We start from the raw sequence: 72,089 nt of genomic DNA on the forward strand, positions 1-72,089 counted from the left end.
TTTCCTGAGTCCATCAACTCAAATCATATGTTGGTTGGGATGTTGCTGCTCCTAATGAGAAACTCATCTCGAACCATCACCTCTAGTTCAGTTTTAGGCAAACTGAAATGAGAAGCCATTCAATGTAGAGAGCTGTGTGGATATGGGGACCTGATTATTTTTAAAAAGGAAGGTGGGGGTGGGGGGAGGAGAAGACAGAGAGGCAGACACACTAATCATTTTATTTTATTTGTCAGATTCCTCTAATAAGCATCTAGAGACAGGCCCTGGAGTGGCTTCACAGTAACTATAAAGGCCACAAAAGAGTTAAAAAAACAAAAACAAAACAAAAATAAATGTTCACACTATTACTTAGTGCCATTTTCCTAATCATAAAGTAATCTAAAAAAAGTATTGCCTGACCAGCAGGCAGCACAAACATAAAACCCATAACAACAACAACAACAACAACAACAACAACAAAATCAAAATCATTTATTAACCAGTACAATCTAGCCAGCAGAATCAATTTTAAGCAACTACAACACATTGAAAAGGCACAAAGTATTCAATTCAGAAAAGACTGGGTATAAAAAGGACACTGTCGAAGAGCTAAGCTTTAAATCTGACTTTTCATCAGCGATATGTTAGAATGATCTGGTAGGAAGAGAACTCAAACTTATAAACATACCAGTTTAACTGTGTTTTTGTTTGCGATTAAAGACTGAAAAGCAATGAATGATATTTTATTACTTATTAGCCCTTAACAGTTACAGTCACTCTGCAAAGATGTTTGACACTTTTAAAGTTGACAGAAATTAGTGTACCTATATCATGACCTACAATCACTTAAAAGGAAGTCACTTAATAAAGCACCAGTTTAAAACCCTATTTTTGCTACTCTTTTTCTCCCAGCAAAAACAACTAAATTACTTAAAAGTATGCAAAGATCATTACCTTTACAGTTTGTTGGTTAAATCTTGCTGGCATGAAGAACAAACCCTAACCTTAAATGGTATTTTAGGCTGCAAAATATAGGTGGGGTTTCTTATAAAAATAACTTCAACTTGTCTTAAAAAAAAATTCTAAGGCAAAATTATTTTAATAGTGTAGTGTAAAAAATAAGCTTATTATTTAGCATTTAATAGTGTCCACTTAAAACATAACATTCAATTAACTGAACTGAGGAAAACTGAGTATTCTTACTTGTAATTGGTTTGTCAGTATGACTATTCCCAGAGTATTTTCTTCTGTTTTTATTTTTATACATATAAACACAAACACTTAATCTTAGTATTCAAACTAATGATTTTTCTTTTTAAATCCATAATCCTAGGACTTCAACTGTGCTTCTTTGGACAAATATTTATTCGAACAACAAAGAATTTTAATTCTTTTAAACTATTTTAATACCTACTAAAAATCTTTGGTGCATTTAAGGAAAAACTGATTAGGTTAACACATTTCTACACTTGATAAATTATTCAATTTACATATTAAGTGCTAACTGCTATCAGCTAAAAAATTAATTTAAAACAATAAATTATGCTCATAAAATAAAAAATTCTGAATGAGGCTAAACTTAGTTGCAAGATTCAAAAATTTAAGTACAGTTACAAAATTAATGGATTTTAGAGTTAATGGAACACTTGTCCAAATACTCCAAATTAAATATTACAAAAGCTTAACTGAAAAGAGTAGGCCTCATTTCATATTTTTTGTGCCAACTTCAACAACTTATATACATTCAGTTTGCCCAAATCCATGAGGTTTTCACAATTTAAAATGTTCTATATTCTAATTTTGGAAATTAGAGGCAGCAGATTTGTTTGTCCACCCACTGAGATAATTTCTTCACAAGAATTATACTATCTACTTCTCAGACTGTTTAAAATTACATGAGAAAATGTAGTGCCTGGCACACAGTAAGCATTTATTAATGCTAGCTTTCTTTCCCTATTAGTAGCTCTGCCATTTTTAATGCTGAGAGCTTAAGTGAGTCCTTTATCTTAACCTCGGATTCTTTATCTCTAAAATGGGAACACAGCATGTCTTTTCTCTTTCAGATTTGGTTATGAGGTTAAACGAGAGAACTGTGAAAGCATTTTATAAAAGAGTAAACCAGTATTCAAGTTTATCTACAATAATAACTAAATATAGTTCTATTTCATTTTATGTAAGAGATGTATTCCAGAAAAGTTTTGTTCTGTAAACCAACTCCTATGATCAAATTATGTATTTATAGAATTAGGAAATTATTATTAAAAGAATCCTAAATACCTTCAAAAAAGCAAAGTATTCTTTTCAATGTGAAAATGCAACACCCTATTTCTTTCTTGCTACCAAGCATATAATATACCATACACAGACACATATATACCATTGCCTTTTTAGAAGTCCAAACTTTTCTACAACGGTTTATATGTAAGGCAGGGTATACTTCTAGGTATTACTTCATTTCATTATAGTAAGTTTTTGAGTTGAAGGTCTTGTTTTCATGAGAGGAATCAAAAAACATAAAGACATATTTTTAAAAGTCAATTTGAAAGACTAACAGACTAATAGTACCTCATACAGTCAAGTTTTATCACATAAGTACCCCAGATATAACATTTTCACACAAAAGTAAAAGTGTTTTGAAAAGAATACATTAATTATATCTACTGGTCCTAGACTAATTACAACCAAACCTTGATAACTGAGGCAAAACTCGGGTTGGTTTTGTTACTTATATGAGCTACTTTGGTTAACTGCCTCAATCTCAACATTTTTTTCTTTTATTTCCACTAATATGATGTGAATGTTCCTGTAAAGTACCTTCATTTCTTAAGTGCTTCAGCAAACAAGTTTCCCCATTAGTAAGTGGTTAAATTTTATTCATTAAAACTTCATTATTTTATTTGTGATTTTTTTCACAAGGGCTGGGCCAGACTTTACAGTTTACACAAAAAAAAGTGCTTAAAGCAATTAGGAGTGTAAACAAAACTGAAATAGAAAAATCTTAAAATTGCTATTTTCCAGTAGTTTACATACAAATGACATGCTAATAATAAATCAACCCTGCCTATTCTAATCATTCAAGCAGCTCCTAGGAAATATCATCCTAGTTTAAGTTTAAATGGACTTGAAAATATGGAAAGTGCACATCTTGAAAGGTATTTTGTAATTTTGACTGACTTTTTCCTCAATTTTTATCAGTGAGGTTTTTGCTCTAACTGCTATTTCCTCTCACCAAGTCCTCAACTTTTGTCTCCTACAAAAATAAAAATCAAGGATAATTACAGGCCTTAGGCTTATTGAAAAGCAAAATAAAGATCTAGATTACATGTAAATCTGTATACAAGTAGTGGTTCCCTTTAATTAAAGTAAACATGGAGTTTAGTTGGGACATAAATTTTATAATTTGGCACCTTTCCTAACAGTTACGTACGTAATACGTAGGTTCTGTTTCCCAGAATTTCACTTAGCCAAAGTAAATGAGACCAAAAGTAGCTTATAAATTAAATTTCACTGATTAGTTATAATTGCCCCTCCTTTAGTGAAATGAAGATATATGCTATTATGTGCTGTTATTGTTTCTAAATAAATGACAAAATATAAAAGGTGAACTTACCTTGAAAGTTATCTAGTTAAAACGGTCATAATTTGCTTTCAATACCTTTTCAACTTTGTATAATTTAACACCTGCACATATGTTTGCATTTTGTATTCATGGTAACTGAAGCACTGGCAAAAACCAATCCTTTGAATAATTATTTCAATTCTGCGTTTCATTTAACAAGCTAATCTTACATTAAGTTAGCTTTCTGGCTTTGAGTTTATCAAAAGACCAAAGGATTAATAATAACCTGAAATTACGGCCAGATAAAAAAACAACACAAAAATATCCAAGATTTCCCTACAAATTTAGATCTAACTTCAAATTTTAAAAATGCAGAAGAAATGATAATGAATCTTAAGTTAGGATAAGAAGAGTTGCAATTATCAGTGTACTCTTATAGTCTTTCTGAAAGGCTACATGGTCCTTAAGCTTCTCTGGAAGATGTGGAAGGGAGAAAAGAGGATTGAAACTAAAGAAGAATAAAAACGTCCACTGATGATTAAAAACAAAAACAAAAACAAAAACAAAACCATAAAGTCAACAGCTAGTAATATTGAAAAGTTTGAGGAACCATTAAAAATTAAGCACTAAGTTATCTTTAAAAATCACAAAAATGTTCATTTCAAATATTATACCTCAAAATGTGTCCAAATATTCGTATGTTCAGTAAACAGAAATACATATTTTTCTTGATTTGAAATGGTTCTGAGGACTTGAGAAACTAGAGAAAAATGAAAAAATAGCAGCCTTACTAATTTAAAAGCCATCAGTCTAGGCTACCATTAGCACATAACAATCAAGAAAGTCTGTGGAATGTTTAGATTTACTCATGAATGATGCTCATTATTAGAAATACTTTGTACAGCAGTAGCATTATCAAGGCCTAGTAGTGTTCCAAGATAAGACTGTTCTCTAGGGTCTAGCATTTGTTCAGGTCGTACTGGATGAACGATATTTGCAGGTTGAGGAGTAAGAGTATATTTTTCCAGAAAAGCTAAATCAGCTGCTCGGGGATAATCAGTTGATTGTGGCTGTGGTGACAAGATCTCATGAGAAGATGGTGGGAGCGTGGTTGTATGACGCACCAGATCACTCTGAGTGTCAGGCATCTGAACTGGAACCAATGTTACTGGAACACACACTTCAGCAGACACATTCTGTAACATAGTCTTGGCTTCTGACTGATAAACTTTGGGCTGGTCCATATATTGTTTTGTTTCTGTTTGAAAGATTTTATCATCAGATGAGTACTCTACTGGCAAGGATACAAGTTTTTCCTCAGAAGTACTTAGAGGATCGTCTGGAGATTTTATGCCATGAACATGGTCAATGTGGTATTTCAGCTTGTCTTTCCGCTTAAATGTTGCATTACAGTGCTGACAGTTGAAAGGTCGGGCATCAGAATGGATAACCAGGTGTTTTGTTAAAGTTTTCTTAATTCTAAAAGATTGATTGCAAATTTGACACTTGTATGGTTTTTCACCTGTTATGAACAAAAATGAAATTAAGGTAAAATGCATTCAGTTGGGAAGACAATGATTTAAAGTAGCAAATTTTCCACACGAATACTTACAAGAACTTAACAAAAGCAGTGATATTATATGCTATCACAAAATGGAGACGTACAGGAAGCCAGTAAAGACAATGGGCTCAAACATTAAAAAGATCCAGGTTTGAATTCTAGCTGTACCACTTACCAGCCAAACCTTGAGCAAGACACCCAACTTCTAAGCATAGTTTCTTCACCAGTAATATGCAACAATAGTGCCTACCTCAGAGATGGTGAATGGATTGAACAAGAAAACAAATAGTGCTGAGAACTGTAGCTGGCATAAGATAAGTACATGATGGACTCACAGACTATTATTATTGCTTGTTTTTATTCCCACTATAGCCCCTAAAAAAGGTATAAAACAGAAACATCCGATTTCCTCCCACCCAAGAAGGATTAAAATTAAAACAGCAACTCTGATTAACTGAGTTCTTAGAATCAAACTAAGAAGTAGTGATACTTAATGTCTGGCCTGAGGTCAACGTAAGGAGAGTTGATCAGGATAAAGAACAAGGAAACCGAACTAGTTTTCAGTCCCTCCTGATCAGGTTTCTACGCTGTAGTTTTGTTGTTTTCCTTTTTGTTTTTAATATGAAACATCATAAATTCCTAGGTTAGCCAGTGTGGTAGGCAGAATAATGACCTCCCAAAGAGGAAGTCTAGGAAGCTGTAAATATGTTACTTTCCATAGCAACAGGGACTTTGCAGATTAAAGATCTAGAAATGGGGAGATTAGCTGGATTATCCAGCATGGCCCAATTTAAACACAGGAGTCTTCAAAAGCAGAAGATAACGGAAGAAGAATGCATCAGAGAGATGCAACAAGAGGAGAACTCAACCCCTTCACTGTTGGCTTTGAAAATGGGAAAAGGCGCCAGGACCCAAGAAATGTGGTGGCCTCTAGAAGCTGGGAAAGGCTCTCAGCTTACCACAAGTAATAAAACTAGAACCTGGGTCCTGGTCCTACAGCTCAAAGACGGTTTTATCATAACCCAACTGAGCAGGAAAGAGATTCTTCTATAGAACCTCCAGAAAGAAACGCAGCCCTACCAACATCTAGATTTTAGCCCATGTCAGATTTCTCATGAACAGAGATCTAAGATCATACACAATTGTATTACTTAAGCCACTAAGGTTATGGTAATTTACTACAGCAGCAAGAGAAAACAAACCCAGACATACAATTGCACAACAAACACAAGGCATATATTTTAAAACTAAATGGAAAGATTTTATATTAATTGTTACATGGGTTTGTTGATATCACTGTTTTATCTTTCCATTTAAAAGAAAGCCAGTTCTCCTAGAAAATTAAGAGAATTGCACCTTCAAGTTGAGCCACTAATACCAAACAATTAACTATTCATTAAACATTATTAATTGTTATTTTGTGGCCCACAGGAACTTTCAAATCCCAGTACAGAAAATGTATACAGGCTGGGATGCTGGTTCCTGGACTATTACATTTCTACTTGTTTTTGAACTAGTATCATGACTGATGTCACTAAAGAGGAAGTAAAACATGAAGTAAAACATTTATAAAGGGTTAAAATTCTTGAAAAGATAGTATTTGCAACTGTGTGTAGAACACACTGTATCCAACATTTGATTTCACCTGAAATGCCTACAATGAGGGACAATATGAAAAAGGTTATAAAAGAATGTTCTGAAAAAAAATTACACTTCTAAAATGCAAGAACTTTCTATAATTCCTGGCATTAAAACCAGTCATGCCAGGAGTGTTCTATAATTAAAAAAAAAAAAAAAAAAAAATGAAACTCTAGCATAGCATTACGAACACCATCAACAAGCACAGAATTTAGTTTTAAAGATAAAAGTATTGGTTTTAAGTATTCTCCTTTGGCACAGTATTAGCCATGATAGTTTCTTAAGCACATTCATTAAAAGCTTTTATAGATGATGTAAAGTCATAGTCAATCAGTTCCAGTGTCCCACAAATACTGTTAGGAAGCTGGGACTCAGGCATATTTCTCTGAGAAGTTTCTGTGATCATTTTAAACAAATTTCATTTTTCCACAGAAAAAATCAATTTATGTTTATAAGACAAAGATCCACAAAGGAAATGTTGATATTATTATATTTAAAAAGTAAATATGGGGTGCTTATAGATACACAGTGAGAAGAGTCAATACTGTGGACTTAATGAAAAGAGGAATACTTATTGAAGAAACATTCTACAGCAAGGCAAGGCTTTCTGTAGCAAAATTATCTATTTGATAACAATGAACTCAAGTTGGGTGAATCTCAGGATCACAAATCAGAGACCTAAGGAAACAAAGGAAAGGTCTCCTGCAAGATGCACAGAAAGGAGTCTATTTTTTAAGAGTGGAAATAGATAAAACAATGCTCAAAGAAATGTAATCTCTTTCTCAGCTAAAATCATAGTAACCTATGAGTCTTTAGAATTAAAAAATGTCTTCCAATAGATGAGTTATGTTTAGATATTAAAAATTAGTATATGAAAATATAACGAGAACTTGCATTCAAATTTGATGGAGTAGTTTATATCATAACTATGTCTCTTGCTAGTGAAGAGGAAAAGATAAAAGATTTTTTAAAATTCAAAGAATCTACTCTTTGGAGGCACTGAAGCACAAACAAGGCAGCCAGGACATAAGGGGCCAAGATTCTGGAGGCACAGGAAGGTATGGACATGTGCTCTTTCCTCAGTGTACTTTCAGATTTAGTGACAATTAATAAATAAAGAAATTCTCTGGGTATGGGGAAAAATAAATAAAATAAATTCCCTGGGTAGGGGAAATAAGAGGTCAAGTGGCAGCCGAGGGCCTGATGGCATTCCACTGGAATGGGAAGATAAAAGCTAGAGTTTGGGACTACCCAGGATTTAAGGGGTCAAGAGCCTGGAAAGGAAAGAACAACAGAGAAATGAACAAAAATACTGACATTTGCCAGCTCTCAAGATGAACATCTGCTGGATAAGACAGCTAGAAACCAGAGGCTGGATACTGAAGGGATGAAAAGATATTTTAGCAAACCCAAGGATACTGGGGAGATGAAGATTAGAGTTTAAGTCTCACCACAATAATGATGAACTAGGAGAAAGGTAGATCAGAAATAGATAAGAGGTGACCCATGCCATCTCATTCTATCTGCTTGTGAGAAGAAAATTAAATACATCTGAGAAAGAATACAACTTCAAGAACCTCTACAATTTTTCATTCACAAAATCGAAGGTTCATTTCAAAACGATCAGGCATGTCAAGAAACAGAACCAAATGACCAAATGTTGAGAGATGGGGGGAAAAAAGATAATAGATAGCCCTAAAGGTGAAGAGAAATTACATAAGACTGAAATATTAACATGAATATGATTAATATATTCAAGAAAACACAGGAAAAGAGAATTTCACCATGGAATTGGAACTATGGGAAAAAGAAAATTCTGGAACAGATAACTGAATAATTCAGTAGATTGATTTAATAGCATATTAGACACCACAGAAGAAATAATTAGTACAATGGAAAATAGATTAATAGGAATTATCTATGTAGAAGCACAAAGAGAAATAGATTGAAAATATACAAAAGCATGATATTCATATGTATATATATATATATATATATATATATATATATACACATATATATATACACACACAGACACATATATATATGACAAAGTAACATATCTAACATAAATAAACTGGAATCCTAGAAAGAGGAGAGTTTTAAGATTTACCCTATACAAAAGAAAAGACATCTCAAGTCACAGACCCAGTAAGTTCTACAAACCTCACAAAATACAAAAAAAAACAAAGCAAAAAAACCACACATCTGTGCACACTATAATAAAACTACTAAAAATTAAAGAGAAAAAAGCAGCCAATTAAAAAGAGACATTTCATTTAAATGAGCAACAATAAGACTAACAGTATACTTTTCAACAACAAAAGAGGTTCAAGGAGGAAAAAAATCACATATTTACAATGTTGAAAGAAAATTAGCTGCTAATATAAATTACATAGTCAGGAAAAATATTCTCCATAAAGTAAAATAAAAACATTTTCAGACAGTCGAAACCTAAGAGAACCTGGTGCTTGCAGATACGCTCGAAAGGAGTCCGCAAGTGGAAGGAAAATGATTCCAGGAGGAACAATGTGAATGCAGGAAGCAGTAAACAGTAAAGGGCACATATATGGTTAAAAATAAATAATATGGGTTTTTTTTTAATTTTTTTTTTTTAACGTTTATTTATTTTTGAGACAGAGGGAGACAGAGCATGAATGGGGGAGGGTCAGAGAGAGGGAGACACAGAATCCGAAACAGGCTCCAGGCTCTGAGCTGTCAGCACAGAGCCCGATGCAGGGCTCGAACTCACGAACTGTGAGATCATGACCTGAGCCGAAGTTGGCCACTTAACCGACTGAGCCACCCAGGTGCCCTAATAATATGGGTTATTTAAAACAAACCAAAAAATAATGTCTTATGTGGTTTAAAGTATATGTAAAATTAAAATACATACAATGCATAAAAGGTGAGAGGTAAGGGTGTTGTAAGGTTTTTTTGCGTTGTCTAGAAATTGATAAAGAATTAACTTAAGGTAGACTAATAATTTATGGATACACATAGCAATCTTTAGGGTGATTACTAACGAACAATGAAAGAACATACAACTGACAAGCACCGAGGTGAAAATGTGTAATAAAAATCCTTTGTGATTTCAAAGAATTGAAGACAAGAGAAAGAAAGCATCAAGGAAGAGATGGGACGAATAGCATGATGATAGATTTAAATCCAAATAAATGAGATATCACGTAAAATTTAAATGACTAAGTATCTCAGTTAAAAGAGATTATCATAATAGATGATAAAATGATGCTCCAAAGACATACATCTTAAATACAAGTCCACGGAAGGACTGAAAGTAAAAAGATAAAAAAAACATATATAAACATTATCCAAAAGAGACCTGGTAAATCTTTATCCCAACATAAAGAGGAATATTTTGACCACGGGACAGAAAGATACGACAATCCGTACATATCTAATAACACAGCCTCAAAATATATACAGCAAAAAATTAAAGAACTCAAGATGAAAAAGTATAATTTTCAATCAATAGGTTAATAGATTTTAACATAGATCTCTCAGTAACTTATAGAATAAGCACACAAAAAAAAATCAGTAAGAATGTAGAATATTCGAATAATAAAACATGTTCTCTGGCAAAAGTAGAATTAAGCTAGACATGAGTAACATACAAATAGTTAGAAAACCCTCGAATATTTAGGAATTCAGCAATACAATTTGAAATAAGCCATAAATGAGAATTAATCTGAACAGACATTAGGAAATATTTTTAACTTATTTATAATGGAAACATGAAACATAAAGTGTGGGACTGAAAGCAATGTTTGGAAGGCAACTTAGGACATTAAAGTACATAAATAAAAAAAAGAAATGCTACAATTTAATAAGTTAGGCATCGATATAAAAAAACTAGGGAAAGAGCAATTTAACCCAAATAAAATAGAAATACAAAAAAAGCAGAAATGAAATAAAAAACATGTCTAAACAAAGGAAATATCAAAAAATCCTATAGTCATTGAAAAGATACATAATATGATACCTTGAATTCGGTGGATAGATTTCATATTTTAGATTAAATAGAGTTCTTTAAAAATAAAAAAAACAAAATGACAGCTCTGTAACTATTAAAGAATCTTTTTTTTTTTTTTTTTTTTTTTTTTTTTTAGTTTTATTTATTTTAAGAGACAGAGTGAGAGCAGGGGAGGGGCAGAAAAAGAGGGAGAGAGAAAATCCCAAGCAGGCTTCATACCATCAGTGTGGAGCCCAATGCGGACTTGACCTCATGAATCATGAGATCATGATCTGAGCTGAAATCAAGAGTCAAACGCTTAACCAACTGAGCCACCCAGGCACCCCAAGAATCTCTGACTTAAATCTCTTCATAGAAAATAAGTTCAGAGGGATTTATCAGTGAATTCCTCCAAATACTAATGAGGAAATAATGCCAACTTTACATAAACTCATCCACTTCATTTAAAAAGATGTATTATTTCTCAAATTATTTTTTTAATGCCAGCAGAGTCATAATAACGAAACCTGTCAGCGATATTATGAGGGGAAAAAAAGGAGTATGTCTAAACAACATAGCCAAAAAGAAAAAAAGAAACAAAATATAAGCAAATTAAATTCAACTATATAGTAACAGGATAATACACGACCAATCTGTGTTTATTTCAGGAATGTAAGATTTAATATTAAAAAAATCAATCAATGTAATTTGTCACATTAACAAAGGAAAAAGATCTGATCACCTCAATAAATATAGGAAAAAATCTAACACCTATCCATGACACTGTAAATAAATCAGGAATAGATGGTAATTTCTTTTTTTAACATTTATCTATTTGGGGGAAAGCCTACACAGGGGAGAGGCACAGAGAAGGGGACAGTGGATCCAAAGTGGGCTCTGCACTGACAGGCTGACAGCAGTGAGCCCGATGTGGGGCTCAAATTCATGAACCCCAAGATCATGACCTGAGCCAGTCGGACCCTTAACCGACTGAGCCACCCTGGTGCCCGTGGATAGATGGTAATTTGTTTACCTGTTAAACAGTATCTACAAAATATACAGAAAACATCATATTTAATTATGAAATACTGAAAGCTTTTCCCTGGAGATTGAGAATAAGACAAGGACGTCCACTATCAGTATTTCTATTCATACACCACTGATGATGTCAACCAAAGCAATAAGGCAGAGAGGGAGAGAAAAGGATTCAGAAAGGGAGAAATTAAATTGTCACTATTCACAGATGGCCAGCTTGTATCCTTGGAAAATCCAAAGAACTTAAACTATAGCAAAGTCATTGCATAAAAAGTCAATATACCAACTCAACTGCATTTCTATACATCAAAAACAAATACAAATAAATACAATTTATAATTTTGTACAAAAACATCAAACATCTATATATAAATCTCATGAAGATGTTTAAGATATCTGCACTAAAAACTGTAACATCTTTTTTTTTTTTTTTTTTTTTTTTTTTTTTAAGTAGGCTCCACGCTCAATGTGGGGCTTGAAGTCATGACCCCGAGATCAAGAGTTGATGCTCCACCGGCTGAGCCAGCCAGGTACCCCCCAAAACTACAATATCAAGAAAAGTAAAAGGACTTAAGTTAGGGTAGGGATTGTTCATAGATTGATGATTCAATATAATAGAGATAATCAATTAGGAAAAAACTGACTATGTATTCACTGACATTCCAATAAAATTCCCAGCAGATTTTTATGTTTAGAAATTAATTAAGTTGTTTCAAAATCTATCTAAAAACATAAAGGAACAAGACTAACAAAGACACCAAAACAGAACAAAGTTGGGTAAGTTACATCACCAGATATCAAAAGCCATAACAATTTAAGTGGTACAGCAACAATGGAGCAAGGATATACAGACAATGCAGTATAAAGAACAGAGCCCAGAGACAAACCACACACACAGCATCATTTAATTTAAAACAAATATGCCAATGAAATGCTATAAAGAATGGATAATCTTTCCAATAAATGGTTCTTGGTTATAGAAAGCCACATGTAAAAAGAAAAAAATAAATAAAAGGAAAACAAGTGAAAAAAGAACTTTGATCTTTACCTAACAACCTAAGAAGAAACAAGTAAATTAGAGAAGGTTCATAATCTAAATATGTAAGTTAAAATAGAAGGCAACAGAAATATTAACGACCTGGGAATAGGCAAAAGTTTCTTAAAAAGGATATAGCAAGAACCTAACCAGAAGGAAAAAAAAACCCAAAAACGAAAAAACAAAAACAACCTGATATGTGACTTACATAAAACTCAGAAACTTCAGTCACTGAAAGACACCATTACTAGAGCTCAGAGGCAAGTCACAGAGCGTAATATATCTGAAATTTAGATATCCAACAACGGACTCATCTCCAGAATATAGCTAGAACTCTTATAATAAATCAATTAGAAAAAGACAGAAGTGCCTGGATGGCTCAGTCAGTTAAATGTCCGACTTTGTCTCAGGTCATGATCTCACAGTTTGTGAGTTCAAGCCCTGTGTCGGGCTCTGTGCTGACAGCTCAGAGACTGGACCCTGCTTCAGATTCTGTAACTCCCTCTCTCTCTGCTCCTTCCCTGCTCACGCTCTGTGTCTCTCTCTCAAAAATAAACAAACATTAAAAAAAAAAAGACAGACAATCCAGTTTAAGAAAATCAGCAAAATAATTAATCAGGTGCTCCATGAAAGAGGATATTCAAATGACCAATAAGTATATGGGAAGGTGCTCAATATCATTACTTACCACAAAGATGCAAATTAAATTAAAGCCACATTGAGATAGTGCTACATATTCATCAGAATAACTTTTAAAAAAAGGCAGTATCAAGTGTTGGTGAAAACCTGGAGCAACTGGAATTCTCATAAGTCATATACTTACTGGTAGGACTGCAAGTTGGCACAATTACCTTGGAAAACTGTTCGGTAGTGTCTACTAAGTAGAACATACGCATCCTATCGGCTAACAATCCCATGGCCGGGCATATACACAAGAGAAATAAATGCATTTGTGTATGAAAAATCATGAACAGGAATTTCCAAAGCAGCTTTATTCATAATAGATCCAAGTAAATACAAACCAAATGTCCATTAAAGTTCAAGGGATAAATAAATTGTGTGGTATATTCATATGAAAATGAAAAGAAACAAACCACTTCCATGGATGAATCTCATGGACATCATACTGAGTGAAATAAACCAGACAAAAAAGAGTACATACTATATGATTCCATTCATATGAAGTTCAAACAGGCAAAACTAATTAGTGGTGATATAAGTCACAATAATGATTATTTTGCAAGGAGGTTACTCCTTGCAGCCAGAGAGGATACTTCTGCAATTCTGGTACTGTCCTATATACCAATCTGAGTGGTGGTTACGTGGATGTATTCATTTACAAAAATTCATTGAGCAGTTCATTAAATTTTGGATACTTTACATACAGCATAAACAATTCTGCCAAGTCTAGGGGCACCTGGGTGGCTCAGTCGGTTAAGTGTCCCAACTTTGGCTCAGGTCCTGATCTCACGGTTCATGGGCTCAAGCCCCGTGTTGGGCTTTGTGCTGACAGCTGGAGTCTGGAGCCTGCTTCAGATTCTGTATCCCCCCCACCTCTGTCCCTCCCATGCTCACACTCTCTCTCTCAAAAATGAACATTAAAAAAAAAAATTCCGCCAACTCTAAAGTCAAGTCCTAAATTTATCAGCCTTAATGCCTGTTTAAAATAAATGCACTACATTTCAACAAGCCTACTGCTGAAGAACAGATGTTATCACTACTCTGAGAATTACAACAAACAAAACACATAATGGATGAGAATAAGCCCTTTACAGAAGAAAATCTTACATCTGTATTCCAACCAATTTCTCTAATTCATTCAACAAATATTTATTAAGCATCTACTATTTGCAAGTTTGGGAATAGGCACTAATCATATCTACTCATTTGAACCAATTAAGTGTACTGACCTGTCGAAAACTGGAACCAATCCATTAGTTACACCTTGTCTAGAGAAAGAATATACTAATACAAAAATGTCTACATGGAGTCTAGTTAAGGGGATTCGAAAAATAAGAATTTAGCAATTTAGATAATGTACTAAAGGCATCCCGGCTAGGGAAAAATAATCTGGGGAGCAAAATTATTCTGGTCCCAAAAGAGACACCCATCTTTACATGGGTAAAGATGACTCAGTATCCCTCACCATTTCCTTGAGAAACTATTCCATAAAGTTACTACCTTAGTCTAGAACTACATTTAGTAGTTTTTCTAATCAACAAATTTAGCAACTCTACTTCCTTGATTAGAGAAAAAGGATACCTTGGCCAGTACACTCTTCATTTTCTACAGGGTGAATAATAAGCTGACATTCTGGTGAATCTATTTCCAATGGTAATTATGAAGAACTCCTAAGAATACTTATAATCTTTGTGTACAGATGTAAAAATGATTTTCTGGACCTATAAATCTCAGGAATGGACTTGGGAACATGGCAACCAGTTCATGGAACAGCCACACTGTGAAGTCCTGTCTGGGTAGCCTTCTGATCACTTTAGATTAAGAGCTGGCAAACTACAGCCCAAAAGCCACACATAGCCTCTTGCCTGTTTCTGCAAATAAAATTTTATTGGAATGCGGTCATGTTAATTTGAACCTACATGGCTATAGTTGCTTCCATGCAACAAAAGCACAGTTGAGTGGTTATGAGAGAGGCTGTCTGGCCCACAAAGCCTTAAATATTTATTATCTAGCCCTCTACCAAAAAAGTTTGCTGACCTCTGCTTTAGGTGATTTCTCATTCTCATTTCATAACTGCCATAATCTTTGTCTTATTCTATAATAGAGCTCATACTCTATTTAAAAAGTGAAAATTCCAAGCAGTCTTCATACTATTTTTTTTTTTTAAATTTTTTTTTTTCAACGTTTTTTATTTATTTTTGGGACAGAGAGAGACAGAGCATGAACGGGGGAGGGGCACAGAGAGAGGGAGACACAGAATCTGAAACAGGCTCCAGGCTCCGAGCCATCAGCCCAGAGCCTGACGCGGGGCTCGAACTCACGGACCGCGAGATCGTGACCTGGTTGAAGTCGGACGCTTAACCGACTGCGCCACCCAGGCGCCCCTTTCATACTATTTTTGAAAGAGAGACAGCGCGAGCAGAGTAGGGGCAGAGAGACAGAGGCAGACACAGACTCTGAAACAGGCTCCAGGCTCTGAGCTGTCAGCACAGAGCCCGACGCGGGGCTCAAACTCACAAAACTGTGAGATCATGACCTGAGGCGAAGTTGACGCTTAACCGACTGAACCACCCAGGCGCCCCTCACATCCTCAGTTTTCAACGTGAGAACGACTTGTCCCAAATTCCAACCAAGATATTCAGAAATGGAAATTCTACATTATCATTGGTCATCGACAAATTACTATAAGTGAATGTTTTCAAAAAACTTCATGCAATTATAAAGCCAGTCCTTATTATATAAGTTTCTCCTCTAAAATAATTCCTGCAGTTTTATAATTCTTAAATCATCAATGGTTGAATTAACTTTCTGTAAGTTCATCATTTCTTTTAAATCATGAGTTTATTAAGTTTGTTATTAATAACTAATATGGAAGATATCATTAGTATAGTTTCCTCATTTTGTCCTACTTATGTATCCCCAAATTGTGACTTTTTCTTTTGTAGGGAGCCGTAAATTTTTTTAACAGCAGCACTTTATAAGTAATAAATTCTTTACTACAATTCTTTGCTATTGAAATTGCCCAAATTGTTATTTCTCATTCTGATATTTATGAAATCAGTTATTTTTCTCTTCTACAACAGTAGCTTGACAAAATCCAAATAAATATAAAACAAAGCAGCCATAAATGCATAAGTAAGTTCCTTTTTTAAAAAGGAAAGCTTTAAAAATTGTCAATTTATGTGGGAAGTCAAACAAGGAGTAAGACAACGTATAAGAAAGAATCCAACATAGTCTGTATTGCAAAATATGGTAGCATTACCAAGGGGGAAAAAAGATTTAGGAAATGATATCTTCTGGGAAGCAGCTGAAGCAAATCATTCTACTATAACTACCTATAAATCACAACTCACTAAGTGAAAAGGAAAGTATACAACAGTAACTTGGTAAGCAAGACAATCAAATCATACCGATTTTTTGTTTTAAAAGACAAAAAAAAAGAAATGTCTTCTGAGAGTTACACAGATATAGAAGAACCAAAAACCTCCAGAAAAGGGGAAAATTAGAGCTAGAAGTTGAGTAAATTCCCTATGGGAAAAAATTTTCCCAAATTCTACAAAATAATATTCAAAAGTACTGAAGCTTACAGAGAATCAAAGTGCAGAATATTGTTCATTCATGACATCACCTTTAACATAATAAATAAAAATCGTACGGGGAAAAGGCAAAAAATTTAACCAAGAACAACAAAATTTAAATGTCCATATTTTATCCTGAATAATTACACAAAGATATATGTAAAGTACCTATTAACTTTTACCTGAATGCGTCCGAAAATGCATTTCCAGACTTGATTTGCCTTTAAAAATTTTCTTACAAACATCACATTGATGAAACGTTGCTTTGTATCTAAGAAAAATAAAAAGGGTTGAGTTTTCAATATAACTTTAATAACACAATAAAAATATGTTACATCATGTACAAAAATTATACATAGAATTCTCACATTAATAAAGCATAGAACTCCAAAGGAATGTGGAATTACTTTTAAAGTACCAAACTGGTGGCTCAGTCGGTTAAGCGTCTGACTTCGGCTCAGGTCATGATCTCAGGGTCCGTGAGTTTGAGCCCCACATTGGGCTCCGTGCGGTCAGTGCAGAGCCTGCTCAGATCCTGTCTCCCTCTTTCTCTGCCCCTCCCCACTCGTTCATTTTCTCTTTCTCAAAAATAAGTAAACATTAAAATTAAATTTAAAAAAAAAATGTACCAACCTTACCTCTGGTTCTTCCTCCTCCAGTTATATTCAGTGAACGAATCTATACAAAGAGGTCCTTCGACTTTTAACTTTAAACCCCTTTCTTTTAAGATTTAAATCACTGAACTTCCGTATTATTATTATTTGCTATTAAAAATATCAAAGGAAAAATTACTAGGACAGAAACAGATCAATGATGAGCTAAAGGAAGAAAAAAGGAGTTGAACAAAGCGGTATAGTGGTAATTTAGGGGTGATAGAACTATTCCATATCTTGACTGTGGTAATGATTACATGACTGCATGCATTTATCAAAATGTGCAAAACTACAGACTAAAAAAAAACATTTTTCTGTCTGTAAAGCATACCTTAATTTAAAAAATAGACGCTAAGTCTGACTGAAAAAAAACTGCAGTACTCTCAAAAATGTTCATTCATCAAAAAGGTGACACTGCTCCAAACTGGTTCACTTTATAACAAATATAATAAGTATCATAAACTTGAACTTAAAAATAAATTTTATACCTAAATCAAAAAAGAATGAGATACCAGTCCTTTTATTTTTATTACGAATTAATAGACATAAAAAGCTGCAAATTACTCAAAACCTAACTTATCAGGCAGTAAAGTGTAGTGCCTAAGAATACACTTTGTGAGTTAAACAATCCTAGACTCCAATTTAATTGTGAGGATTAAGATATGTGTAAAATGATTATCATTTAAGTTATAGTTATTAAAAGTCTATCATCTCACCCTGGAAGTAATTTATATCTAATTGAACACATGGCAAAATAATTAACTCAAACAGAGGCTACTATAATGTTCTGTAAGACAGTTTGCTCTTAACATCTTGGTTTTACTGGAATATTTAGCATATTGTTACAATATTCAATAGCAATAGTATGCCTAACATTTCAAATGCTATTCACACTTTTCAATTCATTCAACTCAACATTTAAAGAGTGGCTACAAAAACTCTATGCAAGGTCCTGTCTTCTAGAAACTTACTTCTACCTGATGAAACAAACATTTAGAAAGATAATGGGAGGGGTGCCTGGGTAGCTCAGTCAGTTAACATCCAACTTGGGCTCAGGTCACGATCTCGCGTTCATGGGTTCGAGCCCTGCACTGGGCTCTGTGCTGACAGCTCAGAGCCTGGAGCCTGCTTTGGATTCTGTGTCTCCCTCTCTCTCTGCCCCCACCCCTGCTCGCACTTTGTCTCTCTGTGTGTCCCAAAAAACAAAAACAAAACAACACAAAAAGTTTAAAAAAAACTTTTTTTTTTAAAGATAACAGAGTGTCACTGATAAACTTAGCAAAAGACCTGTAATCAACATACTTGGTTTGTCCTATTCCATTCATATCCCTGGTAAATACAAATAGAGATATAAACAGGATCACCATAGGCACATACAGAAAGAAGCAGTGGTACCCAACCTGGGGCAATTTTGTCCCCGTGGGGCATTTAGTAATGTCGGAAGACATTTTCGTTTTTTCACAACTGGAGGTAAGTCGGTGCTACTGCCATCTAGTGGATAGAAGCCAGGAATACTGATGAATAAACCTACACTACACAGGGCAGCTCCCCAACAAAGATAATTATCTGGCCCCAAATGCCTATAGTGTTGTGGCTAAGAAATTTAGATCTATAAAAGGGAAGAAGAAACATTATAAAATAATGGGTGGGAGGAGGGGTGCTAACCTTCATCACTCCCCACATTCTTTCCTTGGATAGAATTTTACATATTCACATATAAATCTTGATAAACGCTCAGACTTCACTTCTGAGATTTAGACTTCTATTTACCTGTCACATTTTATGTTTGAGTTTCTATTAGGCATCTCAAACTCAATACACACCAAACAATTCATTGTCTCCTTCTGTAAATTTAATCCAACTTCTGTATTCTCTATCTCAATGGCTGGTTTATCAACCACCCACTTGAAAACAGGAATTCCTTGAAAACAGGAATTATCCATGACTGCTACCATTCTTTCAATTAAAAAAACTAAGTATTTTTCAAATAAGTATCTGCTACTGTTTATTACTAATTCTATTCCCTAGTTTAGGCCCTCACCATCTTTTTCCTAAATTCTAACAGCCTTCTAACTGGCTGATTTACTTGTCTTAATTTATCCACCACAAATCCAGCCTCCACCCATCAATAAGAGTAATCTACCCCAAAAGAAATCCAACTGTGTCACCTTCTTGTTTAAAATTTTCCTTTATTTAAAAAAGTTTTTTTTTAATGTGTATTTATTTTTGAGAGAGAGAGGGAAAAACAGAGCACGAGCAGTGGAGGGTCAGAGAGAGGAGACACAGACTCCAAAGCAGGCTCCAGGCTCTGAGCTGTCAGCACAGAGCCCGAGGTAGGGCTCGAACCCATGAACCAATGAGATCATGACCTGAGTTGAAGTCCAACACTCAATCGACTGAGCCACCCAGGTGCCCCTCATTTAAAATTTTCAATGGCTTTTTATCACATAGGAATAAGTATTGGTTCCATAAAATGATATGTAAGGCTCCGTATTCTAGATCCACCATTAGCCAGCCCTCGTAGAAAGTGGAGCCTACAGGTTCTGGTTCCATAATTATCTAGGCCAGCAGACAGGTCCGCAGGCTCTTGTGGCAGGGAGGGAATCCCAAAACTCTTTCATAGGGTTTATAAGATCAAAGTTATTTTCAAAATAATACCTTAACATTTATGTTCCTTTCTCATTATGTAGACATTTACACTAATGACACATACAAAAGAAATGGTGGATAAAAGTGCTGGTACCTCAGTTCCAAACAAGGGAGTGGTACCAAAATGTACTAACAGTCATTGTGCTCTTTACCACCATGCGATCACAGGAAAAAAAAAAAAAAAAAGTGGGAAAGGGGCTAAATTATAATTTTACTAACTTTCAACCTTTCTGAGTGTGGCCTTTTTAATGTTTTTTGTGATGAAATGGGAAGGACACAAGAAGCACTTCTACGGCATACCAAAGCATAATGGTTGTCTCAAAGCAAAGCACTTGTGAATCCGAGTTGTGAGCTGAAGTAGCCACTTTCTTCATGAAATACCATTTTACTTGAAAGAATGAAAGACAAACCACAGTTACAGACTTGAGTTTTTGCCAGATATTTTCATGAAAATTAAAGGAAGGAAACCTGTCACATCAAGGGAAAAAATGACAATATTTGTCAGCAATGATAAAGTCTGAGCTTTCAAGCTAGTATAAAAATTTTGGAAAACTTGCACCTGCCCTTGTGATCTTGACAGCTTCCCAATACTCCTTTCTGAGAGATTGGAGGCAATATTAACACATGTGATTTGTTGATCCTGTACTGTGAAATGTGCTTACATTTAGAAAATTGCCATAATTTAGTGAACCCATGTTTTCCAAAGGACAAATGTATTACAATTTGTGCGTAGGTACAAAAAAATCATTCAAGTACAAGACCAATAGGCTGAGTGTAACAGAGTACAAAAACTTCATTAATTTTGTTTCAGATTTCACCTTGCAACTACCTTTAAGAAACTACCACTTCCTTAGTTTGGGTATAGCAGCAAAGACTAATATCCACAATTATCTAAGATTACTGCTATCACAGTACCCCACCTTTTACCAACGATGTATAGAGTGAGGCTAGATTTTCTTCATTTACTTCAAACAAAATAACACATGGCAGCAGATACAATACTCCAGCTATATTCTATTAAAGCATTAGAGAGATACACAAAAATGCCAAACATGCCCCTCCTTTAATATTTTTAATTTGTTTTATAAAGTTGCTATTTTTCACAAAATTGCTTTTTATGTGAGCATGTGATGGGTATATTACGATTTTCAAGTGAATTAATGAACAAGGTCTTCATTTTTATCAACTGAATTTCTAATATGATTTGTAGAGTTTACTTAAACAATAATAATTTTTTATATTATTATTTCTATAACAAGAGCTCCTGAGATACTGAATAATTTTTAAGGGTATAAAGGGGTTGAGAAAAAGTTAACAGAATTTCTGGAGCAAGTGAGTATGCAGTTCAGTCTACTTTCTACCTATTCAAACAATATGTTGAAATTCTTATTTTCTTTTCTATACAGAATCATGTATATCTTTCTATCCCAGCCCTTGGCAGCATTCCTATTATCTAATGAATACAAGAATTCAATGACTACCATGAATACATTGATTCAGTGAGTGAATCACTGAACAAAATCAGTGAAAGAAACAATAAACCAGTATATGAAAATGTAAGAAAATGGACAGAAATCAACACTTCCTACTTTTCTTCAAAGTGTTCTGTCACTTACTACATTTAAAGGTACTATATATATTTTGCTGATCACGATCAGTGCTATTAAACTACAACTACAGTTTCTTGGCACCTTAGACCATGTGCATTATTTAGCATTTGTGTCAAACACCTAGTCCAAGAACATGGATTCTCTGAACATAACACACTCAACAACTAATCTCAGTTAACCCTGAATATCTAAATTGCTTAAAAAGCTGGTGTTCTAAAGAAAAAAGGAGACAAGCGAAAAAAGACTTTTAGGAAATAAACTAAGTTACCTGAGAGAAGTGGGCAGGGGGTAGGTAAAATAGATGAAGGGATTTAAGAGTACAGTTATTGTGATGAGCATTGAGTAATGTACAGAATTGTTGAATACATCTGAAACTACTATAATACTGTATGTTAAGTATATTGAAATTTTTTTTAAAAGTTGGTGTTCAGGACAGCACATGCCTCCTTCAAATAAAATACCATTTAATTTAATTTATTTATTTTTAAAATTTCTTTATTTTGAGAGGAGGGGGACAGGTAGAGAGAGAAGGAGAGAAAGAATCCCAAGCAGACTTCACACAGCCAGCACAGAGTCCAACACGGGGCTCAATCCCACGAACCGTGAAATCATGACCTGAGCCAAAACCTAGAGTCGGAAGTTCAACTGACTGAGCCACCCAGGCACCCCCCCCAAAGAAAATACCATTTTAACTGCTTAGTGTGATTAGAAATCTAAATTCTGACTAGAAACATTTCCAGCAGTAACTCTTTTTAAGTATAGTATATAGGCAGCACATTTCTATTTTTTGCTAAGAGCCACAGCAACCAAAGATAAATGAAATGCCCAAAGAATGCCAAGACTGTATTAGTTATTAACTTCAATATCTACTACCTCCTAGCCTTGAGTCAACTGAAAACAAGTAAACAACAATATTTCCTTCAATTTCTTTGGGTCAACAGAGAAGCTACAGAAGCTAGAAAAAAAGAGCTAGTTAACCTATCCTCAATTAAACAAAATAAACTATGAGACCAGTTATAACTCTCACCCAAACTACACTTATCCAATGCAGTAATTTTATGAGAAATTGCTTTTTCACTTACTTTTGCCACACTTTCTCTCCCAGGTGTACACTTTTGTAATGAACAGTGAGATGATCCCTACGACCAAAACATTTTCCACATTCTTCACACTGATGAGCCTTCTCACCTTAAAGACCCAAATAGTTTGATTATAATATGCACTTCAGTGTTCCCCCCAGAAATAGATGATCAAACAACAGGATAATATGATAGGAAATCAACCAGAAAAGTAAAGCCACCCTTTATTCTGGGCTATCTGCTTTATATTCCTTACTAAAGTACCTTTCTTCAATGAATCTATGCTTTTTTTCACGGATGTGAACCCTTTTCCCGACCTGGAGAAGGAATGAATAGCCTTTTTGCTGAAGACTTCAAATCTTACCTCTCAATGTAACGGAGCAAGATAAATGAAATGACTTCAAAACTCAGGAATTTTTTAGGAATATATAAGTCTAGATGTCAAACACTTCAAATGAAAACACACTGAATCAAGATAAGGCTGTTTTACTGTTTATAAAAAGGACCTGAACATTTTCAGATTTTCGTACTTTTTTAAAAAAATATTTTTCATCTGTGGGGATTTCACACATTTGCAATGAGCTAAAATGCAAATATGAAGGAAAATTCTAGATGAGTCCCATTTCTCATTTCTAATATTCAGTTATAAAGGCTTGCACTTTAAAAATCACTCTTAACTTAATCCAGTATGCAATTAAGGCATGTGATCTCTAGAATTAGGAGTTAGAATCTTCCTCCTAAAAATGAAAATGCATAATTCCAGTGAAAAAGTCATCAGACTGTTAGCATCTCTTAAAAGTTGATAACAGTTGATAACAACTGCAACTTGTAACCTCATTGGGATTTTTTTTTAATTTTTTTTTTTAACGTTTATTTTTGAGACAGAGAGACAGAGCATGAACAGGGGAGGATCAGAGACAGAGGGAGACACAGAATCTGAAACAGGCTCCAGGCTCTGAGCTGTCAGCACAGAGCCCGACGCGGGGCTCGAACTCACGAGCAGTAGATCATGACCTGAGCCGAAGTCAGACGTTTAACAGACCGAGCCACCCAGGTGCCCCTGATTGGGATCATTTAAGAAGTAATTACATGTGTTGCATACTTCATATTTAGATTGTTTAAAATAATAATAAGCACCTGTTCTACTGTGCTTATAGAGATGGCTCTTTCCAATTATTGTACTCACAGAGTTGGCTCTCTTAGCTCTTTCTGAACATCAATCAGAGAAGAAAATATGAAAGAAAGCCCCAGAATATAAAAGTTATAAATACAGTATAAAGATCTGAAATTGATCAGGACTATTAAGGTACTCTTTTCCAAAGACAGGGTTTCAAAAATTCACTATTACATTAATGTTAACACCCAATTATAATCATTTCTCTTCAACCATCTGTTTTGCTAACTTCTTTCAAATCCAATAAAAATGAAAAATGTTATCTTGGCATCTCTCTTTATAGAAATGCCAATACCAATTATTGCACATATCCACATAATATGCATAGTGCAAATTTTGAGAACTTGATTAAAACAAACTTCAAAATATAGTCTGTAGGCATAAAAGGCAACCGGATTATTAAAATTGCAGTGAACAAAAACATGTCATAAAATTATATCCCTTTCAGATGTTTTAAAAGAAAGTTTTCAGAACCAGCATTATTGATGGGGTGACCAGTATATATATTACTAAAACTATTAAAATTATAGCCAACATAAACGTGATGTAGTATGTCCTATTCAGGTGCTTTTTTAAAGGATTTTGTAACCATCATTACAAAATACACCTTACCCGAATGTATTTTTTTGTGCTTTGTAAGGTGGTCATGACGAATAAATGTTTTCCCACATTCGTCACACTCATATCGTTTATCATCATGATGTACTCGTAAATGAAGTCTATAAAGAAAAAAATTGAAGAGCATAAAAGCTGGTGCCACCAAAGGGAAAATCTTGATTAAGTAAGGGAAATTGGGCTGTTTACTCAGCCACCCTCATACATTATGTGCTCTACATCTATGACGTTCCGTCTTTCCCACTCTTTTCACTACCTTACTCCAGGGTTGCTACTCACCTCTTTCACAAAAGCACTTCAACGTGTGCATATACACTATGTCTGGATGGCATTCCTTCCTGACTTTTTAGAATGTACTAAATGTCTAGAGTTGTTATCTGTCTGCTGGTGGAGTTTCAGAGATAGCAAAAGTAGGAATGAGTCGGAAGGAATTAGACAAATAAGGTAAGTGACTTAAACATATGATACATGTATGGAAACCAATTTGACAATAAATTTCATGAAAAAAAAAAAGAAAAAAACATATGATACAGCAAATAATTAAGAATCCTGTCCTGGATGATGGATACCACTTCTAAATTGATGTATGAGAATTAAGTAAATTTTATAAGTAATCAACTTGCTGACAGTTACATTTGCTACTTTTCTTCACACTAACCAAAGTCCGGTTCGTTTTATAATCACCCAAAGACAGATTATAAAGGTTTAAACTATTCAAATTCATTTAACTTGAATTATTCGTATCCCCATAATCCTCCATCTATATATACCCTAGTGAAATGAATAGCTTTCCCATTCAAGTTGCCGAAACACGATGTGAGGGCGATCTGGCTGCGACATCTGTCACCCCATTGATCGCCAGGGTTGATTCGGCTGAATGCCTGGCTAGGCGGGTGTCCCCTTTCTCCCTCACTGCTCCATGTGCGTCTCTCCCGAAGCTGCACGATCAGTTGAAGAGGACGACCTTCCCCGATAGAGGAGGACTGTTCTTCGGTCAAGGGTATACAAGTAGCTGCGCTCCCCTGCTAGAACCTCCAAACAAGCTCTCAAGTTGCCAAAACAGGTGTTGATTCCATAACTATAACCAGCAAAATTGACTGAACTACATCTAAAGGGGCACATTCTGTTTAAAATGAAAAAGAGGTAAATAATAAATGGAAGTATAAAAATTAAAGCCTTATGATTAAAAATCTTAGGAGCATTAATAAAAATTTAAAATGTACATATATCTCACAGTAGGTAGTCACCTATTATTTATTCAGGAAAAAGCCAACTTTTCACAAACTGCAAATGTGGTCAGGAATTCAGCTATAAAAACAATTATACAGGTTACAAATAATACACAAAAGACTTTCCAAAACTGATAATCCTACAGTTTTCAATTTTGCCATATTTCACACCATTTCTTTGATAGCCAAGAGTGACAAAATGCATTGAGATTAGAACATCAGAGCTTTAATGAATTTAATTCAAAGATTAAGTAATGAAATAAACATTTAAATGACAGCGACTCAGTAAAGCATCTAGCAAACTTGGTGATGAAGAAATTATTTAATATTTTGTACTACAGAATGAAAACAGTATTAAAAGCTGTAATGTAGAGGGAAAAGTTTGTAAGTAGAGTTTTTTGCATAATTTTGTTTACCACGAGTACTAGAAAATGTTTTAATTCACCAATGAACTAATGCAGTGATAAGAAAATAGAGAATTAAAAGAGACATAATTTATCTTACTTAATACAGAGAAAAAATGGCTTGACTTACCTGTATGAACTTCCATGACGAAAACTTTGTCCACAAATACTACAAAGATGAGGTTTTTCTCCACTATGGATTCTCAAATGTTCTTTCAAAGTAGTCCTGTATTTTAAAAATACACATTTGTCTTAAGTTTTTTTAATACCAATATTTATATTAAACATAGATTTCTAGAAAGCTTACTAGAAAGGTGTTCAAGCTAAAGATATATGGCAATTCTCCCTTTCTCCAACAGTATTTTTGCTTTTTATTGAATTAGTCTCACAAACACATAATCATGCTTGTTTTGTCTCTCTTCTTTAAAAAAAAAAATTAACTTTGCCTTCCTTTGCCATTGGTTTGCTCAAAGATTTAACTATATAGCTTAAGCAACTTTCAAGAAGTAGAATGGAAAATGCTCAACTGTCACTACTAAATTAAGTAAAACTGATGTGAATTTTAGTGGAGAGAATTTAATAATATAGAAGGAATCCAGTTTATCAGTACTATTCCTTTCAAATTGTGCTCAGTATCTATTAAAAGAATGTTTTAAGCCAAGGAAATCTTCACAGGTGTTTGTGACTTCCAGATGCCAATGTGAAGAAGGGAAATAATATAAAGAAGACAATTATTGCCATTTCTAAAGCCTCCAGCCCTACTGACACGATATGGGTTTGTTAAAATAAAAAACAGAGACCAGCCTTGAAAATTCCCTGAGCAGACAAAACTAGTTTAGTCATAAAAACAAAGCCTAATGTAGCTTATTTTGCAAGGATAACTTGACCTGGCTCATTTGTTAATGCCTCATCTATGCCAGTAGATGGTGCTCTTCTACAAGGCCCAGCAACACTTGACCCCGGGGCTTGCAGGTGTACCCAGCTTTGGGGAAAACATTCCTAAAACTATCCTCGCACCCCTATGTATTAAGTAATTAAAAGTAAAAAGATGGAAGGTTGTTTTAGTTTTTGGTTTGTCTGCTTTTTGTTTTTATAGAAAGACCTTTAAGATAAAAATAATTTATAAGGCATAAAATAAAGTATAATTTACCAGTCTATAAATATAAGTTTTCATATAAATATAGCATACTGATTTTTCTATTTTACCATGATATCAGTTTGTTATTTTAAGAAAGTGGCATTTCTAATGTTTTTAAATTATGGAACTTTTATATGCTGAAGGATATAAAATATGAATAGTGTTTAAAGAACAGTATTATTACATTTACATGCAGAGTAAGACATAGAATATTGCTATACCTTAGAATGCCTCCACGTTACTCTGTTCTCTCAGGGATAACCACGTATGTCAACCATTCCCCCTCTTCTTTGTTTTACTACCTAGTAGTATATATCACTAAACAATATACTGTATATTTTTGAAAAACTGAGTAGCAAGTACAAATCTAGTAATATTGCCACTATTAGTTAAAGGGCCCATGAGATAAAATGAATAGGGTCTCTGTATCAAAGTCTGGCTGTAGCTTGCTTGAGCACTAGCAAAAGCCCTTTCCAGCATGTCAGTGGGTAAAGTCATGAATAAATACTGGAAAACGTAAGGTTCACCACAATCAGAGCATCTGACAATTTAGAGTGGATCAAGTACGAGAAGTCTGACAGAAATACATACAGTCAAAGTAAATAGGCTATTGTATACACTTTGCTTCCAAACTTACTATGAACTGTCTCTAATTCCCATGGACAGGTCAAAAAACATTTCTGTGAAATCAAACAAATATCCTCAGTCAAATCAAGCAGCAAGGTGTAAGTATAATCATAGGAACTTCACTGGCATACACGTGCCATACAGTGGCAGAGTATAGATAAGAATTTGAATCAGAATCAGGGAGAAGGAGATGGGGAGTTGCTACTCAATAGGTATGAAGTTTCAGTTATGCAAGATGAGTAAATTCTAGAGGTCTGCCGCACAACATCGTGCCTACAGTTAACAATACTGTATCATGCACTTAAACACTTATTAAGAGGGTAGATCTCATGTTAAAAGTTCTTACCACATTAAATTAAAAGAAAAATATTTTGGGTCGGACCTGCTCTAGCATTCTGACTCCCAGTTCTTAAGGGAGGAAACATGCTAGCAGGGATCTCAGCAATGACCAGCCCCAACGTGTCATGGGTCACTACTACCACTAGTGTGGGCTAACTACCCATTGCACACGCATGTTGCACAACTGACAACTTGGAAACCTCATTCACCATCCTCCTATGAATTCCTGTTGCCTCCCCCCAGTATTAGAATTCCTATTTCCCGTAGCCCTCATCTTCCTCTTCATCAGTTTACCTTCTCATTCTGGTGAAGCATACCTTTTAGTTGCTTCATGAGAAAGAGTACATCAAAGACTACCTTTTCGGTATCATGAAAAATGTCTTTATGATCCTTAGGTCTGATTGTTAGTTTAACTAAGAACTGAATTCTAAGCTGGAAATACTTTTCTTTCAGAATTTTGAAAGTACAACTGCATCATCTTATTTCTAGTGTTGCCGTTCAGAAAGATGTCCAAGTACTTCTAATTCATAATTCAGCATATGTAACATTTTTTCCCTGAAAATTAGAAGCATATAGAAGCTTCTCTTTGTCCCCAGTGTTCTGAAATATCACAGCAATATATCTTGGAGTAGGTTTATTTTCATCTAATGTCCTAAGCATTTGATGAGTAATTTCAGTCTGGCAACTCATGTGCTTCAGTTCTGGGAAATTATTTTGAATTATTCAGTGATGATTTTTTTTCCCTTGCTATTTTCGCTGTTCGTTCTTTCTTTCTAGACCTCTTGACTGGTTCCCTAATGCTCTAATCCTTATTTTACATTTCTGTATCTTTTTGCTCTACCTTTTGGGAGATTCCCTCAACTTCATTCTTCAATCCTTCCATTAGGCTGTTTACTTTGACTATCATACTTTGAATGTGATTTGTTATGTGACTCTTTTATATAGCATCCTGTTGTGGTGTAATGGATTCTTTTTTTTTTAACTTTTATTTTTTTTTAACGTTTATTTTTGAGACAGAGAGAGACAGAGCATGAACAGGGGAGGGGCAGAGAGAGAGGGAGACACAGAATCGGAAGCAGGCTCCAGGCTCCGAGCCATCAGCCCAGAGCCTGACGCGGGGCTCGAACTCACAGACCGTGAGATCGTGACCTGAGCTGAAGTCGGACGCTTAACCGACTGAGCCACCCAGGCGCCCCGTGTAATGGATTCTTTACCTTCAACTTTATCTTCAATGGAATATCCATAACAGTTGTTTATCTTCTTTTTTTTGGAAGTTTTCATCTTTCTGGATAATCTGTTTCCTTCAAGTTTTTTTTTTCCCCTTCCTGATTGTGTTGGAATCTAGCTTTCACATTAAAGGTTTTCTTTCTCTGTTTTTTAATTCTTCTATCTATCCATGATTAAGTGTGATAGACTAAAAAGTGGATGGGATGGTCAAAGAGCATGAGGGGGCCCTGATGACTTCACAGCAGGTGATCTAGGTGTACTATTTGTTAGGGAATATATTTGCACTTTGGCTGTTCAGATTTTCAGAGAATTGTTTTCTAACTACTGCTGGGGGAATAAAATCTAAAACCCAAGAGGTCAGAAGGGATAAGGCCTGGGGCTCACTGCTTCCAGAATTCAGAAAGCATTCATCATAGGACAACATGGTATAGTCCAGTCCAGATATCTGCTGAATTGGGAGAGGGGTCGGTGCCCACCAGCAATGACCTGTGTGGGTGCCAGAAGAAAATCCAAAGAATAGAACTTCTAAAGAAGTTTTTACTCCAGTGCTCCTTGTTCTGCCTCCCCTTCACTCTAGTTCCAGAGGCATCTGATACTGCCTACTCCTATTCCTTCTGTGGATTCTCTGATGTAAACTATGTTCTCAATTTCTCCATCACCACCTTGGGATTTGTGTTTCTTAGACCTGCTAAGTCAGTTACCACTGATTCATCTGCTTTCCAGTTTCCAAATCTGTGTTGTTCTTGTCATCTTTCTGTTCTCCCTGTCTCTGTAGCTTACTATCTTTTAAATCAGTCAATCAATAACTTTTCATGTAGTTTTATTAGAGTTCCAGAAAGAAATAAAATGTGACCTGTGTTAAATTCACTATCTAAACCTGAAAATCCTGATTTCATATCATCTTCTATAACATTTTATACAATTTCTTTGCATATCCTTAAATTTCAAATTAAAGCATAAATTCAAATATCTCACATCTGGCATTACCCTAATCCTTCTAAACTATATTTGTTAATTATTTGTATATAACAGCACCAGGGTTTTTCTGGGTGTGTAGATAATTCCTCACCTTTCTCGTACTGATTTTCCACAGATAAAGCAAGTCCATTTTCTCTTTCCACCATGGGTACATTCTATATGGCGTTTCAAATTTCCAGTGTCATTAAACTGGCGACCGCATATATCACATGGAAAAGGACCTACAAAGGAAAGAAAGTGTACATTTAAAGTTTAAAGAATCAATACTAAGTTAAATTTAATGGGCATGTTGTCAATGTATACCTACCACTGTAAGTACATATATTATAACACAATAAAGTTATTTATTTATAGTTTTCTCTTCTGGACTGTTCATTCCTAGAAGGCAAGTTACAATCACCTCTATATGGTTAGAGCTGAGTTTAGGGTGTGGCATCTAACATAATAAATGTTGAATAGTGTAATGGGTTAATAAATTGAAATGGCCAATTCCTAGTTTGAAATCAGACTAGAATAAAGTAAAAAATGTTATATACCAGATTTCTGGAGAGAAGAGGTACTGAGAAACTCTGGTCGAATAAACAAAGGACTTCAAAGAGTTCATAATCTGGAAATATACTGTCGTTCCTCAAAACCACACATTTTTAACGACGTTGCCTAGACTGAAAATACTGTGGACTCTACTGTGACCTCTAATGAGAAATTAATCATGGCAGAACAATGGAAAGAAAATGGCATTTGGACACTGGAATTCAGAAACATCTATAAGCAAAACAGTTCAGTAGCCACAGTAGTTTTGGGGGGAATTTCAACACGTTTTTGAGAGACGACCTCAAAATGTATTAAGTATCTTCAACATATTTTTGTTTCATCTTCCATGAGATCCGAGTCTTTTATTCATTTATTAACTCATTCAACAAGTATTTATTGATTCTTAATTCATATTTAGCACTGGGTTAAGCAAAGCAGTGCTATGGAAAATCTTTGCCTCCTCTTACATCCCTCTTCACCAAAAAAGGCTCCAAGAAGGTGGGAAAAAAAGATTCAGCATAAACACAAAGATAAAGAAATGAAGTAAGTAAAGTGCTAAGATGAGCAGATTACAGCAAGAGTAAGTTAGGCAGAGAGTGAAATAACTTTATGTGCTACTGAAGGCTCCAGTTGGGGGAAGAAAGAAAGCAGCTTTCTCTTTCATGCTCAGTTACTTATCAGAGTTTTTCAAATGAAATACCTACATTCTTTCCCCTCTATTAGATATCCAGTTTTGCATACAGTTAAACTTACTTGAACTTCTATTTATGAAGCTACGCTGGGAAGTTAGTAAAGCAGATTTTCATTCCAACTCTCTACATAGGATAAAATTAGAAGATTTGACTTTAAAGCCTACTGTAACTTTTACACTTATACATGGAGATGCATTAAAAATTCTTCTACCCTGGGGCGCCTGGGTGGCTCACTCGGTTAAGCTTCCGACTCTTTATTTCGGCTCAGGTCATGATCTGGCAGTTCGCGAGACTGAGCTCCATGTCGTGCTCTGTGCTGGCAGGGCAGAGCCTGCTTGGGATTCTCTACCTCCCTGTCTCTCTGTCCCTCTCTTGCTTGCATCTTCTCTCGAAAATAAATAAATAAACATTAAAAAAATTCTTCTGCCCTAACTGTTCAGATTGTATTCCTTAGATATCACCCCCCTCTGATTTACAGAATATATAATCCTAATGTAGGCGGTGTGAATATGACCCAGAATAGCCTAAAGCAGTAATACTCATGTGTGTGGTATCTGGACCATCAGCATCAGCATCACCTAGGAACTTGTTAGAAATACAAATTCTTGGGCCACACCTCAGACCTGAACCACTAACCTAACATACAGTGATTCAAGTAAACAGAAACAGAGATGGGATGCAAAAGAATTTGTGTGTGTGTGTATACAAAACATACATATGTCATATATATTTACATATGCAATATATACATGTACATATATAAAACATATGCATACATGGTTCTAATTCAACCATCTTTTCAAGAATGCTTTCTTTAACAACTGTTGTCAGTTCAAGAATCTGCTTGTACACTTTTACTGATAGAAAAATAACTATTGTGCAAGACAACTTACTTCAATGTATAAGTTCCAATACTTTAAAAGATTTCTAAATTGAAACTAAATCTATACCTTAGGATTTCCACTCAATGTTCTTAGAATACCTATTTATTTACTAAATGATATACTTAACAAAAGCTGAAATAGAAAATCAGGAACAGAAAAAGGAAGTGGAAACAAATATGTTCACTATAAAAATTATTATATTTTGCTGTGATGTTTCTATAACATGGGACAAAAAGGGATTACCTATGATTTTCACCTCAAAAAGGAAGAAGCCCACCAATTCCCCAAGAGAAACTCTTTTTCCTGGAACTAATGTATAAAGAAACTTCTCACATGCAACATGCAATCATGAACGTGTCTCCAACTATATTTCTGATAATTATAAAACTTGCTTCATATGATGGTATCTTAGAAATGCCAAGATGAAATCCTATGATAGATCAACTTACTAAGGACAATTCAAAAAAGGACTAAGCTAAAAAATAATCTTCCAGCATACACTAGTCTTATATACAATTATAAAGATTTAAGTGTTCCTTATTGAACAATAAAGTCTCAAAAGTTTTTGAAGATAGGTGCTCTACCTTTCCCAAACAAAATTTCAAAGTCCTTCAAAAGTGTTTCACATGACATAATTTTAAGACCTTATGTCACCATAATTACCCACCTCTTGAGAATGTACTTGTCAATATCTATCTTGAATGCAGTATCCAGAAATGAATTCAGTATTCCAGATGAATTTAAAATCAGTGAGATAATTACCTCCCTGATTCTGAACAATACATTTTTATTAATACAGTTTAAAACTACAGTAGTTTTTGTCAGTCATATGACATTACTGGTTCAGATTGTGCCTAAAAAGCTTCTGCTTTTAAGCCCATCTATAAATAAAGGAGTTTGGATTCTATACCATTTTATAGTTCTGTAATCCCCAATGACCAAAGGTCAGATAATTCCCATGTTTATGACTTTGTATTTACTCTCAATTACTTTTAACTTCATTTATTTTAACCTTTTGTATAGCAAAAAGATTTTTTTTTTTTTAATCTTTATTTTCTGGTGTATTAGCTACACACGCCTATAATTTGGAAGGCAGCCATACTCACCACTACACCACCAATGCTGCACAGCAAACGGCCTCTACTATGGATGACGACAATTCCCTAGCAGTATTGACTGTCATAAATGTACCTAACTGTACTACCATCTGGCACACAGGTTTCCACCTTGGCCGTAAGCATTAGACAGAGGATTCGTCAAATACAATGCTAAATTCCACATATACTAAGTTAATTTTATTCCCTTAAAAAAAGAGTTTTTTCCAACAAAAATGCCTTATTCAAGCACTCAGAGATCTATCCACCAATTAACTATGAACAAATGCTGTTTATGACTACAGACACATCTGCCACCAAAACAAAACATCAACATATTTACTCATCTCTAGGAACAGCAGCAAATCCAGTATTCCTCCCAATTTATCTGACTTCCTTCCCCTAAGTGGTTCAACAGCAGCAGGCTCCTCTAGCATGATGTGATAATCAATAATTACTATGACTGCTTTTAGAAAAAGTAATCTGCTTACCCAGATGGAACTTTTCTTGATGCTTTAACCGTGCAAATCGTGATTTGAAATGTTCTTCGCAATAGGTACACTTAAAAGGTTTATCTTGAGAATGCAGAATCATATGTTCCTCCAAGTGTGGTCTTCGAGTAAAAGATTTCTTACAAATCTAAGAGAAATGTATGCAAAACATAAGGAAACCTGAATTAAAAATAAAATACAAAGCTCATGATGAGAAATAAACTCATGAATTCAAGCAGTTAAAGGAAAATTTCTCCCAACAGAAAAGTTACCCAAAATAGAATCAAATTTTAATTATGCAGAAAAAAGCCTTGGAGGAATTATAGTAAGGAATTCTTTTAAATTCATACTAAAGGTTGCTGAATTTCCACTCCTTACATTTCTAATAGGCTAATTTCTAGGATTACACAGTAACCTTAATACCTTAATTCTAGCCAAGATTTCTAAAATCCATTAAATTTATATTTTTAAATCACTTATATATCATAAGTAGGTTTTATTATTGTTGCCATATACTTAATTAGGAATAGGAGCAAGAAACTGCAGAAAAATAATTTTAGAATTTATCTCTTAAAGTAGTCAAAAGGAAGAGATACAGCTTTTTAGAGAAATCTGGCAGACACAAGATTTAAAAAGGGGGAGGTCAATGAAGGTTCATCACTGTAACAGATATACCACTTCAGGGGGATGCTGTTAATGGGGGAGAACAGGCATTTGTGGGGGCAGTGGGGTATGGGAAATCAATATACTTTCCTCTCAATTATATTGTAAAACTTAAACTGCTCTGAAAAATAAAGTCTCAATTTTCTTTTATTAAAAAAAGGCGGGGGCTGTTAACAATGACAACAGTAACAACAACAATAATAATATAGCATGTACTATATACCAGGCACATGCTAAATAATTCATGGTTTATTTTACTTAATTCTCACAATAATCCTACGAGGTAGATATAATTATTATCACCATTTTACAGCTGAGTATAATTAAGTTTATTAAGGAGAAGAAACCAACTTATGTAGACCCAAATAATTAATAACTAACTTCAATTCCTGCAAGCTGAAATCAGAGAGACAGTGAAAATTTTGCTGTATAAATACATTGAAGCCTGAAAATAAGGAAGACAAATGACAGCTTGTGATTCCTTTAAACAATATTTACCTAAATAATGAAAAAGATGTTAGTGAATGTGGTACAACAGGTATCTAAAAATTCTTTGCTACTACTGGAAAAACAGAAACGAATTCCCTTCCCCTTAAATCTGACCTGACTGTAGGGACTTGTTTGACCAACAGAATGTGTTAAAAGTGATGCTCAGTGACTTCTGAGGCCTAGGCCTTAAAAACTCCTATCATTTTTACCTAGGCTTCTTAGAGTTTAGCTGCCATGCTAGAAAAAAGATCAAGTAGCCTCATGAAAAGACCAAAGGGGAAAAGAACCAAGGTCCCCAGCCAACTGTCCTTGCTAAGCTCCTCGCTGTCAGCCAACATCAAGTTCCAGCCATGAGTGGCCCCAAAACACACCAGACCATCTGTGTCAGCTGAAAACAACTGAGTGACTTCAGATGACGACATGTGGAACCGAATTACCTAGCAAAGCTGTCCTCCAAATTTAGATGACTGACCCACAAAATGGTGGAATATAATAAGACAGTTGTTAAAGGCCCCTGAGTTTTGAGACAGATAACTAGAAATGGAGGGAAAATTCTAAACACTTTACACTCCTGTTAGTATAATAATGTCAGTTTATATACACAACATAAGTACACGGTATGGTAGTTTCACTAAAAAACTGGGGCCGCTGGGTGGCTCAGTCGGTTGAGCCGTTTGACTCTTGGTTTTGGCTCAGGTCATGATCTCACAGTTCATGATTTGGAGCCCTGCACAGGGCTCCGGCTCCATACTGACAGTGCAGAGCCTGCTTGGGATTCTCTCTCCCCTGCTCTCTCTGCCCCTCCCCTGCTCTCTCTCCCTCTGTCTCTCTCTCAAAATAAATAAGAAAAAAAAATTTTTTTTAAATAAGAAATAAAAACTAAGATTTCCATCAGGTCCACCATCTAAACACTAACCCTTATGGGGTTTAATTTATAAATATTAAGATAACTTTGTGTAAGATTCTAAAAGTGAGATAAGCTAAGTTTATATTTTTTTAACATCTAATTACTTTCCCCAAAGGTAACATTATATTTATTTTGGTTTTTTACTACAAATTAAAAGGTCTTACATCACATTTCCAACTTTCACTCTTAGTCTTCTTAATGGAGATAAATTCTTGTGCATTTTCAGGATGAAATCTGTAAGGAAAAAAAAAGACTGTTAGGAAAAGATTACATTAGTTAAGTCAGTATTCCATATGATCTGTCAACAGTGACTGTAAGAATCAGGCACTGATTTCTTTCATTAAGAGACAGACACATGTAAATACCTTAAGAATATAGGTATCATTAACATTTAATAAATGAATGTATATGCCTAAATTTATGCAGAAATAGTCAAAGACAATGTAATCATATTTTAAATACATTCAGAAACCTAGCTATTCACAGATAATCTTCAAGGTAATTCACTTGATTTTTTTTAGTCCAAATTTCAGTAAATTTCCTTTCTTAAAGTTAAATATGGAACACTGACTAAACATGCTTTCTCTCACAAATTTTTATACACTATAAAGACAAAGTTGAGCATGAGGAGTAAGTTTCCTAGGTCTAAAAACATAGATTTTGAAAATATACTTGCCAAAACCCAAAATAAAAAACAGGATGACCAAAATGCTATCTTAAACTTCTATAGTTCTTGTTTCAACATTAAAAAACTTCATCTCAATAGCATCAATAAAAAATATAAACATTTGCTGCTCTTAATATATCTGTAATCAAATATATTTGCAATCAAAAATGTTTGCAAAATACTAAGCAACGAAAGAATTGGAGACAAGCACTCCATAAATGTTTTTAGCTTACTCCATATTTAAATTAGAAGGCACAATAAAGTATATTATGGAAGCAAGATAATACTTGCCTCTTAACATGCTTGGCTAAAGTCTTCTTGCTTGCATGAAGTTTATTACAATAAGGGCACTTGTGCTCCTTCTTATGAAATTCTGTTTCATTACTGTGCTTCTTTCTGTGAACAGTTAGATTAGACTTTGTCGAATAGCGCTGGTGACAAATATCACACTCAAAGGGCTTCTCACCTGTGTGAACACGTGTGTGGCTCTCATATTTCCCTATAAGAAGAGAGAAACTAAAATTAAATTCATTGTATTTGGTACAAAGTGACTGAAATTTGACAGCGCAATAAAATCTCATGACTAGTAACATTTAATACACACACACCTACACACGTTTATACCTAAAATACGGTATATATCTCTGATAAACCTCAACACTTATTACTTTGACCTCACTGCCTTCCTTGAAAACTTGGGTCATTAGAAAAAATTATTCATGTTTACAATTTTTTTAATGCTTATTTATTTTTGAGAGAGAGACACACACACAGTGTGAGCAGGGGAGGGGCAGAGAGAGGGAGACAGAATGCAAAGCAGGCTCCAGGCTCTGAGTTGTCAACACAGAGCCCGATGCCGGGCTGGAACCTGAGATCATGACCTGAGCCAAAGTCGGATGCTCAACTGACTGAGCTACTCAGGTGCCCCTCGTGTTTACACATTTTAAAAAACAAGACTTTGGGTAAATTTGCTTAACATTCTGTTGGCAAATTGTCGGAACTTAAAACTTTAAAATATATAGATATATTTTAAATGTTATTTATTTTGAAAGAGAGGGAGAGTGAGCATGAGCAGGGGAGGGGCAGAGAGAGGGAGAGAGAGAATCCCAAGCAGACTCCACACTGCCAGCGCAGAGCCCAGTGCAGGTCTTGATCTCGTGAACTGTGAGACCATGAACTGAGTCAAAACCAAGAGTCGGACCCTTAACCAACCGAGCCACCCAGGCGCCCCATAAAATATACATATTTTTTTCATTTAAAATTGACCTTCAGCAAAGATCTATTCTTCATTTAACACTTAGTGTTTTTATATTTTACTTTTACTATGTATATCCATGAACTGAAATTTTCAGATTTGATAGTCCTTTTAAAAACACCTTAAAAAGGAAAAATAATATGCTTATGTATCTTATAATATATGATAGTTTTATCTCTCTTCCCACAGAAGGTAATCTGGAAAGGGTATGACAAATCTAGAATTCTCAACAAAACCTATACTTCACTACAACATATTCATATAATATCTCTCCAACTCCTAAGATATTAGAAAACAAGTAAATCACCTGTACTTTGATGCATGTGTAACACTAAAGTGCTGAAGCCAACGTATATGGGCAGTATCAGGGAAAGCAGGAAAAGGAAAAAATAAACTGGTATCAATGCACAGATACCAGGAATCATACTAACGTGAGATTTGTATTATCTGAATACACACCTAAATTCTGTACAATGTTATAGGTTTCTCCAACAGGGGAAAAAAAAAAAAAATCAAGAAATTTTAACATAGACTTTCCAGGAGAAAAAGTTACAATAAAAAATGAAATACAAAGATATTTTTTGGCTTAATGTTTATTTATATTCCTACTTAGACTAAAATTTTTTCACATCGTTATTTAGAACAGAAATTTCTAAAGTCCAGAGACGGAACAGCATCACAGGTAAGGGCACAGATCCTGGATACATGTACCTAGATATGAATGCTGGCTCTTTAAATAGCAGACTATGTGACCTTGAACAAATAACGTCTCTATGCCTCAAATCTTGCTCAGCTGAAAAAAAATGGAATGAAAGTATTTACCTCAAACGACTGTCACAGGCATAAATGAATACACATTAAAGCACTTCTAACGGTGTCTAAGTTATCAATTAACGTTGGCTATTATTATTCTGTAATAGAAGTTGTGAATGTGCACATCTAGTAGCTTAAAATAGAAATTTCAAGGATTCTTTTGAGCAAAAAGCAATAAAAATAAGAAAAAATACTATTAGTAAGAGAAGCAGTTTTCAATTAAAAGCTAGCTTTGCTTTGTCCTGCAAAATAAATGTGTAAATTTTTCTTCAGGCCAAAGCTAATGTAAAAGTATGGTATTTCAGTCATATACTTAAAAAATATTCTATGTAGATCACAGAAATTAGAAAAAACCCAAAATATTCTATGACACTGAGGAAAAAAGAAAATCATAATTATTATTTTTTTAAGTTTATTTATTTTTGAGAGAGAGCAGAGGAGGGGCAGAGAGAGAGAGGTGGACAGAGGAGCTGAAGTGGGCTCTGTGCTGACAGCAGAGAGCCGGATGCAGGGCTCAAACTCATGAACCGCAAGATCATGACCTGAGCCGAAGGCAGACTTAACAGATTGAGCCACCCAGGCACCCCAATCATAATTATTTTTCTACTTAATAAAATAAATGAGTTCACCAATCTATTATATATATTTATGTATGATTAAGTTTAATAAACACATAGTATATTACCTAAAAATTAATTACATTGCACTTACATAAAAATACCCAGGGAAGGGAACCAAAGTATTTTCCTCGAGGTTGAGAGGGAAGGCTGACAATTATGGGCCAAGAAAAACAAAAGTATGATGAAAAATCCATTAGGTATTTATATATAGACCATATAGATAATGGTTGATGCATTTTTTACATATACATAGTTAGAAAATTTAGTGTTTGGTCATCTGCTAAATTAGCTGTGTGATCTTAATTAGGCTAATATTTAACTTCTCTGTACCTGCGTTTATTAATACTGCATGGGGCTCTGAGAAGTACATGAGTTAATATAGACACAATGCTTAAAACATTCCTGCACATAGTGAGCACTAATAAAAATCAGTCATTTATTACTATTATTATATGGATTACTAGTCACAGTGCAGACATGTAGGTATACCTCAAATATAAATACGGATAGAGCTGACATATGAATATACATTATAACAGATCAAAGTGGGGTTTCAGCTCTCTGAGAACACTGGAAGAACTTGACTTTTTCCCCCTGCCATTGTTAAAATGGCCTATCACCTCTGTTCTCTGTCTGCCACCTCTAGGACGTAGTCTCCATTTACACATGCATATACACACTCTACCACGAATACTTCTGCTGTGTTCAAGGGATGAGATTTAATACTGGAATTTATTGGGGGAAATGTTCTTGTGTGCCACAAGGTGAAATCTGAAATGACTTTTGATAAATGTTACAGATAAGTAGGTTTTATAGAACAAGAGTTGAACTATGTTATGGTTTAAGTCAGTGTTTTACAAACTAAAGTTCATTAGTGTTCATGAAATAAATTACTTGAGTTGTGACTAGCAATGGGGAGAAAAAGGAATAGAGTAGAAAATATCAGAGTGTACTAACACTAGTTTTGTGCATTTTTTTTGCTTCAATTTATGTATAAGCACATGTGTAAATATGCATATTGTATAATAATATACGTATCTCTGACCTTGAACTATCCCAAACACAGATTTATATTGTTTTTTTCAGGGTATAATCAGACCATTACTGCTATAATATCTTTGGGAAAATGTCTTCTGAGTTGATCTTATTCTTTTTCTATCATAATATGGCATGCATGATTAGATCCTTAACCTTTATTACACATCAATTAGATAAAAAGTACAGAATCCAAACATTATCAATATGTACTAAAATCCCACAATTTTAATTTTGAAAAGATTGAGGTCATTGCATGGAATTAAAAAGTTTTCCTTGACTATGAAAGTTTTCACATTTCATTTTTGTTAAACTTGCTTTTTAAAATTATATAAATGACACATACTTATGGAAAAAATGTAAACAAATCAAGAGTATACTGTGTAATTTTTAAACGATTAATTTAATGATTAAGTTACATGTAGTTGAATATTAAAACCATCAAAATGACAGTTAACTTAAAAATCAAAAGCACCTTTAACTATTAAACTTCCATTTTTCTACAGACCAGTAAGATTTAACCAAGAAAAAAAAAAATTTAAACCAAAAGAGCCAAAATTTTAAAAAATTCATTTAAATAAATTCATGAGTCCAAGGAGACCAATGAAAATATATAAACTTGAATGATTCATTATGACATTAAGAATATCTAAAGTGAAAAAACTTTTTTGTTAAGTTATTAATTCAATTTTATGCATATTGGCATTGCAAGGCCAGTTATCTCTATGGATTTGCATTTCTGAACAATAGAAAGACATAACTTCTGAGGAAACACTGACCCCATGAGAGTCAGGTAGATCTCCAGGGGCCAGTGGGGAAAAATTTTAATTAGATATTAAATTGCATATTTAAGAAAATTGGTAGCAGTGTGGGAGGCACTCAGCATAAATATAGTCATCTATATCCACTTCTTTTTTTATGGGGTGGGGAAAATTCAACAATAAATCAAAGTGTGCATTTCAAATAAATTTTCAATAAAACATTGTATTCCTTCAGAGAATAATCTACTATGTCGACCATTCTTGATTACCAAAACACATAACATTAACAAATTTCATCCACAGAATTTTTTCTGAAAGAAAAGACACTTCTAAAGAAATTTTCACATGAAAAACTTGACCTTGTGCTTAAGAATTTATTATTCCCCCATATAGGTCATGCAAAATTACCTTTGTCAGGTTTTGTGAGCAGTTTTTACAAAGAGAAACATCGCCAAATTAGCTCATTATATATCTGATATTGCTAAATCTTCTATTATTCTTTGAATTTATTCATATGGCGTACTCTAAAGAATACATAACTAAGATATTTAACCTTAAAGTATTGTGTCACTGTTATAACTCTTCTCTATTAAGAACAAATTGGAATCTCTGTCAGGATGGTCTAGAGAGTCACATTTTTTAAAAAGCTATAAAACATTTTCTACCTCTAGAAGAGATTGTAAATTTAATCCAAGGAAAGATTTTAGTTCCCACTAGGAACAATAAAAAAGATAAATTATCCAAATTTTCTCTCTCATCCCATCTGTCATCTTTTCCCTATTTTTGCCTTTTCACCCACTAGGTTTTTTCACCCACTTTAACCTTAAGGGGGAAAGGTCAAAGGACTCTTATTTGCATGAGAATAGACTGAGGAAGACAGCTGGTAGCCTAAGGAAAAATATAACTGGATCAGAAGTCCCACTCCAAGCAACTATTAAATGCATCAGAAAGGATAAAAGATCCAAAGTAATGGAATCAAATTAGTGGACTACATATTGTGGAGCTAATGGTTCCAGCAGGTCCCACAGCTTATTCATTAATTATCATAACCCACTCCAAGACAGCAAAGTCAGAACCTGATAAAGAAGCCCAACTGGCTTCTTCCAAGTCCAAAGTTAAGTCAGACACTCACCTTTCAATTCAGTTCAGCTAAATAGGAGCTTACTGAAAACTTGTTATTTGAAACGACCCTGGGTATCAAGAAAGGGCAATAACCAAAAGATACAAAAATTTCAGGCTCAAAATCTCATGAGAAATAAATAACAACCAAAAATCGAGGTAGACATCTTTAAATCATATGATAGGAATGTGGATGACACCAGGCTTCAACAGTCCTTGAACTGTTTTTTTCTTTTTGTTTTTGTTTTTAAGAATAAACGGGATTTCTGGTGGACATGAGAATGGAGGGTGGACATGAGAATGGAGGGAGGACATTTAAGAAACACAAGTCTTCTCCTAATTCACAATTAAATTCTATCCATCACCCAGTCCACTTAATCTATTTTCAGTGCAACTCTCTGATCTACCCTCATCCAACAGCCCATTCTCAACGCTACTCATCTTCCTAGTCCAAGCCCACAATATACTTCTGGTCCTTTCAAATTTCATTCCCTGTACTGAAGCCAGCAAGACCTTCCTAAAACTTCAACAGGCTCTCATTTCCTTTGTCAAAGTTTTTTCAAGTTTTGGTCGCTCACTGGATAAAATCTAAACTCTTCTGTTACAGCATAAAAACCATGCAAAATTTAACCTCTGCTTATGTGCCAATCTTCATCTCTTGTCATTTACAATATGCCTCCTCACCCACCGTGAGATCACCCACCCTTCAGCAATTTCCAGAACACAATATACCTCAACGTATTCACATATGTTGGTCCTTCTGCCCTATAAATCCTTCCCTATTCTCTAGTTCTCAGCTCAAATGCCACCTGCTCTATGAAATCTTCCCTGTTTCCTTTAGTCTTCTGAATTTTTCCTGATGAGATTATCTTCACTACAGTATGACTGTGTTTTTGCATGTATTCATTACTTTAACCTTCTTGAGAACACAGAGTACATCATTTCATAGCTGTTTAGCAGTAGTAGGCACATTAGACATACTCAATAACTATATTAAACTAATGAACAATAAGAGTAGCTAGTATTCCTTGAACACCTAAATTTCACACAGTATTCTGAATGATTCAAGACTATCTCATTTAATCCTCATAATACTCTCCACGAGAAGGTACTATTTGCATTATATTAGCACCATCCCACTCCACTATGAGGAAACAAGAATGCAGACAGGTTAAGTAACTTGCCCAAGACCTGGACTCAAAAGTGCAGGCAGTTTGACATCCATATAACTCCTGCTTTTTTAACTAGTATGACAGAATTTCAATCCCAATCTTTCTCTCTCTCTTAATCTTGGGGAAAGGCAAGCAGCCCCAAGGAGGCTTAAGCAAAAGAGAAGTGTGGATAAAAGAGGAGTATAATGTCCAATACGTTCAGAAAAGGAGGCTACAAGTAAGTCTACAATGTGACCTATTGATTCTCACAGTTATCTAGGCTGCCCTTGGTAAAAAAAGCTGCAAAACATCCTCCTCTTAGGACATCAGCAACTTAATCCTGAGCAGTGTTTTCCCAAACCGTGTGCAAAGAACTGTAGGGTTTTTTTTTGTTGTTTGTTTGTTTTTTGGAAATTACAAGAAGTACCACAAAAGTGTCTTACAGTAAAATTTGAGGAAATGCCAGGCTAAATAAAATTACCAGGTTTCTTTACCAGAGAATTTGACGGAGTTAATACTGACCATGAATTATACAATACAGTTTTTTTCAATCTTACTTGAACATAGAACTCCTCTCTCTTAAAGAATCTCACAGTGCTGTGTTTGAGATGTAAGTATTGGGCCTACAATGCCATTTGGGAACTGACCCCTGCTTACTCATCTCAAGTCAAATCAGGTCAAATTAAGGCAGAACAGAGGGAGGCATGCACTAAGAATACAAAGTCCAAGAAGTAGAATCCATTGAAAAGATAACATGTTCTTAGTGTCCCAATCAAAAATTATTCTCTTCTCTATACTCTTCATAGCACTTGTTTATAACCCTAAGAGAACATTTATCCAGGCTGAGTTTAGCAAGTTCCTTATATTCCTATGCTCTTCCAATAGAGTTACCCAAGAAAAGTTATTTTATCCACCTTTATACAGAGCCTCAAACACAGTAAAAACAGTAATAACTAATTATTAAACTGGATTGTCAAAAATATTCTGATTTGGAGATTCAAAGGCATAATAAAAAGCCAAAAAAGGTTACCACTTATGCCACGGTGTGTACTGTCCCATATTTTGAGAGCAAATGATTACTAATACCTTATAAAATCAATTTCCACCTAACCCAATAACATAAGTACTCAAAACTGCAAGATACATGGGGATATACTAAACCGTAGAAGTAATTTTACAAGGTCAAACTGAACTTAAATGTTCCTTTTATCATTGTATGTGGTGGAATATATTTCACAATTTCATAACTATGATTTATACAGAAATAATTGTTGCACTTTAAAAGTTCACATTTGAACAGTTCCTGTACGATATCTCCAAATATTAGACCTCTTGAAATTAAATGTTCATGGACGTATTTTTAACTTAAGGTTAGAGATCACATTTCCTGCATATACTTTTCTAATAAAGGAAAAGTTGATTTGTTATTGTAATAACCAAAGACTACTACTAATCAAGACATTTCCAAAAGTCTCTACCAACAGAATTAAATTATATCCAGTTCAGTTTTATTCTTAACTATAAGCCTACACTGAGAAGGGACTACATTTCTAATTCAGATATTGCCATGTTCAAGGGGAAATAGCAGACAAACTACTAAATTTACTCTAATATAATCTAATTCAATTTTCTATGACTTGAAAACAGCACTTAGCTATGAAATTAACATATAAATCAAAGCACCACATTCATAATTATTAATACTCTGTGGAGTTTTTCCATACCAAATACTTGAACTAATGATCTGTCACCTTTTAGTGGGGCATGAGGAAGAGAAAATAAAGGCTAAAAAGACTTAAATTCCTTCAAAAAAACCCCCCCAAAAACCCCCAAAACCTTAAATTCCTGAATCGAAAGAAATTTAAAACAGGATAAAATATGTAATGCCTATCAAATACCCATCTTCATTAAATATTCCTTTTAAAAGTTACCTTCAAAGTTTATTTTTAACTATCACCTTTAAAATATCCAGAAAAGTAAGTTATTAGAGACAGAAAAAAGTTTCCTTACCTATGCGGTCAAATGTCTTATCACATTTAGGACACTGCAGTATTTTTTTGTTACTGTTCTGAATGACTACAGGAGTTAACCCCTCATGAATATTTCCTACAGAATCACCAGCCTCAGGTTCCTCTTCTGCATCATTCTGATCTTTTTCACTGTGTTCTTCAATGTCAGAGTATTCATCTGACATTTCCTCCTCTAGCTCATCTTCTTCAGCATTATATTCACTTCCAGGGTCCTCAGAATCATTTCTATCGGACTTTTCCTTATCAAAATGTTCTGGATTCAAATTGTCTGACCCATCGCCACTTTCTTGTTCATCATCACTGGTGTCGTCAAACTTAACAGGACACTTCCGATTCCTTTTTGATCTTCTCGTGGAAAAACTTCTCTCCAGCATTTTTAACCCATGTTTTTTCCCTAATAAAAGGGACCTATGGGTTTTAGCCAAATGATTCTCTAAAGACTTTTTGTAACAAAAATGTCTACTACAGAATTTACACTGATGATTATTTGATAGTCTTCCAGTTAACTCACTTAGTGTTTCTTCTGGTGATGACTTTTCAGACAGCTCAGACTGAAAAGTGGCAACATTTTCATTATTTAGCAATTTAACTGCATCTATAATGTCCAGAAATTTTGCTGCCTCTAAAACAAGAGGTATTTCGTATTTGTACACAAAAAATTCTGATGTGTAAAGAAATTCAAGCAAATGCTGAAAAACTGAGTGTGTTACGTGATCCAGGGTGACAACATCAGTGCTTGGATTTTTGCTCAAACACGCATGAAAGTAACTACTGCCAACAGCAACAACAACTTTATGTGCACTAAATTCTTTTCCTTCTACTATGATAAGTAAGTCACAGAAAGATGGTTGCTTCTGCCTGTCATCATTTAAATACTTCAGCAAATTCTTGTTATACTGCAAAGAACTCAGAAGTTTTCTCTGATCTGGCGAGGGAGGAAGTTCCTGGTAACAGTGAAGAGCTTCAGGAGTCGGTCTTTCTGTGGAATGAGTGTAGGTTACTTCGTCACACTCCACTGCAACATCTCCTTCTGAAAAATCTTTATGGTAGCCTAGGTGGATCTTCTCGTCAAGATTTGAAGTAACCTTTCTCCTTTTCTTCATTGCAGTACAACAATTTCAGAACAAGAAACTTCATAAGTGTCTTAAGGGATTTATTTAAAAAAAAAAAAAAAACAACTAGATTGTCTTGGTTAATAGCTTCTGGAGGGGCGTGCCCGAGGGTTTCATGGTCTGCAAAAGAGTAAGAACCACGTAAAATAACTCTATGGCAAAGCAATCCTAAATCGTTCAAGGCATTCGTCTACTAATCGTTTCCAAATCAGAACTAAATTATGATAAAGTCACAGCTTCCACTCATTCGAGGCTAAGGTTTTAGGGTGGAGAACAAGGAGGGCCGGGTTATAAAAGACAGCCAACAAAAGAATAATTTTAAAGGAAGCCAGAGCACACCTTTCGTGCCTAAATTCACGAACAGGGTGGAGACAAGGAGGGCGAAAAGGGAACGATCCTTCCAAGAACACTGAGGGTGCAGGTTGAGGCGCGCTACATTCATGGTTTTAGGGACGCTGGGTGGGTGACAATAAGGCCGTCGCGGCCGCGAAATCCAGGTCTCTCCATTAACATGCCTTTTCCCAGGGCGGGCAAGGCACACCTCCTCGGGGACAGACAGCGTCCCGCGGCCAAAATCACCCGGCAGGAGACGGCCCCAGGAGGGGCGCAGAGCAGGAGGAGTAGGGTCAACCAGAGGGACGACTAAAGGAAACAGAAGAGCCTTCCCAGGCCCTGCCCAGGAGGGGACTGCGCTCGCCGACGGCGAACCCGCTACCCTTCCCACCCCAGTTTCCCTGGGCAAAATCCCCACAGATCCATTACCGGGAACCCAGGGCTCCCCCGCTGGCTCCCAGCCGCTGAGCTCCACTCTCGGCGCGCTCGCTCCAGCGCCTACCCACTTCCGGGTTCAGCCCCCACCTCACCCTCCCTCCCTCCGCTCCTTCCCCTCCCAGAGCCTCGCCGCCTCCGCAGCCACGGAACACGTCAACCGCGCGCGCAGCCTCCAAGCCTCCCGGAGCGACCGGCGCGCGGCCCAGCACCGACCACTGCGCATGTGCGCGCTCCCGTCTTTGCGCAGGCTCCGTAAATTCTCCTTGCTCCCCGGAGGACCCTAGCTACGCCCTAAATCCGTTACTCCGGGTTTTCGCGGTGGTTTGGTGGCCTACTGTGATTGAACCAGTCGAAGCTTTGCGGGAAGCCTCGCTGGGGAGTAGGGGGTGTGGGGGGACACTGATGAGTTTAGTAGAAATTGGCAGAGGCACCATAGCACAAATCTTCGCTAATAGCTTTAATAGTGTGCGATCGCTCACGCAGCAACGGACAGAAGCTAGTCTTAGCAAACACACTAAAGAACAGACGTTGCGATTTCGTGGGTTTTTTTTTTTTTTTCTGCTTTAAACAGCTAACGCTGTTGATCCTAAAATTATTATGCAACTTCTTAATGAACACAGAAAGCATTGAAAAACGTACATATAAGTGTACGGCTGTTAGGGCAGGCAACGAAGCCAAAATAGAAAAATACTTAACAACTTTTTGAAACCAGTACCTAAGATTTTGCATTTCTAACAGAGTGATGCTGATATTTGTGGTCGGAGGGCCACATTTTTAGTAGCAAAGTCCTAGATCATGTGATTTGACAGACGCAAGGAAAATAAGGCAGAGGCTGAGGCTAAGTGGGATAACCAGATTGGTGACCCCACTCTACCTATCACCCCACCACAAAGCATAGCTGGAACCTAGAAGGGCCACCGCTGTCAGTGGAAGAACTGAGGGAAGTGGAGGGGAGTTTCTCCTACGAAAAGACAGAAACTGTGAGGAAACCGACCGACTCAAATTGTCTTGTGATTTGAAAATAGTTAAAACTTTTAATGAAAATTCCTAGCAAAAACACACATGAATTATGGATAAGGATTCCTATCACCTGGGTGACTCATCCCACAAAAACCAGTCATCTAAAATGAGTAAAAGAACTATAAAGAGTAAACTATAAAAGAGTAAAAGAACTATAAAAACAGTATCTGTAGGCTTTGGATGCACGAAGCCTGAAGATACGGGATTCCTCAAAAACAGAAAATAAAATAAATATATTAAAAATACTTTTTAAATGAAAGAATTGAAAGGAAAATGAAAAAACAAGAAATTATTAAAAATACCCAAGCAGATTAGTAATTTAGAGATGAAAGTTATCATTATATTAGTACTTAGTACCCTGAATATAGATTGAAATGTATAGATATGAATTCTTTTATTAAAACAGAAGAAAGGTTAAAACAAGATAGAAAATGAATATATCCAAAGAAATGGAAAAAGAAAAGTGAAATGTAAGAGAAACAATAGAGCAAAAATCTGTATATTAGAATACTTAAAAAGTTGAGAAATTTCTGGCAAGAAAAAGAGAAAATGCAAATATAAACCCAAGAGTTTATTTTCTTAACAGTTTTCTAAATCCTGTTGAATGCATATGCTGTTACTGTTAACAGAGTGACATTCAGATGAGTTCTTTAGAATTTACCTTAAAAATTTCCAAAAACGTTCCACCATTAATAATGTCTGTATACACAAAACAGTTTAGTTGTTCTAATGGAATTTGCTAGTCCTCCCTGCATGCTTAATTGAATGAGCGGTAAGTAAATCTGTCTGATGGACTGTCAAATCTTAGAAATGTAGAGAATATAACTGAATGCTATAGTGATTAAAAGGATGGATATAATCTTCTAACAAGATAATACAAACCTGAACTTTAAAAATTGACAAAACTGCAATGAGAAAGACAAATCTAGATTCACATAGTAACTTACAGTAGCTGATTAGATCAGAAGATAGTTACTCAGAAGTATACCATTTCTTTAAAAATTGACATAAATGACCCACATGAAATAGTGCATCTAACAGCTACAGTATACATATGGAGCACTTATAAAAATTGATCAGGTTAAAAAAAATTGATCAGGTTAAAAAAGTTGATCAGATATTACACCATAAAGCAATATCAACGTATTTCAAAGAAATGTAACAAGACTATCAGTGAATAGCAACAATAATAATAATTTAAAATTTTCCATATGGTGGAAAATAATATAAATTCCAAGTAACCTATGGTTCAAAGAAGGAATCACAATGGAAATTACCACATAATTTGAACTGAATGATATTAAAAATGCAGCATAGCAAAATTGTGAGATATATATATCTAAAGACATGTATTAAGGGTAGTTTATATCTTTAAGTTCACATGATACCAAAAAAAAAAAAAAAGCTAAAAATGAATGAGCATCTAAGTTCTCAAGAAGTTAGAAGAGTAAATTGAAAATAAAGAAAAGCAAGAAAAAGGGTACGATAGGAATTAATGAAATAGAAAAGAAGCATATTTACAGATCAGCAAAACCAAATGTTGGCTCTTTCAGGGAAAAAACAACATTGATAAGCCTGTAGCAAAAATGACTAAGAAAAAAATATAGACCTATATCAAAAAGAAGGAAGACATTACACATTCTACAATTATTAAAAGTTGATAGGACAATCTTATTCCAATAAATCCAATAATATAAAATGGACAAACTATTCAAAAACCAAAACTTGGGGCGCCTGGGTGGCGCAGTCGGTTAAGCGTCCGACTTCAGCCAGGTCGCGATCTCGCGGTCTGTGAGTTCGAGCCCCGCATCAGGCTCTGGGCTGATGGCTCGGAGCCTGGAGCCTGTTTCCGATTCTGTGTCTCCCTCTCTCTCTGCCCCTCCCCTGTTCATGCTCTGTCTCTCTCTGTCCCAAAAATAAATTTAAAAAAAAAGTTGAAAAAAAAATTAAAAAAAAAAAAAAACAAAAAAAACCCCAAAACTTAATTATTTTAACAGAAATGAAATTGATATGTCACCAGCAAGAATATAAACAACAAAGGAAGGAACAAATAACATGAGGTATAAAGAAAGGGATTATTACAGATTCTTCTAGTCACACTAAAAAGGTAAGAAGAAGGTACTATAAGCAATTATAACAATAAATTTCAAAATTGACATAAAATAGACAAATTCCTAGGAAATCATAAATTATCACAATTGAATAAAAGGTTTAACAGTCTTATTCTTAGTAAATTCATTTAAAAAGTCTTCCTACAGATAAGAACCTAGATAGTGAATTCCATCATTTAAGGAAGAAAAATTACCAATTTTATACAATTCTTCCAAAAAATGTATTTAAAAAGAGGAAGGGAATAATTTATACCTTGTATTATGAGGCCAGCATGATCATAATATCAAAACCTGAGAATGACATTGCAGGAAATGATAATTACAGGTCAAATTCACTCAAAAACTTAGGTGCAAATATCTTAAAACCAAATCCAAGTGTTGTGTATGTGTGTTGTGTGTATATGTGTGTGTATATGTGTGTTGTATGTATGTGTGTAGTAAGAGTGAGGGAGGGAGAAAGGGTTATAATGCAACCAAATTGGATTTAATACAGGAATGCAAGAATCGTTTAACTTTGGAAATGAACTAATGTAATTCTTATTAATAATAAAAGATAAAAACTATTGGCCATCTCAATAGCTGCAGAAATATATTTGATAAATTTAACACATAGTCATGACCTAAAAAAAATCTGGGGGTGCCTGGGTGGCTTAGTCAGTTAAGCATCTAACTCTTAATTTCAGCTAAGTCATGATCTCATGGTCCTGGGATTGAGCCCTGGATTGTGGGCACAGAGCCTGCTTGGGATTCTCTCTTTCCCTCTCTCTCTGCCCCATTCCCCTAAAAAAATATGTGTAATACTAATACTAATACTAATACTAACAAAAAAATAAAAACTCTTAACCTGAAAATGAAAATATCTTCTTAGTAAGATAAAGGGAATCTACAAAAAAAAAAAAAAAACCAAAACACAAAAAACAAACAAAAAAACCCCAAACAAACAGCAAATACCGTACTTGACCAAAAACTGCTGAAGATTTCCACGGAGATTGAGAATGCATGAAGAACGCCATTTGTCATTACTTTAACTTGCTATGTTAACGGAGACCATTATCATGGATAAAAAATAAAAGGTATAAGGCTTGGAATGGAAGAATAAAATTATTGTTTGCTGAAGACATGATTAGACATTTACGGGAAAAAACTATGGATACACTGTTAGTTCATACAATAAGACTGTAGAACACAAAGTTAACATGCAAATCAAATACTACACCATTGTGATGGATGATTGTATCAGTCAACATGGTCAAATGTTGATCAACCCTCTAGATGTTGCTGTGCGGGTATTTTTTAGATGTGATTAACATTCCTATCTGTAGTCTTTAAGTAAAGTAAATATCCTCCATAATATGGATGAAACTGTCAAAGAAAAATTATTCCTCACATTTGTTAAAGAATGGTAAGGCTGACTGTATTCAGGGCGTCTACCACAAAGAGGTTTTGTGGTAGGGAGAGAGATTGTCCTCAATTCCAAATACAAGGAAAAGTGGGAATTTATAGCCCAGGAGCAGACTAGGGGAGGAGGCGTGTCAGTAGATGGGAAATTATTAAAAGGAAACATCAGGGTTAAGTGGGGGATTCTGGCTAACCTGACCTAATAGGATTCTTGCTAAAGGCAAGCCATCATGTTTAGTCATTGTCTAGGGTTTGATGAAGGATGTGGAACAAGATATTAGATAGTAAGGTTGGGAGATTCTGGCTAAACTGAGTTTGTGGGTTCTTGTTAAAATTGAACAAAGAGAAGACAGACACAGAAGCTCAAAAGTCAGGACCTAGTTGAGAAAGAGCTTAGAGGAGTCCGATTAAAGTTTGGTCAAAAAGGGAATCTTTGTTAGACCTCATGTAATCAGTTGAAGGCCTTAGGCACAGACTGGGCTTTCCTAAAGAAGCAATTCTCCCTAAGACTTCAACATAGAAATTCTGCCTGATTTTCCAGCCTACTGCCCTGAGGTATTTGGACTCAAGACTGGAACATCAACTATTACCTGACTTTCTAGTCTACAGGCCTGCCCTATGGATTTCAGACTTACCAGCCCCCGCAATCAAACATGTAAACCAATTTCTTAAAACATCTATATTTCTATCTATCCACCTTATTGGTTCTGTTTCTCTGGAGGACTCTGACTAATATACCAGCAATGAACAATAAGGGATTAAAAAATTAAAAATAATGCCTTTTAAATTTCCTCACTTATATAGCATCAACTGCCATCTCTCCAAGATGTCAGAAGTTTTTGCCAGAGGAAGTATCTGGTGGGGCAAGGGCCCATGAGGAAAGAGCAGAGACAGAAAGCCACAGAAGAAATGAAACCTACCCTCTCCAGAATCTCTTTCCAGTGTTTTCCTTTTGCTGATCTGTCATGGTCTTAAATCAACATCCTTTAGCAGACTGTTTCACAAATTTTTTGAGAAAGTGAACGTGTTGTTCTTCATTTATTCATTGAATATCCATTGAACAACAAATATGTACCAAGAATGTAACATTTTAAATAAACTTAATCATAAAAAGAAGTTTTTCAACAGCATTAAAAATGTAAAATATCAAGGCACCTGGGTGGTTCAGTCAGTTAAGTGTATGACTCTTGATATAAGCTCAGGCCTTGCTCTCATGGTTCATGAGATTGAGCCCCATGTCAGGCTCTGCACTGACAGTGTGCAGCCTGCTTGGGATTCTCTGTCTCTCCCCCTCTCTCTCTGTCCTTCCCCTGCTTGCTCTCTCTCTTTTTCTCTCAAAATAAAGAAATTAATTAAAAAAATATAAAATACCTGTGAACTAATCTAATGAGATGTTCAAGACGTTTATACACAATTCTCTACAACAGGGCTGACACACTTTCTTCTGTATAGGCCACATATTAAATATTTTAGGCTTCTGAGCTACAGATAGTCTCTATCCCATTTTATTCTCCATTTTCTTGACAACCCTTTAAAATGTAAAATTTAGGGGTGCCTAGGTGGCTCAGTTGGTTAAGCGTCCAATTTTTTATTTCAGCTCAGGTCATGATCTCACAGTTCATGGGATCGAGCCCTGCATCAGGCTCTGCGCTGATAGCATGAAGCCTCCTTGTGATTCTCTCTCTTTCTCTCTCTGCCCCTCCCCTGCTTGCTCATGCTTTTTCTCTCTCAAAATAAATAAATAAACTTAATAAAATAAAATAAAATAAAATAAAATAAAATAAAATAAAATAAAATAAAATGTAAAATTTAATCTTATCCCCTGGATGTACAAAAACAAGCCATGGGCTGGTTTTAACCTATTGGCCATTGTTTTCTGATCCCTTCTCCTAAAACACACCTCAGAGAAGTTAAAGACCTAATAATTGAAGAAAGATGTCTTATCCATAGATTGGAAGAATCAATATTGTAAAGATATCAATTTTCCAAAAATTGATCTATAGATTTAAAGACATCATTAAACTGGTTTCCATTAATATTAAATGCTTTTTTTTCAAAAGATAAGAAAGTAAAAAGGCAATTCAAAGATTAGGGGAAGATATTTAAAAACATACACCTGGCTAAGACTTATATCCAAAATATAAAAATAACTTCTATAACCAATGAGAAGGAAAAATATACATAAAATGAGCAAGTGAGCAAAACATTTGGACACTTCATGAAAGAAAATATGCACATGAAAGATCTTTATTATCTTTATATTGCATCTCAAAGAAGATCTAATTAAAATCACAGTGAAATCCCACTATATATCCATTAGAATAACTAACCTTATAAAGACTATTGATACCAAGTGTTGGTTATGATATGGATCAATCAGAAATATCCTACCCTTCTGGAAAACTGTTGAGCAATTTCAAAAAATGTTAAACTTACACACACCATACAAGTTGACCATTCCATCTTTATCCAAGGGAAACAAAGCATTATATCCACAAAGTCTAATATACAAAATTTCATGGCAACTTTATAATAGTAAAAATGGGACTCATCCAACAATACATTTAAAAAAATCCTTTACCACTATCAAGTGGGATTTATTTGTGAGAAGCAAGGGTGGTTCAATATTCACAAATCAATCAATGTGATAGATTATATCAATGAGAAAAAGGATAAAACCCACATGATCATTTCAATAGATGCATAAAAAGCAATGGACATAGTATAACATCCATTCAAGATAAAACCCTAAACAAAGTAGGTTTCGAGGGAACATACCTCCACATAATAAAGGTCATATGTGAAAAACCCACAGGAACATCATACTCAATTGGGAAAAACTGAGAGATTTTTGCCAAAGATCAGAAACAAGACAAGGATGTCCATTCTCACCACTTTTATTTAACATAGTACTGGAACTCGTAACCACAACAATCAGACAAGAAAAAGAAATAAAGGATCGAAATTGGTAAGGAAGAAGTAAAACTTTCACTATTTGCAGACGACATGATACTGTATATGAAAAACCCTAAAGACTCCATGAAAAAACTGCTAGAATTGATAAAAGAATTTAGTAAGGTCACAGGAAACAAAATCAACATAGAGAAATCTGTTACATCTTTATACACAAAAAAATGAAGTAGAAGGAAGAGAAATTAAGTAAAGAATCTCATTTACAAATAGACCCAAAATAATGAAATATCTAGGAATAAACTTAACCAAAGAGGTGAAAGATCTGTACTCTGAAAACTATAAAACATTGGTGAAAGAAATTGAAGATGACACAAAGAAATGGAAAAACATTTCACACTCATGGATTGAAAGAACAAATATTGTTAAAATGGCCATACTACCAAAAACAATTTACATATTCAATGCAATCCCTATTAAAATACCAACAGCGCTTTTCACAAAATCAGAACAAATAATCCTAAAATTTGTATGGAACCAAAAAAGACCTTGAACAGCTAAAACAATCTTGAAAAAGAACAAAACTGGAGGATCAGGATCCCAGGTATCAAGACACAGTGCAAAGCTATAGTCATCAAAACAGTATGATACTGGCACACAAAAAAGACACCTAGATCAATAGAACAGAAGAGAGCACACAGAGATAAATCCTCACTTATATGGTCAGTAAATCTTTGACAAAGAAGGCGAGAATATGCAATGGAAAAAGTCTCTTCAACAAATGGTGCTGGAAAAATTGGACAGCTGAATGCAAAAGAATGAAACTGGACCACCTTCTTACATCATACACAAAATTAAACTCAAAATAGATTAAGGACGTAAATGTGAGACATGAAACCATAAAAATAATAGAAGAGAATATAGGCAGTCATTTCTCTGACACTGGCTGTAGCAACCTTTTTCTAGAAATGTCTCCTGAGGCAAGGGAAACAAAAGCAAAAATAAACTATTCAGACTGCATCAAAGTAAAAAGCTTCTGCACAGCAAAGGAAACAATGAACAAAATAAAAGACAGCCTACTGAATGGGAGAAGATATTTGCAAATGACATATCCAATAAAGGATTAATACCCAAAATATAGAAAGAACGTCTACAACTCAACACCAGGAAAACCAAATAAATCCAATTTTAAAAAATGAGCAGAGCATATGTACAGACATTTCTCCAAAGAAGCATCCAGAGGGCCAACAGACACATGAAAAAAATGCTCAATATCACTCATCATCAGGGAAATACAAATCAAAGCCATAATGAGATATCACCTCACCAGTCAGAATGGCTAAAATCAAAAACACAAGAAACAGCAAGTGTTGATGAGGATGTGGAGAAAAAGGAACCCTCATATGCTGTTGGTGGGAATGTAAACTGATGCAGCCACTGTGGAAAACAGTATGAATGTTTCTCAAAAAATTAAAAACAGAACTACCATATGATCTAGTAATTCTACTACTAGGTATTTACCCCAAGAAAGTGAAAACATTAATTCCACAAGATATATGCCCTCTAAGTTTATTGCAGTATTATTTACAATTGCCAAATTATGGAAGCAGCCCAAATACCCATCAATAGATGAATGGATAAAGAAGAATGGTGTGTATATACAATGGAATATTTCTCAACCATAAAAAGAATGAGATCTTGCTATTCACAACAACATGGGTGGATCTAGAAAGTATAATGCTAAGTGAAATAAGTCAGTCAGAGAAAGACTGATTTCACTCATATGTGGAATTTAAGAAACAAATGTACAAAGAAAAAAGAGACAAACAAATAAAAGAACCATCTTAAACTGATGGTTACCAGAAGGGAGGTGGGCGGGAAGTGGGGTGAAATACATGAAGGAGATTTAGAGTATACTTATGATGGGCACAGAGTAGTACATATAATTGTTGAATTACCTAAAACTAATATAACACTATATGTTAACTATAGTGGAATTAAAAATTTAAAAAAAACCCTGGAATTAACCCAAAGGTCCAACAACAGGTGACTTCATAAACAAATTGTAAATCAAAATATAGAATACTATTACTTGACAATAAAAAAGAACAAACTAATGATAAAGGCAATAATATAGATGAGTCTGAAAACAATTATACTGAATAAAAGACAAAATGAGTATATTCTAACTAATTCTTTTATCAAAATCCTAGAAGATGCACATTATAAAGACAGAAAGCCAATCGGTTTGTTGCTTGGTTACAGTAGGTGGGGGTCAGTTTATGATAGATTAAAATAGGACACGAAAGAAAACTTTTGCTCATTCTTTTGATTGTAGTGATGGTTTCACTAGTGGATACATATGTTATAACTAATCAAATTATACACTTTAAATGCAAGCAGGATATTGCATGATAGTTAATCCAAAACAAAGTCATTAAAAAAAATGTCACACAGACACATGAATAGAAACATACACATAAACAACAGGAAAACAGAAAGCCCAGGGATTCAATTCACAGATGAATTTAGTACGTAGAAAAATAAAATTCAAGTCTGTGAAAAAAAATAGACTGTTAAGTAAATTAGAATAGGTAAAGAGATGAGCATCAAAACTAAAAGTACGTTGTATATAAACCTCTCAGCAGATCAAGATAAATTCCAAACAGATAAAAATTTTCAACATAAAGATTGAAACCATAAAAATACCATAACAAAACATACATAAACTTCTATTAACAGTAAAATGGGGAAGGTCACTCTAACCATGAATCAGAATTCAGAAGCAATTCAGGGATAAAACTTTTAAATAAACTATGTAAACTTTAAAAAACTTGAATGGAGTTGTTCTAGTATTAATAATGGTGTATTAAGTAGCTCAAACCAATTCTCTCACCATGAACAGCTAGGACAAAACAGTTTTAACCAAAGCTTCTGTTTTGAATGCATGGGATAACTATCAAAGTTGTGTGTGAGGAACTGTGAGGTCACGATCTGCAGAAAAAGCTCAAAGAGATGATCCTGTCGTTTGTGGGAGCTTCTCCCTCAAAGCAGTTACTGACTGAAAAGTTGATATGCTGAGCAGAACTTGACAGAGTCATGAAGCAAGGGATAAAAATTGAAATTTAAGGATCACTAAAAAAAGCAAGTGCCCTAGTAAACACCCCAGGTTTTCAACTGGGCCCCTAAAAGGCCCAACCTAGGAGTAAAACTGTACCAGAGATAGACTAAATCACAGGACTAAAGACCTTAATATTTTTAAATTCCTTATTTAAGAAAGGCAATCTGGAATTTCTTCTTCTCTCAGCTTAGCTGTTGGCCAGAAGCAAAACTAAATTCTATTTCAGTTGAGATGACATCATCCAGACTCTTAACTTGTCAATTTTTAATACACAATATCCAGCATCAAATCAAACACATACACACAAAAGGATGTTTCCAAAAAAGGGAGAGACAAAACAGACAAGTAGACAAAACAGTTCCACAAGAGATCAAGAAAATGGACTTATTGGAAAGACAACAACAACAAAGAAACTATGAGTAATATGTTCAAGAAATTGGTAGAGAATGTTGAAGATTTCAACAAAGAGAAGGAAATTAACTAGAAATTCTAAAATAGGAAAATACACGTGATGAAATTAAAAACAATGGATGGATTTAACCTGAGATAGAAAGAGCTAAAGAGAAACCACTGAACTAAAAGATAAATCAGAAGAAATCTCCAAAATAAAACACAGACACCAAGAATGAATAATACAGAAAAGAGAAAAGAACGTGAAACACATGAAAAGACTAATGTAAATCTGAATAGAACTGCAGAAGGAGAGGAAAATAAGAATGAAGAAGAGGCATTAAAAGATAATGGCTGAGAATTTCCCACTGATGGAAGAGATCAAGCTAGAGATTCAAGTAACACTTGGACTCATGCAGGATAAAAAAAAATCAAATTGGATGTGTCACACTAAAAATGCTGAAAATCAGAAATAAGAAAAAAAATCTTGAGAGCATCCAGAACAACCACGAAAAAAGATGTTGGCATTATAGGAACAAAATTAGACCAAGAGCTGACTTCTCAATGGAAACCTTAGAATCCAAAAGACATCTTCAGGGGCGCCTGGGTGGCGCAGTCGGTTAAGCGTCCGACTTCAGCCAGGTCACGATCTCGCGGTCCATGAGTTCGAGCCCCGCGTCAGGCTCTGGGCTGATGGCTCGGAGCCTGGAGCCTGTTTCCGATTCTGTGTCTCCCTCTCTCTCTGCCCCTCCCCCGTTCATGCTCTGTCTCTCTCTGTCCCAAAAATAAATAAAAAACATTGAAAAAAAAAATAACAAAAGACATCTTCATAATATCTTAATGATGCTAAAATGAAATAACTGTCAAGTTAGAATTAGATATCCAGTGAACAAATCCTTCGTATAAGAAGTGAACCAAAAACTGGTTAGAGTACACCAATCTTGAATTTGTTAGCTGCACACTTATAGTTACAGAAATACCAAATGGAGACTTTTAGGCAAAGAAAACAATGATAACAGAGGAGACAATGTAATAAAAGAAAGAATAAAGAACAACATGAGTAAATGTAAATTAATATTGACTCTGAAAACAATAATGACAATAATAATAATTTGGGATTAACAAAATAATAACATAAAAGGCAAGATACATTGAATGAAATTAAGAGTTTCTCAAGTTCTGAGTTGTCCAGCATATATTAAAAGTTCTAATTTATATACAACTTTAATAACTCAAGGATGTTTGTTGTAATCTCTGGGGTAACTACTAAAATCAAAATTAAAAGAATATTTGATAAACAAGCTAATAGAGGAGGGAAATTGAACACTGAAAAAAGAATTCAGAAGAAGAAAAGAAAGGAGAGAAAAAGAAACAGAGCATGTGGAAAAATAGAGAAATATAGTAAGGTGATAGATTTCAAACCAAATGTTATAATTAATTATTTAACTGTGTAATGACCAAATCATCATATTTAAAAAGACAATGATTGACAGACTGAATTTAAAAAGACCAAACCTTGCTACATGATGATTACTAGAGACAAATTTAAATATAAATTTAAAGAAAAGTTAAAAATAAATATTTGGAAAATGAAAATTTTGTTATGTATGAAACTACTAACCAAGACAGACTAACATATTAAGTGTACATATATTAATATACTATATTAATATAAAATATTAATATCAGACAGAGTAAACTTTAACACAAGATGAGTTACTTGAGACAGGACATTTCATAATCATACAATTTACAATCCACAGAGAAGACATAGCAATTCCAAATATGTATGCCTGTATGAAATTATCTATATATTTTATATATTCATTCATTTTTATTTCTCTATCCTCATGTGTATATATAATTACTTCATATATACTGACATAAAAAGATAAGTATACTCTTATATAATATTTTATATATTAATTATTATATATAACATTATAAATGTATTAATGGCAAAAAGGAAACTTAAAAACCCCAAATATTTGGAAATGCATTAATACATGGGTAGCCCACAGGTGAAAAGGTCATAGATAAAAGAAAATAATCAAAATGAATATTAGAAAATATTTTGAACTGAATAATAATAAAAAATACATATCAAAACAAGTGAGATACAGCTAAAATCATATTTAGAGGGCAATTTTAACTTTTTTTGTTTTGCTATTTTCATTTTAAACGCATACACTAGAAATAAAAAAATGGAAAATTCTTGACTTATGCATTTATTTCAAGAAAGTACAAAAAGAAAACCCCCCCACAAATTTCAAAGAAATTATAAGATTGGAAACACCAAAGAACAGATATCAATGAAATGGAAAACAACCATTTAATAGAAAGGCTCAACAATATTAAAAGCTTGTGGGGTTTTTTGTGAACAACAAAATATCGTACAATTGCTAACCCCACAGGAAGACTGATTTCTTACGTGCTATTTATTAAGCTATTGTCTACTGACTTCAAGTCCACCCTTCAATACTCTGCATTGTGATGCTGGGGCTGGAACTCAGCTTTGCAGGCTGGCTCCCTTTAGTCTCTACCAATAGAAAACAATAGATGAGATTTAGAGGATATAAGAAAAGCAGAGTTGGAAAGTGACATTCAAGCCCTCCAAAGGACACTCTCAAGAAAGTAAAAAGGCCACTCCCTAGAAGAGAAGAAAATATTTTATATGATAAATTTGATAAGGATCTAGTATACAGAATATATTTTATAAAACTTATGAATCAAAAATAAAACATAATTCAAGTTTAAAAATGAACATTGGATTTGAATAGACATTTCTATAAAGAAAATATATAAAGGCCAAGAAACATAAAAAGATGATCAACATCATAGTCTTTATGGAAATGCAAATCAAAACCACAATTAGGTACCTACCACTTCACCTCCACCAGGCTGGTCTTAATTAAAAAAGACTGATAACAACAAGCATTGGCACGGATGTGGAAAAGTTCGAACACTCAAACATTGCTGGTGGAAACATAAAATGGGGCACCTGCTTTGGAAAACATTCTCAAAGGTCAGTTCCTCAAAAAGTTAATCATGAAGTTACCAGGTGACTCAACAGTTCCACCCATAGGAGAACTGAAAGCTCATGTTCACATAAAAACTTGTGCATGAATATTCATAGAAGCATTATTCATAATAGTCAAAAAGTGGTAAACACCCAATGTCCATCATCTGATGAATGGATAAACAAAATGTGGTATATTCATGCATTAAATATTCTGTTACAGAAAGGAATAACTCACACATGCTACAGCATGCCTAAACATTGAAAAATAATGCTAAGTGTAAGAAGTGAAACACAGACGACCACATATTCTATGATTCTGTTTCTATGAATTATATAGGGGAATTCACAAAGACAATGATTAGTTAGTTGTTAGGTGCTAGGGAGAGGGGCAAATGGGGAGTGACCGCTAATAGGTACAGGTTTCTTTTGGGGCTGATGAAACTCTTCTAAAACTAGATTGCAGTAATTGTTGTACAGCTGTACAAATATCCTGAGACCCATTGGACTGTATACTCTAAAAGGGTAAACTTTATGGTATATGAATTATATTTCAATAAAAATGATATACTCATGTTTGTAATTGTAATAGCGTGTAATAATTTTTATGTGTAAAAAAGAATAATTGTTATTTGTATGGTAAGGTCACGTGTGTAGAAAAAAAATTTACTGAATGAAGACTAGAAGGCCCTGCACCAAAATATTAACAGAAATTCTCTCTAGGTGGTAGGGTGATGTAAGATTTTCTTTCTTTTAATTAAAAAAATGTCAACTTTTCTATTGTAAACATGGACTTTTATAACAAAAAATAAATTTAAAAAATACCATAAAGAAAAAGTGTCAGATAAGGTCATAGTACTTGCAGGCTCATATAGACTATGGACTCCAAAGTCAGAGCTTTGTCACATATGCTGGGCAAGGAATAAGAAAGGTTTGTCACCTTATTATGAAAACATCATGACTATAAAAACTTCAAGTGGTCTTAGGGATTCCGCTGCTAACTAGAGGGAAAACATTTTCGTGTCCAACTTTATTGAGGTATAATTGACAATTAAATTGTAAGATTTACTGTACAACATGATGATTTGATCCACACATACATTGTGGAAGGATTCCAACCATTGAGTTAATAAACACATACATCACTTCATGTATTTACTTACTTTTATTTTTTTTGTAAGAATATTTAAGTTCTATCCTTCAAGGAAATGTCAGTTACATAGTACAGAGTTACCAACTATCGTCACCATGCTATATATTAGATTCTCAGACCATATTGATCTGTTAACTGAAAGTTTGTGCCTTTTACTAATCTCTCCCTATTTCCCCTGCTTCTGAGTCCCTGGCAACCACTTTACTACTCTCTGTTTCTATGACTTCAAGGGTTTTGTTTGCTTATTTGTTTGGTTTTCAGATTCCACATGTTAGTGATACCATGCAGTATTTGTCTTTTTCTGACTTACTTCATTTAGCATAATGTCCTCCATGGTTTTGCAAAGGACAGGACTTTCTTTTTTTAGGCTGAGTAATGTTCTATTATATATATATATATATATATATATATATATATATATATATACACACACACACACACACACACATATATATGTATATATATAATGTATATATATCATATATACACATAATGTATATATAACATATACATTATGTATATATTTTATATATAATAGATATTATTTATATATAATATATTAATATTATATAAATGCATTATATATCATATATATCAATATATACATAACATATAAAATGTTCTTTATCCTTTCATGTGTCTACATTCATCAAGTTGTTTTCAAACATTTGCTATTGTGAATAATGCTGTAATAAACATGGGAGTGCATATATTTTTTTGAAACAATAGGTTTATTTCCTTTGGATATATTCCCAGAATTGGGATTGTTCAATCATATGATAGTTCTGTTGTGAATTTCTTGAGGAACCTCCATACTGTTTTCTATAGTAGCTATATTCATTTCCACCACCACTGCGCATATCCTCACCAGCATTTTTATCTCTTGTCTTTTGATAATAAACATCCTAGCAAGTATGAGGTAATATCTTATAAATTTGGTATGCATTTCCCTGAGGATGAGTGATTTTGAACACATTTTCATGTACTCATTGGCTATTTGTATGTCTTCTTTGGAAAAATGTGTATTTAGATCTTTTGTCCATTTTTAAATTGGGTTATTCGGAGGGTTTGTTTGTTTGTTTTTGCTATTGAGTTGTATTCGTTTCTTGAATATTTTGGATATGAACTCCTTTTTGGATATGTGGTTTGCAAATATTTTCTCCCTTTGAAGATTGCTTTTCATTTTTGCTGAATGTTTGCTGTGCAGAAGTTTTCTAGTTTGATGTAGTCCCACTTGTTAATTTTTATTTTTGTTGTCAAATGCAAAAAAGTCATTGCCATGACCAATGTTAAAGAGCTTACTCTCTGTTTTCTTCTAGAAGTTTTATGGTTTCAGGTCTTACATTCAAATCTTTAATCCAATTTGAGTTAGTTTTTTGTGTATAGTGGAATATCAGGGTCCAGTTTCATTCTTTTGCACGTGGTTGTCCAGTTTTCCCAAAATCATTATTGAAGAGACAATTTTTTCTGCATTGTATATACTTAGCTTTTTTGTAAAAAATTAACTGACCATATATGCATGGGTTTATTTCTGGGTTTTCTATTCTGTTCCATTTAGCATTGTGTCTGTTTTTATGCCAATACTATACTATTTTGATTGCTATAGTTTTGTAACATAGCTTGAAATCAGTAAGTTTGATGCTTCCAGCTTCGTTTTTTTTCTCAAGATTGCTTTGGTTACTTGGGGTTCTGGTGGCTCCATGCAAATTTTAGGACTTTTTAAAAAAAATTTCTATGGAGAATGCTATTATACTGCTGATATGATCTATCGCTTTGCATAGCATGAATATTTTAACAATATTAATTTTTCCAGCCCATGAACACAGAATATATTTCCATTTATTTGTATACTCTTTAATTTCTTTCATCAAAGTCTTATAATCTTCAATGCACAGATATTTCCCCTACTTGGTTAAATTTATGTTTAAGTATTTTATTCTTTTGATGCTATTATAAATCAAATTGTTTTAATAATTTATTTCTTTTGATAGTTTGTTGTTGGTGCATAGAAGTGCAACTGATTTTTGTATGTTGATTTTGTATCCTATAATTTACTGACTTAGTTTATTAGGTTCTAAAAGTTTTTTGGTGGAGGCTTTAAGATTTTCTGTATTTAATGACATGACATTTGCAAATAAAGACAATTTTACTTGTTTCTTTCTGATTTGGATGCCTTTCATTTCTTTTACTTGCCTCATTACTCTAAATCCTCCCGTACTAAAAGTGGTGAGAATGGAACATTCTTGTCTTGTTCCTGGTCTTAGACAAAAAGCTTTGGCTTTTCACATTAACTATGTTAGCTGTGGGTTTGTCATGTTAGATGTGGTCTTTCCTTATTATGTTGAGGTACATTCCCTATATACCCAGTTTGTTGAGAGTTTTATTCACGAAAGGATATCAAATTTTTTCAAGTGCCTTTCTTCATTTATTGAAGTAGTCATATGATTTTTAACCTTCATTTTGTTAATGTGATATTTCACATTTACTGATTTGCAGATGTTCAACTACCCTTATATTCCTGGAATACACCCCACTGGATCGTGGTGTATGGCCCACTTAATGCACTGTTGAATTTAGTTTTCCAATATGTTGTTGAGAATTTTTGCATCTGAGTTGATCAGGGAAACATTAGACTTAAACTATATATTAAATCAGATGAGCCTAACAGATAAATACAGAACAGTCTGTCCAACAGCAGAATACACGTTCTTCTCTAGTACACATGGAACATTCTCCAGGATAGATTCAACAAAACAAGTCTCAATAAATTTAAGAAGACCGAACTCGTATCAAGCATCTTTTCCAATTACCACAGTATGAAACTAGAAATCAATTACAAGGAAAAAATTGAAAAAAATAAAAATAAAACCTACAAACACATGGAGGCTAAACATGTTGCTAAATGACCAGTAAGTCAACAAAAAAATTAAAGAGAAATTTTAAAAATACCCGAGACAAATGAAAATGAGAATGCAATATTCCAAAATCTATGGGATGTAGCAAAAGCAGTTGTTTGAGAAGAATTTATAGCAATGTCGGCCTACTTCATAAAACAAACAAACAAATCTCAAATAAACAATGTAACTTTACATCTAAAGGAACAAGAAAAAGAGCTACAGAGCCCAAATATAGTAGAAGGAAGGGAATATGAAACATCAGAGTGGAAATAAATGAACTGGAGCCTTAAAAAACACATACACAGGAGCGCCAGGGTGGCTAAGTGGGTTGAGCGTCCGACTTTGGCTCAGGTCATGATCTTGCAGTTCGTGGGTTCAAGCCCTGCATTGGGCTCTGTGCTGACAGCTCAGAGCCTGGAGCCTGCTTCGGATTCTGTGTCTCCCTCTCTCTTTGCCCCTTCCCTGCTTGCACTGGTCTCTCAAAAATGAACACTAAAAAAATAAAAATTAAAAAAAAAAACAAAACAACCACACATATACAAAAAAACAAAGATCAATGGAACTTCAAAGAGCCAGTACTTTGAAAAGAGAAACAAAATTGAGAAATCTTTGGCAAGACACATCAAGTGAAAAAGGAGAGAGGGCCCAAATAAAATCAGAAATGACAAGCAATACCACAGAAATACAAAGTACCGTAAGAGGCTACTACAGATAATTATGTGTCAACAAATGGCACAATCTAGAAAAAACGGATAAATTCCTAGAAACATACACTCTTCCAAGACTGAGAAAGGAAGAAGTAGAAAATCTGAACAGTTTTGTTACTAGTAATTAAATTGATTACTAGTAATGAAATTGAATCAGCAATCAAAAAATTACCCATAAACAAAAGCCCAGGACCAAATGGCTTCACAAATAAAATATACCAAATAGTTAAATAAGAATTAATACTTATTCTTCTCAAGCTATTAAAAATTGAAGAGGAAGGAATATTTTCAAACTCATTTCTTTGTAGCTGGCATTACCCTGATACCAAAACCAGATAAAGACACCACAAAAAAGAAAATACAGGCCAATATCCTTGATGAATATAGATGATGCAAAAATCCTCAACAAAATATTGGCAAACCTAATTTAACAGCACATTAAAAGGATCATATATCACAATCAAGTGATATTTATTCTAGGTATGCAAGTTTGGTTCAATATCCACAAATCAATGTGATATATCACACTAGCAAAAAGGATAAAAATCAAAAGATCACCTCAGTAGATGAAGAAAAAGCACTCAATAAAATTCAACATCCATTTATGTTAAAAACTCTCAAAAAGTGGGAGTAGAGGAAAGTATGTTAACATAATAAAGGTTATATAGAACAAACCCCTAACTAATATCATACTCAACAGTAAAAAGCCTAAAGCTTTTTCTCTATGATCAGGAAAAAGACATGAATGCTCACTTTCACCACTTTTGTTCAACACAGTATTGGAAGTTCTAGCCATCGCAATAAGACCAAAATTGTACATATATACATACATACATACATACATACATACATACATTAAAGCCATCCAAATTGGAAAAAAAGAAGTAAAATTCTTCCCATTTCCAGGTGACACAATATTATACATAGAAAACCCTAATGATTCCACCAAAAAACTACTGGAACTAATAAATAAATTCAGTAAGGTTGTCAGATACAAAATTAATATACAAACATCTGTTGCATTTCTATACAGTAATAATAAACAATCAAAAAGAGCACTGAAGGAAGCAATCCCATTTACAGTTGCATGAAAAAGAATAAAATACCTAGAAATATATTTAACCAACAAAGTGAAAGACCTAGACATTGAAAACTACAGACATTGGTGAAAGAAATTGGTGTTGACACCAATAAATAGAAAGATATACTGTGCTCATGGACTGGAAGAATTAATAGTGTTTAAAGTTGCATAATCACCAAAAATATTTACAAATTCTATGCAATTCCTATAAAAAATACCAATGGCATTTTTCACAGAACTAGAACAAATAATCCTAACATTTGTATGGAACCACAAAGACACAGAATAGCCAAAGAAATCATGAGAAAGAAGAACATAGCTGGAGGTATCACACTCCCTGATTTCAAATTATACTACAAAGCTATAGTAATCAAAACATTATGGGTGTGGTACGAAAACAGACACAGAAAATAAGAGAACAGTATAGGAAGTCCAGAAATAAACCCACATCTTTATGGTCAATCTTTGACAAAGGATACAAGAATATACAATGGGGGAAAAGACAGTCTCCCTGATAAATGGTACTGGAAACCTGGATATTTACATGCAAAAGAATAAAACAGGACTATTATTTTACCCCATATACAAAAATAAAGTGGAAATGGATTAAAGACTTAAATGTAAGACTGGAAAACATAAAACTCCTAGAAGAAAACATAAGCAATAAGCCCTTTGGTATCAATCATAGCAATATTTTTTTGAATCTGCTCCTCAGGCAATGACAACCAAAGCAAAAATAAATAAATGGAACTACATCATACCAAAAAGCTTTTGCACAGCAAAGGAAATCATCAATAAGACAAAAAGTCAACCTACTTAATGGAGAAGATATTTGCAAATGATATAACCAATAGGGGTTAAATATCTAAAATATGTAAAGAATTCAGACAAGTCAATATTAAAAAGCCTATTAAAAAATAATCAGAGGTCTTTTTTTTTTCTGTGCTTTATTCTAAACTCCAAGCTTCTGCACGTTGGTGTGACTGCCCTTCTCAGACAAACCTACACCAGCCTCAGCACAGTGAGACCCTACTCCAGACAACCAGCATGGATCTGGGTCCCTAGAGTTTGGCAGCCTGTCTGGGATAGAACACAGGTGCACTATGCTTCTGTGTGGGCAGATGGCCTGGACACAGGATGAAGTCAGGGATCTGAGGGATAACTGGGACACAACAGAGGAGATTATTAGCTCTTCTGTGAGGGCTTCCCAAATAGCAGCAGGTGCAAACTCCCCTCTCTAAGGACAAGGGAGAGGGCTGGCACCAGTTTTCTCTCCCATTCATCAGCATCGACTGACTTCAGTGAGCAGCAGAGCACGAATAGCAGAGGCCTGGGCCACTGACACCAAGTCCGGCCACTTGTACTCTATGGGTGCTTCTTTATTAGGGCAAATGTACCTGAGAACCAGAGCAGCAGACCCCTCTTTCAGAAGACCAGCACAAACCCCTCACATACACCAAGTCCATTGACCATAGAATGCTGCAAAACTTCAACTCTTAGTGGAAATACCATCAGGCCTCTTTTAACAAGCAAACCAGGGCACACCTAGTTAAAATTGTAACAATCTGGATAAAGTCCAAACACTTCCCACTGCAGGAGAAACTCTGCAGAGGACTGACCTAAGGGAAAGAGCAGCCAAGACACAACATTAAAGTACACACAGCATACACCAGAAACATTTCTGGAAGCACCAGGCCCTGGACAATATATGACCTCTTCATAATAAAGCCATTACTTTCAGGAGCAGAAAATATAACAGGCTTTCCTAACACAGAGAAGACAGAGACCTAGACAAAATTCCAAGTTGGAGGAATTTATCCCAAAAAAAGAACAAGAAAAGGTCATGGCCAGGGATCTAATTGAAACAAATATAAGTACTACGCCTGATCCTGAATTTAAAACAACAATCATAAGGATACTAGCTGGGCTTGAGAAAAGCACAGAAGACATCAGGGAATCCCTTACTATAGAGATAAAAGACAAAAAAACTAGTCAGGCCAAAATAAAAAGTGCTATAACTGAGATGCAAAATCCACTGGAGGTAATGACCACAAGGATAGAAGAAACAGAGCAACAAATAAGTACTATAGAAGATAAAAGTATGGCAAATAGTGAAGCTGAATAGAAGAGGGGAAAAATGTTGAAGCATAATGTAGACTTAAGGAACTCAGTGATTCCATAAAGGCCATATATGAAAGATGCACAGTTAATATCATCTTCAATGGGGAAAAAAAAGAGATATTCCTCTATGGTCAGGAACAAGACAAGGATGTTTACTCTTACTATCATTATTTAACATAGAACTTGAAGTCTTGCCCTCAGCAATCAGAAACAAAAAGAAATAGGCAAAGAGGAAGTCAAGCTTTTACAATTTGCAGACAACAAGATACTCTATGTAGAAAACCCAAAAGACTTCACCAAAAAATTGCTAGAACTGATACACAAATTCAGTTAAGTACAAGATAAAAAATCAATGTACATAAATCTGTTGCATTTCTATACATCAGTAATGAAGAAGCAGAAAGAGAAATCAAGGAATTGATACCATTTATAAAGGCACTAAAACCCATAAGATACCTAGGAATAAACCTAACCAAAGGGTTAAAATATTTGTACTCTGACAACTATAAAATACTTATGAAAGAAATTAAAGATGACACAAAGAAATTGAAAAACATTCCATATTAATGGATTGGAAGAATATTGTTAAAATGTCTATACTACCCAAAAATATTTACACATTTAACGCAATCTTCATGAAATACCACCAGCATTTTTCACAGAGCTAGAATTAACAATCTAAAATTTGTATGGAACCACAAAAGACCCTGAATAGCCAAAGCAATCTTAGAAAAGCAAATCTGGGAGCATCACAATTCTAGACAAGCTGTATTACAAAGTTGAAGTCATCAAGACAATATGATACTGGTACAAAAACAGACACATAGATCAGTGGAACAGAATAGAAAACCCAGAAATGAACCCACAACTATATGGTCAATCAATCTTTAACAAAGCACAAAAGAATATCCAGTGGGGAAAAAAAAACAGTCTCTTCAACAAATGGTGCTGGGAAAACTGGAGAGTGACATGCAGAAGAATGAACCTGGACCAATTTCTTACATCATACACAAAAATAAATTCAAAATGGATGAAAGACCTAAATGTGAAACAGGAAACCATCAAAATCCTAGAGGAGAACACAGGCAGCAACCTCTTTGATTTTGGCCAGAACAACTTCTTGACACATTGCCGAAGGCAAAGGAAACAAAAACAAACATGAACTTTGGGACTTCATGAAGATAAAAAACTTCTGCATGCTGAAGAAAACCATCATCAAAACTAAAAGACAGCTTATGGAATGGAGAAGACATTTGCAAATGATATATCTGATAAAGGGTTAGTATCCAAAATCTATAAGGAATTTATCCAATTTAACACCCCCAAACAAGAAATCTAGTTAACAAATGGGCAAAAGACATGAGTAGGCATTTTCCAAAGAAGACATCCAGATGGTTAACAGACACATGGAAATTTGCTCAGTATCACTCATCATGGAAATGCAAATCAAAATTCCAATGAGATATTACCTCACACCTGTCAGAATGGCTAAAATTAATAACACAGGAAACAACAGATGTTGGGCAGCATGTAGAGAAAGAGGAACCCTCTTATACTGGTGGTGGGAATGCAAACTGGGGCAGCCACTCTGGAAAACAGTATGGAGTTTCCTCAGAAAGTTACAAATACAACTACCATACATCCCAGCAATTGCACTACTAGGTATTTGCCCAAAGGATACAAAAATACTGATTTGAAGGGGCACATGCACCCCAATGTTTACAGCAGCACTAGCCAAATTATGTAAAGAGCCGAAATTTCCATTGACTGATAAATGTAAAAAGAAGTGGTATACACACACACACACACACACACACACACACGATGGAATATTACTCAGCCATCAAAAAGAATGAAATCTTGCCATTTGCAATGACATGGATGGAGCTAAAATATATTATGCTAAGTGATGTAAGTCAGTCAGAGGAAGACAAATGCCATAGTATTCTGTTTATATGTGGAATTTAAGAAACAAAACAGATTAACGTAGAGGGAAAAGAAGAGAGAGGAGGCAAACCATAAAACAGACTCAACTACAGAGAAAAAATGGAAGATTTGGAAGGGAAGTGGGTGGGGGTGGGCTAAGTGGATGATGGGTATTAAAGAGAGAAAATTTATGGGGCGCCTGGGTGGCTCAGTCGGTTAAGCGTCCGACTTCGGCTCAGGTCACGATCTCGCGGTCCGCGGGTTCGAGCCCCACGTCGGGCTCTGGGCTGATGGCTCAGAGCCTGGAGCCTGCTTCCCATTCTGTGTTTCCTTCTCTCTCTGCCCCTCCCCCGTTCATGCTGTGCCTCTCTCTGTCTGAAAAATA

At 34.6% G+C, this 72,089-nt stretch overlaps 1 protein-coding gene across 1 annotated transcript; it reads right to left on the reverse strand.

The window, feature by feature from the left end:
- Nucleotides 1-218: 218 nt before the first annotated feature.
- Nucleotides 219-47,929, reverse strand: ZBTB41 (zinc finger and BTB domain containing 41). Its single transcript, XM_042926375.1, has 11 exons — nt 47,842-47,929; nt 45,948-47,199; nt 37,475-37,682; nt 36,681-36,750; nt 34,458-34,605; nt 30,857-30,986; nt 26,587-26,682; nt 24,821-24,927; nt 23,038-23,143; nt 17,226-17,314; nt 219-5,063 (listed from the first exon to the last, which is right to left on the reverse strand). The coding sequence occupies exons 2-11, from the start codon at nt 47,068-47,070 to the stop codon at nt 4,408-4,410; spliced, it is 2,733 nt and encodes a 910-aa protein (XP_042782309.1). The 5' UTR covers nt 47,071-47,199; nt 47,842-47,929; the 3' UTR covers nt 219-4,407.
- Nucleotides 47,930-72,089: the final 24,160 nt, after the last annotated feature.

Source organism: Panthera leo, chromosome F3 (assembly GCF_018350215.1).
Source record: "Panthera leo isolate Ple1 chromosome F3, P.leo_Ple1_pat1.1, whole genome shotgun sequence".
NCBI classification, from domain to species: Eukaryota; Metazoa; Chordata; class Mammalia; order Carnivora; family Felidae; genus Panthera; species Panthera leo.

Bases quoted from the DNA above. Each gene is read 5' to 3' on its own strand.
- ZBTB41 (XM_042926375.1), bottom strand. From the start codon at position 47,070: ATGAAGAAAAGGAGAAAGGTTACTTCAAATCTTGACGAGAAGATCCAC. The intron at 36,751-37,474 runs GCAAGTATTATC...TTTTCCTTACAG, and splicing joins TTAGCCAAGCATGTTAAGAG to ATTTCATCCTGAAAATGCAC. The intron at 30,987-34,457 runs GTAAGCAGATTA...TTTCCTTTGTAG, and splicing joins TCAAGAAAAGTTCCATCTGG to GTCCTTTTCCATGTGATATA.